General features: G+C 36.7%; 1 long non-coding RNA gene across 1 annotated transcript; it reads left to right on the forward strand.

Annotated features, from left to right (window-relative positions):
• The first annotated feature begins 23,019 nt into the window (after positions 1-23,019).
• Positions 23,020-33,239, forward strand: LOC116466369 (uncharacterized). The gene is made up of 3 exons (XR_004247517.2): positions 23,020-23,083; positions 31,339-31,574; positions 33,144-33,239. It is a non-coding gene; the product is annotated as an uncharacterized LOC116466369 (long non-coding RNA).
• The last annotated feature ends 38,850 nt before the right edge of the window (positions 33,240-72,089 follow it).

The following is a 72,089-nucleotide window of genomic DNA, read 5'->3' on the forward strand; positions in this document are numbered from 1 at the left end:
AATTCTAAATTATTTTGTAAATTTGGGCTTAATTTTGAAATTTTGGGCTTTGCAAGTTTGAGGATACCTATCCTTTTCCTTTACCCATATTAAATTCTTTGGTGTTCATCTCTCCAACGTAGAAGTTTTATTGTTTCTTTTAACTTTTTATTTATAAATTTCCCCCATTATCTTCAAAATTAGGTTCTCCTAGTCATTTATTCTATTCTTAGAGAGATTAAGTGGTTACCACATAGGGCAAAATTGCTTTCAGCTGAAAAATACTTCAAGCAGAAACTTAGGAGTGAAAATTCCCCAATGCTACTCTATCTTGCCTCCAGGCCTACTGTAATTTCCATCATACTCATAATAATGGCAATGGTGTTAACACTATTCTTTATAATTTGCAAAGCACAGTACAATTTCATTTCATCATCACGATAAATCTACAAATAAGTATCACATTCATTTTGTAGTTGAGTTTCAAAGAAGTGAAAAAATTTGTTCACAATCATAATGCTCATCATGCTCTAAAATATGAACAGGTTTTAAAAATCTCTTAATTATGTACTCTATTTTCTTAAATGTTGACATAATTTGAAATAAAGAATGTGGCAGTAATATAAAAATGCATATATCCATATGTATGTTTGTATCTGCAAAAATATAGTTTTCCTGAACCTTTTCAGAGTAAGTTGCAGACTTGATGCCCCTTTACCACTCATATTTCAGTGTGCATTTCCCCAAAATAAGTACATTCTCTTATATAACTGTAGTACAAAAGGGAGAAATTAACATGGATACAATGCTATTTTCTAATCCACAGATTTAATGCAGATTTTTCTAACAGTTCTTCTGTTCTTTCGATGACACCATTTCCTTCATCTGGCGAAGCAGGACTTTCCAATAAGCTACTTTTAGTTTCCCTTTCATTTTTCTTTCATCTATGGTCTCTCTAGGATGATTTCAGGGTTAGGTTCATGGATCTTCCTGTATGCCTGTATGTTTTTTGACCAGGAACTCACTTCTCTCCCTTGTCTTCCTTTCCTAATAGGTCTGTCTCTTTGAAGTTGTGCATGCTTTCTCATTTTCACATTCTAATACTCAGCCTAACTTCATCTAAATGTGTGGATTTCTAGAGGACAATGTGAGCAGTGCTATGATGAACTCTCTAGCTCATTAATTATCTATTGTCTTCTTCTAAGTATGTATCTGAAATTTAAATTGCCTATCTGTACTCAGTATCAGTTTATATTGTTTCCTTCTGTGAATCTCCGACCACCTCTTCCATTTTTTCTTGCCATGTTAAACTTACTATTTGCATAGAGACTAGACTCATATGTTTAGCCAGAAGTATTTTTTTCCATCTGTCTACAAATTCTGTTTAAATCCCTCATTATCAAGCCGCCTATCTTTGGAACAATACTTTTCCCATACAAATGACATAGCTTATTGGCAAGGGATAAAATGTATCAGTCTGGTACCTTGAGTCATAATTTGAAATGCACATATTTAACATTCCATTTTCATGCCCAATATTTTTATTCCCATATATTCTTTTCTCTTCTGAGGTTCCAACTGCCAGTGAGAACAATGACTAAACACCACCTGGGAGTACTTGTCTTTATTAATTGCCAAAGACTTTATAATCCCTAAAAAAATCTTTTATTACTCACTCAAATCTTCAAGATGGCAAGTAATTGATAAAATTGAAAAATATCAAAAGTGTCTATATACCTAGAAAGACTACAAACCTGTGGATTGACTATTTAGGATCTTCATTCATTCACACATGTGTTCAAGAAATATTTGAATTCTTGAACCCAGATAACTGCCTGATAATTTGAAAAGTACAATACAGGGCTAAATAGGACAACTGTCTGGCCTCATTAAGCTCATATTACAGTCAGAGTTTCAGATAATAAGGAAATAAGAAAACAAGTACATACAGAGGATGACATATACAACAACTGAGATCAACACCATGGCAAGGTAGTAAGTGACTTGTGGGGAAAGCCTCTTTAGGTAGTGCAGGCTAGGTGGTTCTTTCTGATCTGATAAAAATTAGAAACAAATATCTCAGAAAAATTCAGGTAGGGAGGAATAAAAAGCAAGTCTGCTGTTTTCAAATATGGAACTGCGTAGATGTATAGGTATGGTGATTGAATGAGATTAAGTCATGCATGTCTCTTAATAGCAGTATGAGGATAGTAGTGAAGGTATTTTAGACAGACTGTGAAGCTTGTATTCCTACTAGTGACTGGATAAAGAGAGATACGAGACAATTAGGAACTTGTTCAGATGACAACCTCTCAGAATAAGATCAATGTGATATTCTTGAATAATTTGATCAATGATATGGGGTTTCTGGATAATTTCTTCCTCCTCATGGTCCAGTGATAGTGTGGGGGTTGCTGTGTTTGCTGTACAAAAAGAAATTGACTATCAAAAATAAATTGCCTATTACAAATACATGGTATTGTTAGAGCTGGTATCTAGTCAGACATGAGCAGGCAGAAGACCGCCCACCCCCACTTGGAATGTCAGGCAACCATCTAGTTAAGCAATTGTTAAAATGTCTCTTTAAAATAATAGATTGCAGCCTATGCCAGGGAAAGGCAGTCTCCCAACAGATAAATGGTGATCAGCATCTTCCCAATAAGATCCCAGGAGCTGGGTGAGTGGCTCAAGCATGTGCCCTAAGAGGCAACATGGAGTGTAACTGGAATATGAGCTTCCTCTAGAAACACTGTACAGGTAAGGGGAAAACACCTCAAGTGAGCATGCACACAACTTCAGTAAACACCTGGTGCATGCAGCCCCTCCCAAGTGCTGGCAGGCCACTGTGCATGTGGGCAGCCCTCATCAAAGGAAGAAGTAATGCAACCCCAGAAGCATGCCAATGCATAAGACCCCAAGTCAAAGGTAACACCATGCACTTGAATCTCTCACGTTGTCTGCTTGGCCCTCTTCCAAGTGTAATTTACTTCGTTTCAATCCTGCTCTAAAACTTTTAATAAGCTTCCATTTCTACTCTAAAACTTGCCCTGGTGTCTGTCTCTCTGTCTCTGTATCTGTCTCTCTGTCTCTGTGTCTGTCTCTCTCTCTCTCCCCCTCTCCCCCTCTCTCCCTCTCTCCCTCTCTCCCTCTCTTCGTCTCTCCCTCTCTCCCTCTCACTTTATGCCTCTCAGTTGAACTCTTCCTCCTGAGGCAGGAATTAAGGCTGCTGTAGACCCGTGTGGATTCACCGCTGCTTACAGTTTCTCATCCACAGTTGTCTAGGGAGTTTCTTTGTCATTCCAATTGTCTAAAAAGACTTGCATTTTCCTAAGTGGAGTCTAGTGTTCACTTTTCACAAGTCTCCAGTCATGCTCCGTGTCTTCTCTTCTTTTCTCTTATTATTTCTCTTGACTCAGGTTTGTATTCTTTTCCTCTACTTACCGGCTTCATGATTATTTCAAAGGTATTCAACATTTTTGTGCCTCGGCTTCCTCAACTGTAGAACTTGTTTTTTTTTATTTCTGCTGTGAAATCATTTATTCTTTTTTTATTATTATACTTTAAGTTCTAGGGTACATGTGCACAACGTGCAGGTTTGTTACATATGTATACATGTGCCATGTTGGTGTGCTGCATCCATTAACTCGTCATTTACAGTAGGTATATCTCCTAATGCTGTCCCTCCCCCCTCCCCCTCCCCCACAACAGGCCCCGGTGTGTGATGTTCCCCTTCCTGTGTCCGTGTGTTCTCATTGTTCAATTCGCACCTATGAGTGAGAACATGCAGTGTTTCTTTTTTTGTCCTTGTGGCACATATACACCATGGAATACTATGCAGCCATAAAAAATGATGAGTTCATGTCCTTTGTAGGGACATGGATGAAGCTGGAAACCATCATTCTCAGCAAACTATCACAAGAAATATTGTTGATACTATCTTTTAGGGCTATAGTCTGGGATTGCTCAGATAATATTTGTAAAGCAATTAACACAATTCCTAAAAACTATTAAATGTTCATATGTTAGCTATTATTTTTATTATGACAATCTTGTGCTTCCTCAATTTCTTCTACCACCTCTGCCCTCAGTATTTTCTACATTCTCATTTTAGTATATATTATCCAATTTGCTATACTGGATAATTGATCAGGTTTATTACAGTTTTTCAGTTTTTTAGCTTTTTAAAATTGTTTTCACTTTATATTGAAATATACATTTAAAGAGTGCACACAGTCTGAACCAACTGATTAATTTTTCACACAGTGAAATCATATAAACATCACCCATGCCAAGAACTAGAACATCTATATTTTTTAACTTTTATTTTAGGTTCAGGAGTACATGTGCAGGTTTATTATATAGGTAAACTCATGTCACATCACAGGGGTTTGTTGTACAGATTATTTCACCACCCAGGTACTAAGCATAGTACCCCATACTTATTTTTTCTGGTCTTCTCCCTCCTCCTACCTTGAACCCTCAAGGAGGTCCTAGTGTCTGCTGTTCCCGTTTTTACGTTCATGTGAAGAACTAGAATATTAAGAGTATCTCAGATGTCTCACTTTTGGCCCTTCTTAGTCACTACCTCTGCACAAAGGGAACCACAATTCTAACATTTATAGCCATAGGTCAGCTTTGCCTGCTACTGAATTTTATGTAAATAAACTTGAAAGCATTTGCTCCTTTGCAGCTGGCCTTTTGCTCAACATTGTATTAAAAATATTATTTCATACTGTTTGCATGCAGTGGTAATTTGTTAATTATCTGTGCTGTAAAGCAGAAGTGAGCAAATTACTGCCCACGGGTCAATCCTGGCCCACTGCCTACTTTTGTAAGTATAGTAATTCCCCCTTTTTCTGTAATTTTGCTTTCCATGGTTTCAGTTACCTGCAATCAACCTGGGTTTGAAAATATTCAATGGGAAATTCCAGAAATAAAAGAGTCATATGTTTTCAATTGCACAGCATTCTGAGTAGTATGACTGAATCTTGTGCCCTCGGATCCCATCCTGCTGGGGACTTGAATCTTCCCTCTGTGCAGAGGATCTACACTATCTATGCACCTGCTCCTTAGTCGTTTAGGAGCCCTCTCAGTTATTAGATCGACTGTCACAGTATTGCAGTGCTTGTGTTCAGGGAATCCTTAATTTACTTCATAATGGCCCGAAAGCACAAGACTAATGTATTAGTCAGGGTTCTCCAGAGGGACAGAACAAATAGGATATATATATAGAGAGAAAGGAGTTTAATAGGGACAGTTGACCCACATGATTACAAGGCGAAGTCCCACAATAGGTCATTGGCAAGCTAGGGTAAAAGAGAAGATGGTAGTGGCTCAGTCCACATCTAAAAGCCTCAAAACAAGGGAAGCTGATGGTGCAGCTTTCAGTCTGTGGCTGAAGGCTCAAAAGTCCCCAGGAAGCCACTGGTGAAAGTCCCAGAGTGCAAAGGCTGCATAGCCTGGAGTCTAACTTCCAAGGACAGGAGGAGCAGGAGCAAGCATTCAGCACTGGAAGAAGAAACAGAGCCAGAAGACTCAGCAAGTAAACTTATCCCACCTTCTTCCCCCTGCTTTGTTGTAGTTGCTGGCAGCCAAGTGGCTGGTGCCCACCCACACTGAGGGCGAGTCTTCCTCTCCTAGTCCACTGACTCAAATGTTAGTCTCCTCCATCAGACCCTCCCAGACACACCCAGAAACAATACTTTACTAGCCATCTTGGCATCCTTCAATTCAGTCAAGTTGACACCGAATATTAACCATCACATGTAGTGTTTCTGACAGTTTAGATATGCCAAAGAGAAGCCATAAAGTGCTTTCTTGAAGTGAAAAGGTGAAAGTTCTTGATTTCATAAGGAGAGAAAAAAGTTTGTATTCTGAGGTTGCTAAGATCTATAGTAAGAATGAACCTTCTATCTATTAAATTGTGAAGATGGCAACAGAAGTTTGTCCTAGTGAAACTGCCTTTGCAGAAATTATAACTGAAAAAATTCTGACAGTGAAAGAGATCTGATCTAACCAACTCTGTCTGTCTTCTAACCTCCAAGCTGCCTTTGTTCATTCCTGGGTGTAGGGTGAACAAACTTGGGGAGGAATTTAGTTTGTAGTTTAACTTTGAAATAAAGATGATAACAGCCCTTCCCCCAAGCAAACCCCCTCTTTGCTTAGAGACAGCCTTTGTAAAACCAACAAATTAGCCACAAGATTAGAAATTGTGGCTCAGGAGTCAGGCAACCAGAGGCCACAAAATTACTAACCTCCCCAGTTGCTCCTACAGATAATATCATTATTATAAAACTTAAGATTGATGTTTGAGGTACTTTTCAGAACCTGCATTCTGATGGATCAGCTGGAGCTACCCAGCCCTGTAAACTGGTTTATCTTTCCTTGTGGTCCCCACCTAGGAACTGACTCAGCACAAGAGGACAGCTTTGATTCCCTATGATTTTATCACCAGTCCAACCAATCAGCAATTCCCATTCCCTAGCCCACTACCTGCCAAATGATCTTTAAAAACCCCTAGCCTCCAAATTTTGGGAGAGGCTGTTTTGAGTAATAATAAAACTCTGATATCCCATTTAGCTGGCTCTGCCTGCATTAAATTCTTTCTCTATTGCACTTCTCCTGTCTTGATAAATCAGTTCTATCTGGGCAGTAGGCAAGATAAACCCATTGGGCAGTTACACCAGTTTTGCTGTCACACCTTAAATTGCCAAAGTTATAGCCACAGTGTATGAGAAGTGCTTTAGTTAAGATGGAAAAGGTATTAAAATTGTTGGCAGAAGACATGAACAGAAATGCATTCTGACTGATTTCAACTGGGTTCAGTACTCTATGGCTTTAGGTACCCACTAGGGGTGTTGCATCATATCCCCCTAAGATAAGGGGGAACTAGTGTACGGTTTTATTTCAACTTAGCCACTTCAACATACACACTTACTTGCATATGCATTGTCTATGGCTGCTGTCTTGCTGCAATGGTAGAGTTGTGTAGTTGTGATAGACACCGTGTCACCTACAAAGCCTAAATATTTACAATCTGGCCCTTTTTATAAAAAGTTTGCTGACCCGCCCCTTAGTTCAAGGTGGGCTCAGCCCAGACTTCTGTGTTCTCAAGACAAGAAATGTTAACAGGGAGTATTCATCCCAGGCCCTAGAGCCAGAGGACATAAATTCAAGTCAACCTCTGCAACTTAACCATGAGAGTGTGAAAAAGCTACCTAACATGCATATAGCTTAGTGTGTTTTTGTTGTTGCTGAAAAATAGTGATGATCGTTGTACCTTTCACATATGGTATATATGAAGAGTTGTAAGGTTTACATGTGATTTTGCATGTTCATCACATTTAGTGTGTCACAATAGCTATGAGACCCAGAGTAGATTTATTATTATTATTTTAAAAATCAAATTTTGTTTTGTGTATTTAAGGTATACAACATGATGTTATGTGGTACATGTATATAATAGTTACAATAGTGAAACAAATTAACATATCCAGAGCAGATTTCTTAAGCTCTCTATGCCACACTATCCTCATGTATAAAATGGAGAAAATGACAGTTGCTACCTCTAGGGGTTTTTGTGATGACTGATGAATTAAAGAAGTAAAGCATTGAGAAAAATGTCTGCTGAGTGCAGGAATTTAGTAAGCACTAGTCATTGCTGTCATGATCATTGACATTTTCATCAAAATTGTTACTAACATTTAATCAAATAAAAAGCAACTATAAAAACAAAATATAAAGAAAATGACTAGAAAATTTGACAGAATTTGATCATAAAGTCTGAAAAGATTTCTCCTGAGTACCAAATGTGTCAAATTTATTTGCTTTATAAATTATCATCTGCTTCCATTGGAACATAATTTTTTAAAAAAGTTCTCTGATGGTTCCATTTCAGGAAAGAAATGTTTAATGTTTATTTCTAATGCTAATATAAAAATAAATTAAAAGAATTAAAAGCTACTTATTATATTCAGCAATGTTTAGAAGAAAAAATATATATACTTTGTTCTGTACAATGGTTTGTCCTCAAGTAAGAAAAATATTTAAAAACTCTATCCTAAATCCCGTAGTGGCTCCATATTTCACTCCATGTAACATTCAAAGTTCTTAAGATAACCCACAGTACCCCATGTGAGCATCTCCCATTACCTCCATGAACTCTTCCCACACCTTTCAGACCCTGCATAAGGTCGCTTATTACCTCTTGGAACCCCCTCGTACACTCCTCTCCAGCTACCTGTGTCTTCTCAATGTTCCTGGAATATCATTGCCTTAGGGCCTGTGGTAGGCTGACTTATAAAATGGCTCCCCAAAATATCTTACCCTGATCCCAGGACTGATTATGATGAGAGATCACACCCATGAATATGTATCATTACCTGGAAAAAATGGATCTTGCCGATGTAACTGAGGCTAATCAGTTGACTTTGAATTAATTAAAAAGAAGATTATACAAGTGGATCTAACCTTATTACATGAGCTCTTTAACGGTAGAGTCTTCTCTGGATGGTAGCAGAAGAGGAAGCCAGGGAGATGTGAAGCATGAGAGAAGTTTGTCATGGGAAAGATTCTCTGCCACTGGAATGGAATGGGCTGCCTGGAGGAACTGAGAGTGACTTCTGGGAGCTGATTGTGATCCCCTGCTGGCCTCCAACAGGAAGGTGCTGACTTACACCTGCAACCACGAGAAACTGAACTTTACCAATGACCTGAATGAGCTGGGAAGTAGATTCTTCCTCAGGTCCTCCCGATAGCCCACTCTGCCCAAAACCTTGCTTTTGGCCTGGTGAAACTCTAAACAGAGAACCCAGTCACATCTACCCAGACCTCTGAGCTACACAAGTGTGAGATAAGAAATGGGTGTTGTTTTAACTTACTGTTTGTGGTGATTTATTATGAAATAATAGAATACTTGCTTGGTCTGCTTTTTATAGCTGGATAGCTGGAAGGATTTCTCCTTGATATCCATTTGGCTAATTCTCGTGCTCCTTGAAATCTTGACTCAAATGTTTCCTCCTTGAGAGGTCTAATTAAAAATTAAAATATTTAATATTTTAATATGCCCCATTCCACCCTAGCACTTGATCTCTCTGCTACCCTGCTTTACTGGCCCAGTTTTTTTTTCCACATAGACTCTTATTACATATAACATTAATATATAGATATACTCTGGCATAATATAATGTATTTCTTAAATTTGTTGTTCTCTTACCACCTGCCACAAGAATAAAAACAAGGCCGCTGTCTGTTATATAACTAATGCCAAGTGCATGAAAAGGGCCTGGCCCACTGTGGGCATCTAATAAAAAAATTGTTGAATAATGAATGAATGAATGAATGAATGAATGAATAAGAAGTTTACACAGAATGTTGGGCTGTGGTTTGCAGTGAAATAGGAGGTTCACAAACATACAAATAAACATAATTAAAAGTCCAAGTTACTATAACAATACTGTTTCCCTTTTGTAGTGCTGTGCAGAAAATGTCTGCTATCACACAGAATGTTATTTAGTCTTATGAAGGAGATTAAATTTTGAAATGATGTTTAAATAAAGAGCAGAGATCAGATGATTCATTCAAAACTATGGAGAAAAACAACTTCAAAAATGCTTCCAAGAAAAATATTTTCAAAGTAATGTCATAGAATCTCTGAAAGAAAATGAACAAAATGTAAAGAGACAGTGTCCTCAGCAAAGAGCCATAAATAATGGGAAGACTGTGTAGGGCAGTGTCTGAATCAGACTTCAGGAGTTAAATCAAACTTACAGATTAAATCAGACTTAAAGAATATAAAATAAAGACAGAGGAAAAGAACAAAGAATTGCATCTTTCTTCATAGCCTCATGATTTTTAAGCGATAAAACTCACAATTAAGAGATAAAGAAATACCATTTGACCCAGCCATCCCATTACTGGGTATATACCCAAAGGATTATAAGTCATGCTGCTATAAAGACGCATGCACACGTATGTTTATTGCAGCACTATTCACAATAGCAAAGACTTGGAACCAACCCAAATGTCCAACAATGATAGACTGGATTAAGAAAATGTAGCACATATACACCATGGAATACTATGCAGCCATAAAAACTGGGACATGGATGAAGCTGGAAACCATCATTCTCAGCAAACTATCACAAGGACAAAAAATCAAACACTGCATGTTCTCACTCATAGGTGGGATTTGAACAGCATTTGGAGATATACATGATGTTAAATGACGAGTTAATGGGTGCAGCACACCAATATGGCACATGTATACATATGTAACTAACCTGCACATTGTGCACATGTACCATAAAACTTAAAGTATAATAAAAAAAGATAAACATTTGTACATGCTTATTTAAATACACAAAGTGAAAATTATGGAAGGCTAAAATATGCAATGTAAACATTTAGGTTAATAGTGAGAATAAAGCTTAGCATTACCAGTTGCATTAAATTCTTTTTCGCACTTATTATTTTGAGATACATCCCATCAATACCTAATTTATTGAGAGTTTTTAGCATGAAGGGTTGTTGAATTTTGTCAAAGGCCTTTTCTGCATTATTGAGATAATCATGTGGTTTTTGTCTTTGGTTCTGTTTATATGCTGGATTACATTTATTGATTTGCATATGTTGAACCAGCCTTGCATCCCAGGGATGAAGCCCACTTGATCATGGTGTATAAGCTTTTTGATGTGCTGCTGGATTCGGTTTCCCAGTATTTTATTGAGGATTCTTGCATCAATGTTCATCACGGATATTGGTCTGAAATTCTCTTTTTTGGTTGTGTCTCTGCCAGGCTTTGGTATCAGGATGATGCTGGCCTCATAAAATGTGTTAGGGAGGATTCCCTCTTTTTCTATTGATTGGAATAGTTTCAGAAGGAATGGTACCAGTTCCTCCTTGTACCTCTGGTAGAATTCGGCTGTGAATCCATCAGGTCCTGGACTCCTTTTGGTTGGTAAGCTACTGATTATTGCCACAATTTCAGAACCTGTTATTGGTCTATTCAGAGATTCAACTTCTTCCTGGTTTAGTCTTGGGAGGGTGTATTTGTCGAGGAATTTATCCATTTCTTCTAGATTTTCTAGTTTATTTGCGTAGAGGTGTTTGTAGTATTCTCTGATGGTAGATTGTATTTCTGTGGGATTGGTGGTGATATCCCCTTTTTCATTTTTTATTGCATCTATTTGATTCTTCTCTCTTCTTTATTAGTCTTGCTAGCGGTCTATCAACTTTGTTGATCTTTTCGAAAAACCAGCTCCTGGATTCATTAATTTTTTGAAGGGTTTTTTGTGTCTCTATTTCCTTCAGTTCTGCTCTGATTTTAGTTATTTCTAGCCTTCTGCTAGCTTTTGAAGGTGTTTGCTCTCACTTTTCTAGTTCTTTTAATTGTGATGTTAGGGTGTCAATTTTGGATCTTTCCTGCTTTCTCTTGTGGGCATTTAGTGCTATAAATTTCCCTCTACACACTGCTTTGAATGTGTCCCAGAGATTCTGGTATGTTGTGTCTTTGTTCTCATTGGTTTCAAAGAACATCTTTATTTCTGCCTTCATTTCATTATGTACCCAGTAGTCATTCTGGAGCAGGTTGTTCAGTTTCCATGTAGTTGAGCGGTTTTGAGTGAGTTTCTTTATCCTGAGTTCTAGTTTGATTGCACTGTGGTCTGAGAGACAGTTTGTTATAATTTCTGTTCTTTTACATTTGCTGAGGAGAGCTTTACTTCCAACTATGTGGTCAATTTTGGAATAGGTGTGGTGTGGTGCTGAAAAAAATGTATATTCTGTTGATTTGGGGTGGAGAGTTCTGTAGATGTCTATTAGGTCCACTTTGTGCAGAGCTGAGTTCAATTCCTGGATATCCTTGTTAACTTTCTGTCTCATTGATCTGTCTAATGTTGACAGCGGGGTGTTAAAATCTCCCATTATTATTGTGTGGGAGTTTAAGTTCCTTTGTAGGTCACTCAAGACTTGCTTTATGAATCTGGGTGCTCCTGTGTTGGGTGCATATATATTTAGGATAGTTAGCTCTTCTTGTTGAATTGATCCCTTTACCATTATGTAATGGCCTTCTTTGTCTCTTTTGATCTTTGTTGGTTTAAAGTCTATTTTACCAGAGACTAGGATTGCAACCCCTGCCTTTTTTTGTTTTCCATTTGCTTGATAGATCTTCCTCCATCCCTTTATTTTGAGACTATGTGTGTCTCTGCACGTGAGATGGGTTTCCTGAATACAGCACACTGATGGGTCTTGACTCCTTATCCAATTTGCCAGTCTGTGTCTTTTAATTGGAGCATTTAGCCCATTTACATTTAAGGTTAATATTGTTATGTGTGAATTTGATCCTGTCATTATGATGTTAGTTGGTTATTTTGCTCGTTAGTTGATGCAGTTTCTTCCTAGCTTCGATGGTCTTTACAATTTGGCATGTTTTTGCAGTGGCTGGTACGGGTTGTTCCTTTCCATGTTTAGTGCTTCCTTCAGGAGCTCTTTTAGGGCAGGCCTGGTGGTGGCAAAATCACTCAGCATTTGCTTGTCTGTAAAGTATTTTATTTCTCCATCACTTATGAAGCTTAATTTGGCTGGATATGAAATTCTGGGTTGAAAATTCTTTTCTTTAAGAATGTTGAATATCGGCCCCCACTCTCTTCTGGCTTGTAGAATTTCTGCCGAGAGACCAGCTGTTAGTCTGATGGGCTTCCCTTTGTGGGTAACCCGACCTTTCTCTCTGGCTGCCCTTAACATTTTTTCCTTCATTTCAACTTTGGTGAATCTGACAATTATGTGTCTTGGAGTTACTCTTCTCGAGGAGTATCTTTGTGGCGTTCTCTGTATTTCCTGAATCTGAATGTTGGCCTGCCTTGCTAGATTGGGGAAGTTCTCCTGGATAATATCTTGCAGAGTGTTTTCCAACTTGGTTCCATTCTCCCCGTCACTTTCAGGTACACCAGTCAGACTTAGGTTTGGTCTTTTCACATAGTCCCAAATTTCTTGGAGGCTTTGTTTGTTTCTTTTTATTCTTTTTTCTCTAAACTTCCCTTCTCGCTTCATTTCATTCATTTCATCTTCCATCACTGATACCCTTTCTTCCAGTTGATCGCATCGGCTACCGAGGCTTCTGCAATCTTCGTGTAGTTCTTGATACTTGGCTTTCAGCTCCATCAGCTCCTTTAAGCCCTTCTCTCCTTTGGTTATTCTAGTTATCCATTCGAGTAATTTTTTTTCAAAGTTTTTAACTTCTTTGCTATTGTTTTGAATTTCCTCCCGTAGCTCGGAGTAGTTTGATCGTCCAAAGCCTTCTTCTCTCAACTCGTCAAAGTCATTCTCCATCCACCTTTGTTCTGTTGCTGGTGAGGGACTGCGTTCCTTTGGAGGAGGAGAGGTGCTCTGCTTTTTAGAGTTTCCAGTTTTTCTGCTCTGTTTTTCCCCCATCTTTGTGGTTTTATCTACTTTTGATCTTTGATGATGGTGATGTACAGATGGGTTTTTGGTGTGGATGTCCTTTCTGTTTGTTGATTTTCCTTCTACCAGACAGGACCCTCAGCTGCAGGTCTGTTGGAGTTTGCTAGAGGTCCACTCCAGACCCTGTTTGGCTGGGTGTCAGCAGTGGTGGCTGCAGAACAGCGGATTTTCTTGAGACCACAAATTCAGCTGTCTGATAGTTCCTCTGGAAGTTTTGTCTCAGAGGAGTACCCGGCCGAGTGAGGTGTCAGTCTGTCCCTACTGGGTGGTGCCTCCCAGTTAGGCTGCTTGGGGGTCAGGGGCCCACTTTAGGAGGCAGTCTGTCCATTCTCAGATCTCCAACTGCGTGCGGGGAGAACCACTACTCTCTTCCCACATTTTTCATATTGAGTAAAACATTAACCTTTGAATCTCTTAGGATGCACTTTGTAAATATAAACAGAAATGAAAAAGAAATATTCATAGGTTTTACATATAGACAAAATGGGGCTCACTAGTATTTCAAAATTAAAAGCACTAGATCATAGACTTAATGACATATGGCACCATTATTTAGTTCTTGTGAAAATTTTCTATAAAATTATTGTAAAAGTAATATATATTCTGTCACAACAACTATGAGTTTTGCCTTAACAACCTTCTTTTTATTGTTTCGACAAAATTTGCCATTGCTTTAGTTTGTCTTTATTTGCATAAGTCTCTAAGCCCACCCTTTTTAAAATTATAGATGTCAATACCTCTTTAGTATTAAATAATAAAAAAATGCATATTGAATTTGGTGTTATTTTTGGTTATTAATTTCATAAGTTACAGGGAAAAAGGCAGAGGTAAAATGTATTTTAAAACTAAAATATGAAATACAAGTTAGAATAGTTGGTGAATTTTAGGAAGCAAAGGCCCAGTACATAAGCATTTTATTCTAATTGTATTGTGTAGAATTTTTAATCAATAATGGGGATAATTACTCCAAATGGATCTATATGTGCTATCCAAGGTAGTTAATATTTTACTATTTTGTATTTTTTTCTTTTTTATTATACTTTAAGTTTGTATTTTTTTTAACTAATAGAATTAATGTTTACCAGCACCAAAACGCACACGCGCACACACACACATACACACACTCACACACCATGTAGATAAATCCAAAACAGTCAGTCCAACTCTTTTTCCCTAATGCTCAATTCCATGGATTCCCAGGAGTTCATGGAATTTAATTTAATACATCAATCAAGCAATTTGCAAAGATCAAATCAGTGTAATTGGGATATTCATCACCTTAAATGTTTATATTTTCTTTATGCTAGAAACATCAGAATTGTTCCTTTCTAACTATTTTGAAATATGCTATAGATTTTTATAAACTATAGCCATCCTACTGATCTATTAAGCTCTGGATTTTATTTCTTCTATCAAACTGTGTACTTGTAATATTTTTATATTAATTGACCCCATTTCATTTCTTCCTCTTATTTTTAAACTCATATTAATTATTGAATTTATTCTCTAAAAATTTTTATGAGATGTAATTTTTATCTTCATTTTCTAGATTAAAAATTTGATATTTGGAGTAATTAAATATTTTTTTCAAGTCATGCAGCTAGTAAGTAGCAAACTAAGATCAAATTCTGACATATTGTTCCAAAAACCCCTTATCTTCCGTTATGTTATATTCTCTGAACAATACTCTCATTTGCTCTAGGAGAAGCAACTATCCATGCCAAGTAGTTTGCAGAGAGAACAAACATTGTTCTCATTCCCAAGTTAGCTGGTAATTTATGTCTGAAATTCCTTTATCAGGGAAATCATGTATTTTTTTAAAGATGTGGGCCTTGCTATATTCCTCAGCCTGATTGGATTTTTTAACCTCTTGAAGGCAGGATTTATGTGATATTATTATAAAATCATATATTATTATAAAATCATAAGAAACAGTACTGCCTGCCTAATAGTTGGCCAAATAATGTATGCTGAAACAATTACTTCTTGAAAATGCTTCATATGTACATATGCAAAAGGTAGCATATAGGCTTAAATGACCAACTAATCAACAATGCCTATCTGACCCTTTCCTAAAGGTAGAGATAAGAAAGAGTTGCAGAAGGGTGATGGTTGTGATATTGAAGCCCCTTACAGGAAGAGAAAGGATGAAGAACCAAAGATATCACAGAGAAAATTGGCCTCATTTCCACATTTCCAATAGACCTTGATTAAAAAATTGGCTAAAGACTAGACTTAAAATGCAGCTAGCAGCCAGTCATCATCACTGCAAAATAAACTTCTTTGGAAAAACACATACTGAAACACAGCAATCAATTACTTTGTATTTAGGAGTAAGTTACAATCATTAGGGCTAGTAATTTTTAACATGTGGAGTACTAAGGATGTCGAGTTTTACCCCCCCCCCACTACAGCCAGAAGGGATGTCATTAAAATACTAAATTTGCCAATTACTGTTCTTATCTATATGGGGGTCTATCAATGAGGTGTTTAGAATTCAAAACAATGCTCATAATACTAAAGTTTCTCCCTGATCTTGGGTAGCCAATTCTACCTATCCAAATGCACAGTCGCTAAGGAGGTGTCACTCTTCAACTCTAAGTGTAAGCTCACAGATAAAGCACCAAAGCGAGGCTTTTCCACTTTGTCAAAAAACTTTCTCTAAGGTGTGTATAAGTGCTGTTTTAAAATGCTATATATTTTCACCTTTTTTGTGTGAGTAGTTCTTTGTCATTTTTAGGGTTAACACAAGGAAGTCTATAAAAAGGACTCACTTGGTACTAGAAGCACTCATGTATTAGGGTTCTCTAGAGTGACAGAAAAAATAGGATATACGTATATATATATGTATATCCTATATTATATATATATCCTATATTACATATATATATATATATGGAGTTTATTAAGTAGTATTAACTCATGTGATCACAAGCTCCCACAATAGGCTGTCTACAAGCTGAGGAGCCAGAAAGCCAGCCTGAGTCCCAAAGCTGAACAACCTGGAGACCTGTGTTGGAGGGCAGGAAGCATCCAGTGCTGGAGAAAGATGTAGGCTAGGAGGCTAGGCCAGTCTCACCTTTTCACATTTTTCTGCCTGTTTTATATACTGGCCATGCTGGCAGCTGATTAGACTGTGCCCACCCAGATTAAGGGTGGGTCTGCCTTTCCCAGCCCACTGACTCAAATGTTAATCTCCTTTGGCAACACCCTCACAGATATACCCAGGATCAATACTTTGCATCCTTCAATCCAATCAAGTTGACAGTATTAACCATCACAACCCACATTTGAAAAGAAAGAAATCAATATTTTGAAAGGCAAAAAAGAGTGGGCAGATATGTAAGAATAAAAAAACGGGGTTTAAATAAAAAAGGAAGAAAAAAATTTAGAAGTCATGAGAGGCAATGATGGAGGAGGAAAAAGGAATCATATTGAAAATTGTAAGTAAATGGAAAAAGAAAACTATTAGTCTAAGAGATGGCTGTGAAATTTTGCCACCAATTGCTTCAAATGTCACTTAGTAGCACTAAAGCACTTGGAAATGTTCAAGTGGCTGTAGGGGCAAATGAGATACATCTGAGTAAACAAAGTAAATTGATAAAAGAAAAGCTTGTCCTGTAATCCCATCACTTTGGGAGGCCAAGGTGGGCAGATCAAGAGGTCAAGAGATTGAGACCAGCCTGACCAACACGGTGAAACCCCATCTTTACTAAAAATACAAAAATTAGTTGGGTGTTGTGGCATATGCCTATAATCCCAGCTACTCAGGAGGATGAGGCAGGAGAATCACTTGAACTCGGGAGGCAGAGGTTGCAGTGAGCCAGATCGCGCCATTACATTCCAGCCTGGGGAACAGAGTGGACTTCACCTCAAAAATAAATAAACAGGCCGGGTGCGGTGGCTCACGCTTGTAATCCCAGCACTTTGGGAGGCCGAGGCGGGCGGATCACGAGGTCAGGAGATCGAGACCACGGTGAAACCCCGTCTCTACTAAAAATACAAAAAAATTAGCCGGGCCTGGTGGCGGGTGCCTGTACTCCAGCCTGGGCGACAGAGCGAGACTCTGTCTCAAGAAAAAAATAATAATAATAATAAAAATAAATAAATAAATAAATAAACAAACTAAAATAAAATAAAAGCTTGTTTGTGTAAGTTTGGCATCTGCATGATTCTGCAGCTGTTTTTTTTTTTTTTTTGTCTTGTACACAGTGATGGTAACACTTCAGCAGTTACTTGCTGAAGCCTAGCTTCACTAGGCAAGATCATGACAGATGATGAAGTACAGAAAAGTATTCACAAAGCAATTTATATTGAAGAACATTTAGGCAGTTATATGTTGCAAAGAGAGAGAAAAAAAAAAAAAAACAAGATTAAGGACAAAGTAAAACTGAGTGGTAAAGCTAAGCCAAATAATTGCATGTGGTATATTGGAGATTTTGTTATATTTGGGTCTACACAGGTGTATGGAAGGTGACAACGTGCCAGCCAAAGAAGAATGCTCAATGAGCACCACCCAGCCGGAGCAAGGATGTGGCAGGCTCCGGGTACAGACAGATGGAAGTCTCTGGCAAGCTCTTCTTTATATTTTTCTCACTCCGTGGATAAATACAGGCACTCACAGATATCATTGTAAATTTCAGTTGCTATTTCTAGAGAGCCCAATGTTGTGTGCAGTATTATAAGGGAATGGTGGCTCTTGTGTGAAGATTTACCTCACTGCATTGTCATCCTCTGATGATACCCCCAGGAAATACATCCAAGAGTTCAAGGAACAGAAAGACACACTGACCAAGTAGAGATTTTCAAATAACATAGACTAGTAACTCAATTAAAAACACACAGTGGAGGGTCAAGGGAAAAAAATAAAGGTAAAATAACCCACTTAGGATAGAGTACAAGGAAGACAGAAAAGACATACTGAGTCCCTAGATATGTTCTATCAGAGAGACACAGTTAGAAGTATGCCTGGCCAAGCTGTAGTTCATCATTTAACCTGATGAGCAGCTGTAGATTTTATTTATGTCTCTTGGGAAACCACAGGTAGGGTCAGAAGTGTTTCACAAATGGTTGGTCAATTTAAGAACTCATAAATATTGTGTGCCTTCATAAGCCTCATGAATTTGTTATGTATCGGGAGTATTATATGCCGCAGGTATATGCAGTGTATTATGAATATTAAGTGCCACTTGATCTTTCTGTCTTTATGTTTGGTGCATACCTGTTTTATTTGTGTTATCCATTCCTAACCCATAATATAGTTTACTGATTTACTTAATATTTTCATGAATTCTGTCTATGCCTCACAAGCTACTTGTCTCCACATCTAATTTATCATCATTTGTCTCTTTTTCCTATTTCCTATAGCAGAATTGAATCATCTTAAATAATAAAGGAAATTCACATTACATTAAAAGTGAGAGAGGACTTTCTAGGGAGAAGGGAAATGTAAAAGCTGGGAGAATTGGGTCAGCAATAGTTGAGACGACATTATAATTTAACATAGTTGTAGTGAATGTTGGAAGATAATGAAAAAAGATAACACAGATAGTGAGTCCATGTCTGTTTTACAAGGTTGATGATTAGTGCTTTCTTATTAGAAACAGGAGTGTCTGTTACAAACAGGAATGCCTGCTATGCTGTTTCTACCTTAGAATATGAGACTCACTCTTAAAAGGTCCAGAGTGAGGCCGGGCGCGGTGGCTCACGCTTGTAAGGAGCGGGCGGATCACGAGGTCAGAGAGGGACCACGGTGAAACCTGTCTCTACTAAAAATACAAAAACCCGGCTGCTGGCCGGTCTCCAGAGTGAGATAACTATCTTCTGTCTTTAGGTCTAATTATCACCTTTTCCTTAAGCATTGCCTCCCTTAGGAACAGCATCTTCACAGCGTGATTGATGGAGAAGATATTCACTCCTCAGGATAGACTCCATTTCCTACCCAAAGTCCCAGCAACACAATTACCACAAAGCAGGTAAATCTTCTTTCCATTCTGATTAAATGATACTTATACAAGGATGCATCTTAAAACAAGGTGAATATACAATGAAATTTCTATTCTTTAAAGCTATCTCTCCTCTAGTGGGAGATGAATTTATATTTGTGTGATGTTTCCTGCAGCTCCCGTTGTTGCAGTCCCCATTTCTTATTCCCTGTCTTTTCTGTCTGTTCATCTAGCACACACACCACTTTCCGATAAAGACACGGTGTTCCACCAAATTAAAATATGTTTTACTAAGAAAGAACAAAGTCACTGTAGATGTAATGGAGCCTATCTACACAAAAATCAATTTGCTTGACAAAATAAAAAATTATTTTTTAAGTCTTAAAACATCCGAATTCATGCTGGGAAAACTGGCTAGCAATAAGCAGAAGAATGAAACTGGACCTCTCTCTCTCACAAAAACATAACTCAAGATGGATTAAAGACTTAAATATAAGACCTCAAACTATAAAAATCCCAGAAGAAAACCTAAGAAACATTTTTCTGGACATTGGCCTAGAATTTATGACTAAGACTTCAAAAGCAAAAGCAACAAAAAGAAAAACTGACAACTGGTACCTAATTAAACTACAGAAATTTTGCACAGCCGTAATAACCTATCAAAATTGTAAACAGCCTGCAAAATGGAAGAAAATATTTGTAAACTATGCATCCAACAAAAGACTAATATCCAGAATCTATAAGCAACTTAAACAAATCAACAAGAAAAAAACAAATGACCCTATTAAAAAGTGGATAAAGGACATGAACAGACTTCTCAAAAGAAGACATACATGCGGCCAACAAACATGAAAAGAGAAATGCTCAACACCACTAATTGTCAGAGAAATGCAGACTGAAGCCACAATGAGATACCATCTCACACCAGTCAGAATGACTATTAAAAAGTCGTAAAATAACATGTTGGTGAGGATTCAGAGAAATGGGAACACTTACACCCTGTTGGTGGGAATGTAAATTAGTTCAGCCCCTATGGAAAGGAGCTTGGAGATTCCTCAAAGAACAACAAAAATAAGACTACCATTCGACCCAGCAATCCCACTACTGGGTATCTACCAAAAGGAAAAAAATTATTCTACCAAAAAGATACCTGTACGCATTTGTATTTTGGTATTGTTAACGATTAACAATACCCAAATCAACCTGGATGCCCATCAATGTGGACTGGATAAAGACAATGTGGTACATATAAACAAGGGAATATTACATAGCCATGAAAATAAATGAGATTATGTCCTTTGCAGCAACATTGATATAGCTGCAGATCATTATCCTAAGTGAATTAACACAGAAACAGAAAATCAAATACCACATGTTCTCACTTATAAGTGGAAGCTAAACAATGAGTACACACACATAAGGATGGAAACAGTAGACACTGGGGACTCCAAGAAAGGGGAGACTGGGAGCAAGTGTTGAAAAACTACCCACTGAGTACTGGGTTTGCTATTTGGGTGATGGGTTTTATGGAATCCCAAATATCAGCATTACACATTACACCCATTTGACAAACCTGCACATGTACCCCTGAATCTATAAAAGTTTTAACCCTAAGAAAATACTGGATTCAGACTACAAAATGGTGTGGTAATGTGACAACATAAATGTAAACTAAAGTGTTCTGCTACTTCACAAAATCAAATTTTAATTTAAATGTGAATTGAATTCTCCACCATGAGCAAAGTCATAAAAAACCTCAAGATAGGAAGATAATGATTTCACAACTCTTATTTCTTAAACTGCGTTTGGTATTACTGCCTGTAGCTGCCACCTCTCTTCTTGTATAGATCCTTGAGATCTTAAGTACCCCTTGAGCCAAGATGTAGCTCATTTACTGTGTTGCTGAAGTTTTGATGGTTGTATAAAATACTCCATATTATGCTTTTCTAACACTGGAGACTGGGCAGAAGAACTATTTGGAGGTTCAAACCTGGCTAAGCAAGATTTTAAGAATAAACTAAGACTTGCAGAGCATTTGTTTTTTAATAATAACTATGATTTATTAGACAGCTACTCTAAGTGCTAGGCATTGTTTCAAGCTCTTTAAATGTATAATATCTGTATTATTACTGGTTTTATACAAACAAAGAATCTGAGGATTGGAAAAGATGTGGTACTGTACAGAGTCATTCAGCAGGCATCAAGATTTAGACTCAGGTTTGTCTGATTCAAAGATAGTTTTCTTTCCACTGGGTCATTATGCCTCAATAGGCAGGAGAGAGTCTTTGAATGTTTTGGAACATAAAAATGGAATAAACAGAAAGGTGCTTCAGTTAGATATGTGGGGTGACCCTCAGGGACATTATTTAAGATAGGGCTCCTGTTAAGAGGAAATGGCAAAAATGACAGAAGTTTGAACAAAGCTTATAGCAGTGGAATAGGAAAGTAATTGGAGTGTAGTAAAAGCAATTCTATGAAAAAAAAGTGCGTGAAAAACTTTAATCCTCCTATGTATCCCCTGAATCTAGCACAGTGCCTGCCTGTCTGTAGGGGTTCAACATTTGCTCATTGAACAAAAGGAAATCCATGGATGAGCTATTGGTCACCAAGGAAAAGCAGCAGGTACTCTCAACCAATGGGATCATGAATGGGATAACTTTCTAAAACAAGGACCTAACTCAAATGAATTGGAAAGGAAATGATGACAGGCATTCAGAGATGAAGGTGTTTGAAAATAATGACTGTGGCTGTAATAAGGGGAACAGTTTTATAAATGTGAGAAATAAATGGAAAATGAACGATTGCCACATAGCCATCTTTTCCCATTAGCACAAATATAGCCCAAAGTATCTTATTCAACTACTCATGTAACATCTGACTACTCATATTACACAATAATCAAAACATGTTTAAAGGAGTATTTTATAGTTTATAAGGCACATTCATGAAAGGTTCATTATGTAAAAATTAAGACAAAATTTTTAAACATAGCTAGAGCAGATGAAGAAGGCAATTTTATTGCCATTTTATAGATGAAATATAGGAGGATGAATGATAATTTCAAAACACAGCTGGCTCACAGGTAGTACCAGAACTTTTTATTATTTTTTATAATCTATACCATTTAATTATATTAGCAGTCATACATTCTGTACGATAAAATTCACTAATTTGAAGAGTCCAATTCGGTGAATTTTGACAAATATATTGTGACAGCATAACCACAACCACAATATTGTGGATATTTCCATCGCCTTGAAAAGCTCCCTTATGTCCACTTGTGGTCAATCTGCTGCACCCATCCTTATGACAGCAGTGGCTGCTCCAGAGATATTGTCGCTGCCATCATGCTGGCTACAGCAGGGAGGCACAGCTGGGGCTGCACACTCCATGGAGCCAGTGGGAGCCCCATCCCTACCATGTTGGGGTGGGAGCTCCCCAGGAGCAATCGCAGCTGCCCAAACCGCAGCTGCAGACCTAAGCCTCCCACTCCATGGAGTAGGTAGGAACCTAAAACTAATTCATAGTTTTAAATTTAAGTTGTAGATCTATGATTCTTTTAGCACAAATTTTTGTTTATGTTGTGAAATAAGTGATAGTATTTATTTTTTCACATGTAAAAATTTTCCCACAGAATTTGCCAAAGACTATTCTGTTTTCATTTAATTACCTGGACAACTTAATGAAAGTCAATTGACCATGTAAGTAAAAAATCTCTTTCTAAACTCTGTTTTATTCTATTTACCTAAAGTTAATCTGTATGCCAATACCACATCATGTTGCTTAATGTAGTTTCATAATTACTCTTATAGGTACAGTAAACTGGCCAGGTGTGGTGGTTCATGTCTGCAATCCCAGCACTTAGGGAGGCCAAGGTGGGTGGATCACTTGAGGCCAGGAGTTCAAGATCAGCCTGGCCAACATGGTGAAACCTTATCTCTACCAAAAATACAAAAATTTTCTAGGTGTGGTGGCACATGCCTGTAGTCCCATCTACTTGGGAGGGTGAGGCACAAGAATCGCTTGAACCCAGGAGGCAGATGTGCAGTGAACTGAGATAGCACCACTGTACTGGGCAACAGAGCGAGACTCCATCTAAAATACAGTAAATGCTTCAATTTTTGTTTTTACCTTTTTATTTTATTTTATTTTGGCAACTCTTTGTCATTCCCATTTTCACATAAGTTTTAAAACAATATTGTTAATTTCTTCAAAAGTATCTCTGCTGTTTTTATTTAAATTTTGTAAATCCACAGATTACTCTGGACAAATTGACGTGTTGATAGTATTGAGTCTTCTACTAATGAACATAGTATACATTTAGTTTATATTTTATTTGTCTCATATGGTTTGGTTGTGTCCCCACCCATATCTCATCTTGAATTCCCATATGTTGTGGGAGGAACCTGGTGGTAGGTAATTGAATCATGGGGGCAGGTCTTTCACAGGCTCTTCTCATGATGGATAAGTCTTAGGAGATCCGATGGTGTTAAAAATGGGAGTTTCCCTGCACAAGCTTTCTCTTTGCCTGCTGCCATCCATGTAAGCTGTGACTTGCTCCTCCTTGCCTTCTGCCATGATTGTGAGGCCTCCCGAGCCACATGGAACTGTAATCCATTAAACCGTTTTTCTATATAAATTACCCCATCTGGTGTACTTTCATGCAGCTTTATCAGCAGCATGAAAACGGACTAATGCAGTAAGTTGGTACCAGTAGAGTGAGGCACTGCTGAAAAGATACCCAAAAATGTGGAAGCGACTTTGAAACTGGGTAACAGGCAGAGGTTAGAACAGTTTGGAGGGCTCAGAAGAAGACATGAAAATGTGGGAAAGTTTGGAACTTCCTAGACACTTATTGAATGGCTTTCCACAAAATGTTGATAGTGATATAGACAATAACATTAAGGTTGAGGTGACCTCAGATAGAAGTGAGAAACTTGTCGAGAATTGGAACAAAGGTGACTCGTGTTACATTTTAGCAAAGAAACTGGAAGCATTTTGCCCCTGACCTAGAGATTTGTGGAACAAACATTGAACTTGAGACAGATGATTTAGGATATCTGGTGAAAGAAATTCCTAAGCAGCAAAGCATTCAAGAGGTGGCTTGAGTGCTGTTAAAGGCATTCAGTTTTAAAAGAAAAACAGAGCATAAAAACTTGAAAAATTTGCAGCCTGACAATGCGATAAAAAAAGAAATCCCATTTTCTGAGGAGAAATTCAAGCCAGCTGCAGAAATTTGCATAAGTAATGAGGAGCCAAATGTTAATCACCAAGACATTGAGGAAAATGTCTCCAGGGAATGTCAAAGGCCTTTGTAGCAGCCCCTCCCATCACAGGCCTTGAGGTTTAGGAGGAAAAAGTGGTTTCATGTGCTGGGCCCAGGGTCTCTCTGCTCTGTGCAGTTTAGGGACTTGGTGCCCTGCATCCCAGCTGCTCCAGCCATGACTAAAAGTGGGGAAGGTACAGATTGGGCTGTTGCTTCAGAGGGTGCAAGCCCCAAACCTTGGCAGCTTCCACATAGTGTTGAGCCTGTGAGTGCACAGAAGTCAAGAATTGAGGTTTGGGAACCTCTTCCTAGATTTCAGAGCATGTATGGAAATGCCTGGATGTCCAGGCAGAAGTTTGCTATAGGGGTGGGGCCCTCCGTGGAGAACATCTGCTAGGGCAGTGTAGAAGGGAAATTTGGGGTGGGAGCCCCCACAGAGAGTCCCTACTGGGGCCACCGAGTGGAGCTGTGAGAAGAAGTCCACTATCCTACAGACCCCAGAATGGTAGATCCACTGACAGTTTGCACCGTGCACTTGGAAAAGCTGCAGACACTCAATGCCAGCCCATGAAAGCAGCCAGGAGAGAGACTGTACCCTGCAAAGCCACAGGGTGGGGAGCTGCCCAAGACCATGGGAACCCACCTCTTGCTCAGCATGATCTGAATGTGAGACATGGAGTCAAAGGATATCATTTTGGAGCTTTAAGATTTGACTGCCCTGCTCGATTTTGGACTTGCGTGGAGCCTGTAGCCACTTTGTTTTGGCCAATTTCTCCCATTTGAAAAGGCTGCATTTACCCAATGCAAGTACCTCCATTGTCTCTAGAAAGTAACTAACTTGCTTTTTATTGTACAGGCTCATAGGAAGAAGGGACTTGCCTTGTCTCAGATGAGACTTGGGACTGGGGACTTTTTAGTTAAAGCTGAAAGGAGTTAAGAATTTGAGGGACTGTTGGGAAGGCATGATTGGTTTTCAAATGTGAGGACATGAGATTTGGGAGGAGCCAGGGGAAGAATGATATGGTTTGGCTGTGTCTCCACCCAAATCTCATCTTGAATTCTCATGTGTTATTGGAGGAACCTGATGGGAAGTAATTGAATCATGGGGGTTGGTCTTTCCAATGCTGTTCTTGTGATAGCGAATAAGTCTCATGTGATCTAACGGTTTTATAAGGGGGAGTTTCCCTGCAAAAGTTCTCTATTTGCCTGCTGCCATCCATGTAAGAAGTGCCTTTGCTCCTCCTTGCCTTTCACCATGATTGTGAGGCCTCCCCAGACACGTGGAACTGTAAGTCCATTAAACACTTTTTCCTATATAAATTACCCAGTCTCAGGCATGTCTTTATTTTTTTATTTTTATGTATTTATTTATTTTGAGACAGAGTTTCACTCTTGTAGCCTAGGCTGGAGAGCAATGGTATGATCTTGGCTCACTGCAACCACCGCCTCCCAGGTTCAAGCAATTCTGCATCTGCCTCCCAAGTAGCTGGGACCACATGTGCCCACCACCAGGCCTGGCTAATTTTTGTATTTTTATTAGAGATGGGATTTCACCATGTTGGCCAGGGTGGTTTTGAACTCCTGACCTCAGGTGATAGATTCACCTTGGCCTCCCAAAGTGCTGGGATTATAGGCATGAAACACCACACCTGGCCTTGGGTATGTCTTTATCAGCAGCATGAAAACAGACTAATACTTTGTCCAAGTAAAATTTTATAGTTTTTGCTGTACGGATCTTGAATATACTGTTTGAAAATTATTCCTGTGTTATGATTTTAATGAAAATTTTCCTGTGTTATGATCTTTATTCCTATATTACGGTTTTAACAATGTGGCTACAGGCCCCATGCAAATCCAAAATTCAACAGGGCAGTCAAATCTTAAAGCTCCAAAATGATATCCTTTGACTGCATGTCTCACATCCAGATCACACTAATGCAAAAACTTCAGTTTCAAAATATTGATTGCTGGTATATAGGAATACAGTAAAATTTTAAAAATATCCATTATATCCTACTGCTTTTCTAAGTTCATACATCAAATTTAGCAGTTTGTTTTGGTTTTACTATTTTAATATTTTAAACATAGACTTTATTTTTTAAAGCAGTTTTAGGTTTACTGAAAAATTGTAGAGAAAGTACAGTCCCCATTTACCCCTTTTCCCTTAACTCATACACACGGTTTCTTCTAGTATTGCAATCTTGCATTGCTGTAGTACATTCACTTCCATTGTTGAACCAATACTGAAACCTTATCATTAACTCAATTCCACAGTTTATGGTACAGTTTCTTTGTGTTATATAGTTCTATGGTTTTTTCACACATGACAATATTATCATGCAGAATAGGTTCACTTTCCTAAAAATTCCCTGCTCCCCTATTCATTCTTCCTTCTCTCTCATCAACCACTGGCAATCACTAATCTTTTTACTCTCTATGGTTTTGCCTTTTCCAAAATGTCATATAGTTGGAATGATATGGTGTGTAGCCTTTTCAGATTGGTTTCATTCACTTAGCAGTATGCATTTAAGGTTTCTCTACATCTTTTCATGCCTTTATAGCTCATTTCCTTTTAGTGCTGTGTACATCCCTGTCTGCATGTACTACAGTTTATTCATCTATTCACCAAGGACTTCTTGGTTGCTTCCAAGTTTGGTAACTATGAATAAAGTTGCTATAAACATCCGTGTGCAGATTTTTATGTGGACATAAATTTCCAACACATTTTGATAAATACCAAGAAGCATGATTGCTGGATCACATAAAAATATGTTTAGTTTTGTCATAAACTGCCAAACTGTCTTCCACAGCAGCTATACCATTTTGCATTCCCACCAGCAATGAGTGAGAGTTCCCGTTGCCCCACATCTTTACCAGAAATTTGGTGTTGTCTAGGTGCTGTTGACCGTATTGTGCTCCCCTAAGATTCATGTGTTGAAGTTCTAACAATCAGTACCTCAGAATCTGACTGTTTTTGGAGATAGGGTCTTTAAAAAGGTCATTAGAATAAAATGAGGCCTAATTAGAGTCGGCTCTAATTCAATATGGTGTCCTTATAAGGAGAGAAGATCAGAATACAGACACAGAAGGAATACTGTGAGAAGGCACAGGGAGAAGGTAAACATCTGTAAGCCAAAGAGAGAAGCCTCAAAAGAAACTTACCCTGCTGACACCTTATCTTGGACGTCTAGTCTTCAGAAGTATGAGAAAATAAATTTCTGGTTTTTGAGCCATCCATACTGTGTTATGGCAGCCCTAGCAAACTAACACACAGGGTTTTGAGTTTTAGCCATTATAACAGGTGTTTAGTGATATCTCATTGTTGTTTTAATTTGCAATTCCCTAATGATATATAATATTGGGTGTCTTTTTATATGTTTGTCATCAGTGTATCTTCTTTGGCGAGGTGTCTGTTCAGATCTTTTGTCTATTTTTTAATTGAGTTGCTTGTTTGTTTACTGTTGAGTTTCAGGAGTTATTTGTATATGTTTGATAGATGTTCTTTATCAGATATATGCATATTTTCCCCCCAGTCTATGAATTTTCCATTAAAGCAATGATTTTCTGAGCATTCTAGCCAAGGCTCCTTGCATAATGTGGTCTGTCTACTCTGGCTGGTAGGAATTCAACTTACTTCAATCTGATTTGAGCTCTAATTAATTATCCAGTTTTCTGCTTTTTTGTTGATTATTTCCTATATCCTGTGAAATTTTATCCCACATATGTGCATCTCAGCATTCAGCCAAAGAATTGTTGGAATGAATAACTGCAGAAAGCTAGAGCTCTCTCTTCCTGTGGAATGGCTCCCTCCTCTCAGGTGCACTGTCACACAAATTCTAGCTGCCACATTCTACCTGGACTGCCATTTTTGTCTCTTCAACTCAGTGCAACCACAGTCTTTGAGGTCTGCTTTCCTATATTGAAACATAAAAACTGAACTCACAGAGCTCATTTTTCTTGTTTTTCTTCCTTCAGAGTTTACAGCACTGCATGGTGTGTTTTCCAACATCTGAAAATATTTCTTTTCACATATATCTTGTATATGTTTTTGATGTTTATAGTGGGAGTAAGATCTCATGTAACCTTTCATAGGTCGTAATGGAAATCCCATCTAGTCATTTTGAGATACTTTCAATGCTAAAGGAGCAACCTGTTTGTCAATTTCTTTATAGGCATACAACCTTTTATTTTGACCTCAATTTTTGTACATTTTTAAAATTGATATTACCTTGAGATAAGTTAAATAGCATCAATCCTCTTTTACACTTTCAGGAACAAATATTTTAGAAATAAAAAAAGGTAATATTCACTTATTTCAGACTTTTACATAATTATAAATCCAAAAGCAGTGTGAGTTTCACACAGGAAGAACCAAGATATAATATTTTAGAGTGTCAGACTTTGCCATGGTGGTGCATCCAGTACAAATTGTCTGTTAAATAATCATGAAAGGAGAGAGGGAGAGAGAAAGGAGAGAGGGAGAGAAAGAGAGAGGAAGAGAGAGAGAGAAAGGAGAGAGGGAGAGAAAGAGAGAGGAAGAGAGAGAGAGAAGGAGAGAGAGAGGGCGGCTGGGAGGGAGGGAGACAGAGAGAGAGAGAGAGACAGGAAGAGAGAGAGATTTAGAAAGAACAAAATTGCAAGAACAGTGTAATCCAAACATCACTAAAGAACATATAATAATATATAAGGGAACATATACTATCTGCGCTATCTGCAACATTTATGGAAAATAAATGAGAAATGGGGATTGAAAGACAATCCATCAAATAACCATTTTATTCATTTAATGTAATTTCTGAGCCAATTAATATAAATAGAAGATATATGGAAATATAATTACATTTTCATTACTCAGGAAGTGCCAAATTAAGGCAGTTCTTTTATTTGCAGGCAAATGGATTTCCTAATATAGAAACTGAAAAGTATATAGACCTATTCTCCAAATAATTGGTAGAATTGGACCACTATATGACAATCTGTCTTTACAAACAAATGGCTTAAAAGAAGCAGGGCAGAAAGTGTACTCTTCAGTACACCCCAGCTCCCATGAGTGATCAGACTCAAAGGAGCTTGGCTACACATGTAAGTTTCTCCTTGTAGTTCTCAGTCCATCTCTAGGGGAGAAGAAATGCTGAAGAATACTCAGTGCCTTTATACTGATGACAATAAGGGTACTCCTCAAAATAATGGAAATGTCAGAAGCATTTGTGATAGGTGTTTCACCCTTTTCTAAGTACAACATGGATTTGCTTTTTCTGATTGCAAGACTACCCCTGTAATGTCAAATGATAGCAAGGTTTGACTATGTATATGTTTAACTATGTGTATGTTTAACTATGTTGAAGGACAAAAGCTCAGAGTGTCTACAGAGCAGGCTACATGGAATGGAATTGTTTAAAGAGGATAGGAAATTGTTTAAAGATTGTGAAAAGATGCCCACTTCGGAATTCGGTTCATATTTATTCTCTCGAGCACTGTGGAGAGACAGAACATGGAGACACGGATGCTTGAGATGCCAATTAGCAGGCTATGGTAGCAATCTCAGTTACTTACATGGAGGAAGTGGTGGTGTATTTGAGACACATACAACTGGATATGTCACTGTGGAGGTGGGAGGGGCTTCTTTCATCTAAATTTTAATGAAATTGCTATGTTCCAAACCACATCACAAATTAACTGAAAAGTTTAAATCCTGCCCAAGCATTTCACCTGAGTCTCTGTTTAGCATGAGTAAAAAGGAGTCTTACCACTCCTTGCCCTATACTGCCTATTTGTTCATTATTTAATTTTCCGTTTCATATAATTCTGCATCATCTCTATAATGTTAATATTTAATCCTGAACATAATCCAACACATGTCATGTCATTGCAAATAATATCATGACCCTGGTACACAGTATTTAAAACAATTATGACCTTCAGGTAAACAAAACAGGAATTTAACATCATTATTCTATTTTTGTTGTTTAAATTATATTAAAATTGTGTACATTTATTTTCTTAGAACACTCCATAGACCTATTTTCATAGGAACACATAGTTAAGTCCTTTCTTGTTATGTGGAAAATTCCTTAGTCATTGTCAGAGAAAGAAACAATTCACCAAGAAATCACAAAACTAACAGACTATTTTATCATTTTAGAAAGAAAATATCACATCATTAGTTTGAATGGTGAGTAGTGGTGGGAGGTATAGTTATGAAAGTGTTCTATTTATCATAGTTCACTCCAATTCTGACTGCATATACCCATTCAAGTTTCTAATCATAGCTGGTCTTTGTTTTTTAGGGAAAAAAAATGTAGAGAAACGGTGAGGAATTGCATTGTTAGAGTCTGTATAAAAAAAAAAGTCTCAAGAGAAGAAAATCTGATATTATCTAAAGAAAGAAAGCTCTGTGACTTTGGGGGATTCTTTGATGATTATACATTTAGAAAGAAGAAAAAAAAAGGAGAAGGCGCTCACACATAAATACAAATTTAAGAGTTGCATGAAACTGTAACAGTGCCAAGAAGGCTAATAAAAAACAATCTGAGCCTTGGAAAATATGCGAGGCACAATAAAAAGAACACTTTTACTAGGCTCAAAAACAGGAAGAGGAACAAGGAAGAGAGAGTTCCATTCCTTGCAACAGATGGTATAATGTTAACAGAACAACTTAGCTGCTGTTTTGCTTTTGTCCTATTCATGCAGGGAGTTTGTCTCACTGAAACGTTAAAGGAAGATAAAATGCTGTTTAAGTCCCATTGTAGCTGAGGAAGTAACGAGAGAGCTCTCAATGCCAGCACCTCCACCTCAGAGATCTCCAGGCCAAACGCCCAAGTACAGAAGGAAAGAATGGCTAGAATCTAGTTTGGCAATTGCTGAAAACCGTGAAGAATAAGATAGGTGACTAGGATCCAGGGAAATAATTCACTTTTCAAAAAAAGGTAAAACACATGTGTGAGAACTTGATGTCAGCTACTTAGATTGTTTCAGAGTAGCCCTTGGAAAAGAGTAAAGCACATACTAGCGGCCAGTATGAATTTATTAACAGCAAACTATGGTATAGAGTATAACTTCCTTTTTCTCTATAAGATAGGGGAATGCAATTTTTTTTTTTACTATACATTACCTTCTGGAAAAGCATCTTTCACTCCGCGTATTTGTGAGATTCATCCTTGTTTTTTCACTTATCAGTAGCTCATTCCTTTTTATTACTGAGTCATATTTCAGTATGAATGCACCACAGTTTATTGCTCTCTGTGTAGACACTTGGACAATTTTCAATTTTTCATCACAAAGAATAAAGCTTTCATGAATATACTTATTTCTAACTTTTTCTGTGCATAGTTTTCCAATTTTCTTGAGTAAATTCCTAGGCAGGAAACTCCTTGGTTACAGCGAAAATATTTGGTATATATGATTTTATATATGGAATGTAAAATCCCAGGCCCCTTCTTCAAACTGAAGGAAAACATTGTATGGTACCTTCCCACACACCATACATTAGAGTTCCCCTGACCCCATGTTCTTGCTAGTGTTTGGTTTTTCCAATTTTTAAAGCTTTAGCCATTCACGTGCATGTAGTATAGGTATTGATTGTAAAAATCCATATTAAAATGTCTTAAAACATCACCGACATATAGTCATAGAACAATCTGGTGAATAATAAATGATTGAATAATTGTTTCCTAGGAATTAAAATCAATGCATCACCTTTGAGTCTCTTAGTCCATCAGTCAACTGCATGACCATGCAAGTTAGCCAAGTTATGCAGGTCTCGGTTTCCTTTTTGGTGAAACAGCTTAATAATAGATCTGTCTCATAGGTTTGTACTAAAGATGGAATGAAAATACCTATAAGCGAATTAAAAAGGTTAGAATCTTAAAAAGTTCGATTTGATTCTCAGGGACCCCTTTAGTACACACTGCCTTAAATTGGAGTGGGTTCTTCAGCAGCAAACAATTGGTAAGTATTTCTCTGGAGACATTTATTGTATGCTACCCCAGAATTCCAGAAGACCCTGTACTTAATTTTATATTAATCAGCATTTTTATTATTGCCTGAATGAAAATAGAAGTAACGTTAATGAAATCTCTAAATCTGATAGGAGAGTTAATGTTTGGTGTCAGAATTTAGTTGTAAAATCTTTAAACAGATGAAAATATGCCATAATCTAATAGAAATAATTATTTTTTAAAAGCAAGCAAACAAAAATTCACTGGACTTACATGGTCTTGCTACACTTAAAAAATAATGTTAAAGAAAAAGATTGGTTGAGTATAGCATTACAACCCTAACTACAGAAAAAAGTAATATCTATAACTGTGTTTATAGCATTATATTATTCATATTTTAACATAGTATTGTGTTTACTTTTGTTAATCGTGTTTTAAAAAGGATCTTGAAACAATGTATATTCAAAAGAGAATAAATAAGATGCAGGTATCTTTTAATTTGAGAAACAGTTGATGAGATTTAGTAGAAGATGGTGACATTGATGTTTTGTCTTTTAGGCCAAAAGATAAAAACAAGCAAGAAAGCAAACAAATAAAAGTAACAACAAAATTTAAGAACCCCTTGCATGGAAGAGATGCTTATTTCCTCTGGACTGAAAGGTATGACTTAGATACAAAGTATGTACATTTGGGGGAAGGTGATTTTAGCCAAACGTAGCAGAAATTGAACTTTCTTTTCCTTCTCTCCTAGAATCCCATTTCTTTTTTTGATTTTAGGGCACTTGCCAAATTCTGTTGTAATGTTGACTTTACTGTCCGTCAATCTGAGTGTGACCTACTTGAGACCACAGAGTTGAACCTTGAACAACTCAGGAGTCAGGGGCACTGGCACCCCCCCACAGTTGAAAATTTGTCTATAACTTTTGACTCCCCCCAGGCTTAACTAATAGACTACTGTTGACTGGAAGTCTGATCAACAACATGAACAGTCAATTAACATATATTTAGTTAGTGTATTATATGTAGTATAACTGTATTCTCACAGTGAAGTAGGCTAGAGAAAAGAAAGCGTTGTTAAGAAAATCATAAGAAAGAGGAAATATATTTACTATTCATTAAGTGGAAAAGGATTATCACAAAAGGTCTTTATTCTTATCCTCTTCACATTGAATAGGCTAAGGAGGAGGAGAGGAGGGATTGGTCTTGCTGTCTCAGGGGTGACAGAGGAAAAAGAGGTGGAGGAGGTAGAAGAAGAGGCAGAAGAGACAGGCACACTAGGTTTAACTTTTATTGAACAAAATCTGACTGTAAGTGGATCCACACAGTTCAAACCCATGTTGTTCAGGAGTCAGCTATATTTTATTGCCTTGTTAATCCTTCACAATTATCACAGAGCCAGATACGCACACTTGAGAGATGTGTGTTAAATTGAGTATAATAGATTATTTAATAAATAAAGACATCCAAGAACATGACTAGATGCATTTGCAAGGATACTGCCCCGAGATCCTGCAGTTATCACACAACTATGAAGGCAAATAATATAGATAATTTAGAAGTAACTTATTTTTGTTTTAGTTGGGAGTTCTAGAAGATCTCTAAAGCCAAGTCTTTATGTCAATTCCATGAAGAATCATGAATCAGATGCAATAAGTTTGTTTCATTATAAATTTTTCATATGTGGATAAATGTTTATGGGTTCATTAGAATTTAAAAAAAAAACCATGCACACACACACACACACAAACAAACAAAAAGCAAAACAACTATCAGTAGTATCTCTTGAAGTAAGGCCAGAATCTATGACTAACTTGGCACATGAAGTATTTAATATCCTGGAAGTGATATTAGATTTTACTGGGGTGTGAATCACTCATTTTGTTTTTCTAGAATGTCAGTTTCTGCTATTTTTCTGAAAACCATATGTCATTATGAAAAGAATCATACTTTAAGGTGCTTTCAGTACTGAATATGATTCAGTATTTTTAACTTTTTTGTGATTTAAAACCATAATATTCATCTCCATTACTTAAAAACACTTTGTTTGAGTATGAATAGAGATATTAAATGAGGCTCACCAAGATCCCATTTAATACTGGCAGAAATTTTCACTGTGACATTTTGCAGATAAGAGCTTGTGATTCAAGAGACAAAAGGAATCTTTAGCTTTTTCACTTTAATTCTGGCTGGCATATTCTAACCCCTTTTATTTTCTAATGTCAGTTTTCTGAAATATCTAAATGGATTCTCTATATATTGAAAATTATGCATTAGTTTTCATTGGTAGAATTTCAGATTACATGTATGTTACTTCTGTTATTTTATTTAAGTGTTCTTTCTTTTCTGTTTTTGCCGCAGTTTATGTTTTTCCCTTAGAGGTTTGGGTCACTCTTTTAAATATTTACATTTTCAACAAAGATATCTTATGAATAAATTAATCAAGTGATTGATAACACCAACACCAATAGTTCCCACATACTAAAACAAAATACCTCTAATAAAAATTATTTCAAAAATAAATATGAGTTACTTACAAAAAGAAATAAATTTATTATGGAATCTAAAGATATTGAGTTTTTTTAAACGAAGACAATTGGAAGTCCTAGCCAGAGCAATCAGGCCAGAGAAAGAAACAAAAGGCATCCAAATAGGAAATGAAGGATCAAACTATCTCTCGTCACTGATGATACGATTCTGTACCTAGAAAAGCCTAAACACTCCACCCAAAGGCTCCTAAAGCTGACAAATGACTTCAGTGAAGTTTCAGGATACAAAATCAGTGTACAAAAATCAATAGCATTTCTCTACACCAATGATGTTCAAGCCAAGAGCCAATTCAAGAATGCAATCTCATTCACAATAGCTGCACACATGAAAATAAACCTAGGAATACAGCTAATCAAGGAAGTGAAAGATTTCTACAAGGAGAATTATGAAACACTGTTGAAAGAAATCAGAGACAACACAAATGAAAAAACATTCAATGCTTATGGACTAGAAGAATCACTGTTGTTAAAATGGCCTTACTGCCCAAAGTAATCTACAGATTCAATGCTATTCCTATCAAAGTACCAATAGTATTTTTCACAGAATTAGAAAAAAAATCATTCTAAAATTCATATAGAATGAAAAAAGAGCTCAAATAGCCAAAGGAGTCCTAAGCAAAAAGAGCAAAGCTGGAGGCATCACATTACCTGAATACAAACTACACCATAAGGCTACAGTAGTCAAAACAGTATGATACTGATACAAAAACAGACACATAGACCAATGGAGCAGAATAGAGAACACAGAAATAAAGCTGCACCTCTACAGCCATCTAATCTTCAACAAAGTTGACAAAAATATGCAATGGAGAAAGGAATTTCTATTCAATAAAATGGTGCTGGGATAGCTGGTTAGCCATGTGCAGAAAAATGAAACGACCCATATCCTTCACCATATAAACAATTAATTAGAGGTGGGATAAATAATTAAATGTAAGATTTCAAACTATAAGAATCCTAGAAGAAAGCCTGGGAAACACCATTTTGGATACGAACCTTGGGAAAGAACTTATGACTAAGTCCTCGAAAGCAATTGCAACAAAAAACAAAAATTGACCAATGAGACCTAATTAAATGAAAGCACTTCTGCACAGTGAAAGAAGCTAACCACAGAGTAAATGAACAACCTACAGATTTGGAGAAAATATTTGCAAAGCTATGCACATAACAAAGGTCTAATATCTAGAATCTATAAAGATCTTAAACAATTGAACAACCAAAACACAACCTCATTAAAAATGGGCAAAGGATACAACTAGTTACTTCTCAAAAGAAGACATACATATGGCCAACAAATATATGAAGAAATGCTCAACATTGCTAATCATCAGAGAAATTCATATTTTAAAAAAATGAGATAGTATCTCACATCAATTACATCAACTAAAATGGCTATTATTAAAAAGCCAAAAAGTAACAAATGTTGGTGACGCTGTGGAGAAAAGGGAACACTTACATACTACTGGTGTGTATTTAAATTAGTTCAGCCAATTTGCCATTCTGTGTCTTTTAATTGCAGCATTTAGCCCATAACAGAACCAAAGACAAAAACCACATGATTATCTCAATAGATGCAGAAAAGGCCTTTGACAAAATTCAACAGCCCTTTATTCTAAAAACTCTCAATGAATTAGGTATTGATGGGATGTATCTCAAAATAATAAGAGCTATTTGTGACAAACCCACAGCCAATATCATACTGAATGGGCAAAAACTGGAAGCATTTCCTTTGAAAACTGGCATAAGACAGGGATGTCCTCTCTCACCACTCCTATTCAACATAGTGTTGGAAGTTCTGGCCAGGGCAATTAGGCAGGAGAAAGAAATAAAGGGTATTCAATTAGGAAAAGAGGAAGTCAAATTGTCCCTGTTTGCAGATGACATGATTGTATATTTAGAAAACCCCATTGTCTCAGCCCAAAATTTCCTTAAGCTGATAAGCAACTTCAGCAAAGTCTCAGGATGCAAAATCAATGTGCAAAAATCACAAGCGTTCCTATACACCAATAACAGACAGAGAGCCAAATCATGAGTTAACTCCCATTCACCATTGCTTCAAAGAGAATAAAATACCTAGGAATCCAACTTACAAGGCATGTCAAGGACCTCTTCAAGGAGAACTACAAACCACTGCTCAACGAAATAAAAGAGGACACAAACAAAAGGAAGAACATTCCATGCTCATGGATAGGAAGAATCAATATCGTGAAAATGGCCATACTGCCCAGGGTAATTTATAGATTCAATGCCATCCCCGTCAAGCTACCAATGACTTTCTTCACAGAATTGGAAAAAACTACTTTAAAGTTCATATGGAACCAAAAAAGAGCCCACATTGCCAAGACAATTCTAAGCCAAAAGAACAAAGCTGGAGGCATCATGCTACCTGACTTCAAACTATACTACAAGGCTACAGTAACCAAAACAGCATGGTGCTGGTACCAAAACAGAGATACAGACCAATGGAACAGAACAGAGCCCTCAGATATAATACCACACATCTACAACCATCTGATCTTTGACAAGCCTGATAAAAACAAGAAATGGGGAAAGGATTCCCTATTTAATAAATGGTGCTGGGAAAACTGGCTGCCATATGTAGAAAGCTGAAACTGGATCCCTTCCTTACACCTTATACAAAAATTAATTCAAGATGGATTAAAGACTTAAATGTTAGACCTAAAACCATTAAAACCCTAGAAGAAAACCTAGGCAATATCATTCAGGACATAGGCATGGGCAAGGATTTCATGTCTAAAACACCAAAAGCAATGGCAACAAAAGCCAAAATTGACAAATGGGATCTAATTAAACTAAAGAGCTTCTGCACCACAAAAGAAACTACCATCAGAATGAACAGGCAACCTACAGAATGGGAGAAAATTTTTGCATTCTACTCATCTGACAAAGGGCTAATATCCAGAATCTACAATGAACTCAAACAAATTTACAAGAAAAAAACAACCCCATCAAAAAGTGGGTGAAGGATATGAACAGACACTTCTCCAAAGAAGACATTTATGCAGCCGACAGACACATGAAAAAATGCTCGTCATCCCTGGCCATCAGAGAAATGCAAATCAAAACCACAATGAGATACCATCTCACACCAGTTAGAATGGCGATCATTAAAAAGTCAGGAAACAACAGGTGCTAGAGAGGATGTGGAGAAATAGGAATACTTTTACACTGTTGGTGGGACTGTAAACTAGTTCAACCATTGTGGAAGACAGTATGGCAATTCCTCAGGGATCTAGAACTAGAAATAACCGTTTGACCCAGCCATCCCATTACTGTGTATATACCCAAAGGATTATAAATCATGCTGCTATAAAGACACATGCACACGTATGTTTATTGTGGCACTATTCACAATAGCAAAGACTTAGAACCAACCCAAATGTCCAACAATGATAGACTGGATTAAGAAAATGTGGCACATATATACCATGGAATACTATGCAGCCATAAAAAATGATGAATTCATGTCCTTTGTAGGGACATGGATGAAGCTGGACACCATCATTCTGAGCAAACTATCACTAGGCCAGAAAACCAAACACCGCATGTTCTCACTCATAGGTGGAAATTGAGCAATGAGAACACTTGGACACAGGATGGGGAACATCACACACCGGGGTCTGTTGTGGGGTGGGGGGAGTGGGGAGTGATAGCATTAGGAGATATACCTAATGTAAAGGACGAGTTAATGGGTGCAGCACACCAACATGGCACATGTATACATATGTAACAAACCTGCACATTGTAAACATGTACCCTAGAAGTTAAAGTATAAAAAATAAATAAATAAAACAAATTAGTTCGGCCACTGTGGAAAGCAGTTTGGAGATTTCTCAAAGAAATTCAAACTACCATTCAACCTAGCAATGCCATTACTAGGTATATATCCAAAAGAAAAGAAATTGTTCTACCAAAAGACACTTGCACACATATGTTCGTTGCAGTACTATTCAAAATAGCGTAGACATGGAATTAACCTAGGTTCCCATCAACAGTGGATTCAATAAATAAAATGTGATACATAATACATCATGGGATACCATGCAGCCATAAAAGGGAATCGAATCATGCTCATTGCAGCAACATGGATGCAGCTGGATCCCACTATCCTAAGCAAATTAATGCAGGAACAGAAAACCAAATACCACATGTTCTCACTTATAAGTGGGAGCTAAACATTGGGTACTTATTACATAAAGATGGCAACAGTAAACACTGGGAAGTACTAGAGGGGGTCAAGGGTTGGAAAACTAACTATTGGATATTATGCTCACTACCTGGGTGATGGGATCATTTGTATCCCAAACCTCAGTCCCACACAACATACCCATCTAACAAATCTGCACATGTACCTCCAAATCTAAAATCAAAATCAAAATTGTAAAAAAAAAAAAAAAAAGACAATTATTGTTTTTGCTTTGAAAAGTTGATTTTTAAGTAGTTTTTTTTTTTAATTATTTATTTATTTATTTATTTATTTATGTTTGAGACGGAGTCTTGCTCTTTCGCCCAGGCCGGAGTGCAGTGGTGCTATCTTGGCTCACTGCAAGCTCCGCCTCCTCTGTTCATGCCATTCTCCTGCCTCAGCCTCCCGAGTAGCTGGGACTACAGGTATCTGCCACCGCTCTCGGCTAATTTTTTGTATTTTTAGTAGAGACAGGGTTTCACCGTGTTAGCCAGGATGGTCTCGATCTCCTGACCTCATGATCTGCCCGCCTCAGCCTCCCAAAGTGCTGAGATTACAGGCATGAGCCACCGCACCCGGCCGATTTATAAGTAATTTTAAAATCAGAAAAAAGAAACAGTAGATAGAAAAGAGCAACATTATTTTAAGTTCAAAAAATTAAAAATGCAAAAGAGATAAAACAAAGCAGTATCTCATACCAACAGTAAAGATTATATCATTGAAATGTAATAAGAGCATGCCTTACAAGTATTTCAGGAGCCAGAAGAATCTGGGGTCCAGACTGTCTAACTAGCAGCAGATGGGAGACTTACACCCACTTCAACCTGGGCATAACTTTTTCTCTGCTGTGCATTTTGCAAAATATAAACCTTTATTTGCTACCTCAAAGGTTTTTTTCTTATAAGGCTTGGTATACATTTCAGATTGTTTCTTTTTGGGGGCACTATTAGGTGTGTTACTCAGGAGGATTTATGGTGGTCAGTTTCCCAGAATGTCTGGTCCTAAATTTTAAAATATGTAAAAAAAAAAAAAATCACTGTAACTCACAGCTAGGGAGAACAGATATCCCAAGTTTGCTAGGAAATTCTGGTTTATACCTTGTGTTCAAACACAATTATTAATAACAGCTGCATTTCTCTTCCAACTGTGTCCCAACTGAATGAAAATCCATGGTCACCCCATTTACAGATTACCGGTTGGGTTTTAATTAAGCCATTACCAACCAATCTGTAGCTTGGAGCTCCCCTCCTCAAAGAGTGGTACTTGGACTAATCTAACACCCTGTGCATTCCATGGTAGCTTGTTAGAATTGCAGGCCTCACTCCAGATTTACTGAGTCAGAATATGCATTTTAATAATATCCCCAGGTGATTCACATGTATAATAAAATTTAAGAAACACTAACTATAAAAACAGATCAACTTGACATTTGTTTTAGGACAGTTCGTTCTTTGAAAAAGAGTATAAACACCTATACACAAAATATCAAGCAAAACAAAGAAAGTTGAATAAAGCAAAGGAAAAAAAGTCAATCTTTTTTCCCATTCTCATTTGCAATTAGATTGCTTTGCTCATTTGCAATTAGAATTAACATAGCATTTTAAAAACTTTTGTCTTTATACATTTAGTTTTTAAAATTTTGTTATTTAACATTGCATCTATCAAAAATGTAACCAAAACTTATGTATATAGTTTAAACAGACAACTATGAAACTAATATCTATTTTTACCCTAGTCAAGGCTAGAAAGAGAATATGATTAGCATTTATGATGTACCCCAAGTTCCCTCCAAATGTTTCTATCTTTGATGTAGCTGCTATCCAAAACTTGCAAAAATTATTTTCTCATTTTTCTTCATAATTTTAACAAGTGTATATGGATTCCCAAATTATACAATTTAATTTGCCATTTTAAAATTTATATGAATAACACTGCTCATATGTAGGATTTTATTATTTGTTTTTGTTTATTCAACGTTATATTTGTGAGATTGACACAAGATGCTACAGGTGATTATGATGTATTTATTTTATTGCAATATAATTTTCTATTATATGGAAATGTGAAAGCTAATGCATTTATTCTATTATTTATAGATTCGTGGGTCATTTTTCTGTTTTCGTTTAGTGACTAAAAACAAATAAGCATTCTATACATGTATGAAGGTGCAATATAGATCCAGGAATTAAATTGTTAGTTTATAGTATATGCGTGTCCTTAGCTTTATTAAATAATGACTGAATATTCTTCAGAGTGTTTATAAAAATTTACACTCCCACCATTACTGTTTTTCTGTTTATTTCCATGCTTGCCAATTTTGCTAATAATCGGACTTTTAAATTTTTACCAACCTATCAGATGTGTTTTAAATTCTCATAACCATGAAAAATTAGGCGTGTTGATGGTGTTCTCTTTGGAGATTTGAGCACCTGAATATTTTTTTTGTAAGCCAAATAGTCATGTTAGTTTAGTTATCTTGTCTTTTCACTTTCTTCAGGGTATGTGTGATGATCACAAATCTCTCCTTTTGATGTAGTTGAATTCATTATTATTTTTCTTTTATATTAGCATTTATTCTATGCCGTTTAAGAAAACTTTCCCTATTTTGAAATCACAAATCTATTTTATTATATTTAATTTTTATAAATCTTTACAGTTTTGCCTTCTAGATTTCAGTCTTCAAGCCACAGGAATTGTTTTTAATATAGAATCAGGTATGGATCTTCAATTTTCTTAGTACTACTTATTTGGTGTATGTTGCTCAACTTTTCATATCAAATATCAAAATATGAATCAATATGTTTGGGTCTATTCCATTTCATTAGATATTTGCCTATATTGTTGGTAATGCTAAACTTTCTTTGTTACTATAAATATATAAAATAAACACTGTAATGATTTGTGAACCAGACTATGGTTTTTAACCAATATACATGATTAAATATATATAACATGGTTAAAAATTGCTTTTTAACCAATATACATGGTTAATTTGAAAACAAATAATAAGTAAATAAAATAAAGACAAAGTGAAAGAATTTTGCATTTTCCTGAGATTGCAAGAAGTTTCTGCTGAATAAATTCTGGTGGGTTAGTCAAGGTTATGTTGCAAGAGAAGTTGAAGAATGAGTGAGAGCTTGAGTTTTGGCCTTGTCTTAAGGGAGATTTGAAGTTACTGAATAATATCAATGTAAACCATAATTAAATGTGCATTTTAAAAAGGTCTGTATGTCATCCCATGGAAAATACTTTGTTCACTTTTTCCATCTAAGTCTGTAAGGACCTTGTTTTGATAGCTATTTGGACTGTTTACGTTCTAGTCCAGCCCTATTTGCTTTTGCCTCATTCTGACACAGTTACCTCCTCAGATACCCACCCAGTCACACTAGAGCTGAAGACTTGCTAACTTGCACAAATACTGGGAAACCTTCAGTCTGTCTAAGTCCAGGGACTTGGCAAACTTATTCTGTGAAGGGCCGGACAGTAAACATCTTTGTCGTGTGTGTGCGTGTATGTATGTGTGTGTACAGTTGACTCTTTAACAATGCGGGGGGTTAGGGGTACTGATCTCCCAGGCAGTAGAAAATTTGTATATAACTTTTGATTTCCCACTTAACTACTAATAGCTTACTGTTTACCAGGAGGCTTACTGATAACATAAACATTCAATTAACACGTATTTTGTTTATTACATGTATATACCATATTCTTATAATGAAGTAAGCTAGAGAAAATAAAATGTTATTAAAAATCATAAGGAAGAAAAATATTTACTTTTCATTAAGTGGAAGTGGATGTTTCCAAAGGTCTTCATCTTGATGTCTTCATGTTGAGCAGGCTGAAGAGGGGTAGGAAGAGGTGTTGGTTTCACTGTCTCGGGGTGGCAGAGGCAGAAGAAAGTCCACATGTAAGTGGACCCATGCAGTTAAAACCGAGTTGTTCAAAGGTCAGTTGGTCAACTGAATGGATAGATAGATAGATACACACACACGGGTACACACATAAATAATTATTTTGGGTCCACAATCCTTTAAAAATCATTCTTAGTTCACTGGCCATACAGAAACAAGCAACATGAAAACGATATTCATTTAGCCCTTGGGTCATAGGTTGAAAATCCCTGATCTAACTCATGCTTTATCATAGACCTTTAAGGAAATTTAACATTGATTTCATTTGTGCTATTTATAAATACATCATATATTGTAGTGTTTTCACATCACATTGCCTTTTTGAAATTTTCAGTCTCCCTATTAATTATCTAGATAAAGCATAGACCCATTATTGGTGGCTTCAAAGCACTTTGTTAACCAGTTTCACTTTCCCCACTATTAATTTCTTAACTATGCCTTTTCCCAGACACTCAACAAGGCAGCTCAATATGCCATAAATCATCTACATGGAATCACTCAAAGTATGTGTCACAGTATAGATCCCTAGGCCCAGTTAAGCACATTAAAGAGAACTGTAGGCTCCATAAATGGTTGTTTTTAAGAAGCTAAGTGACTCTAATATACTTTCTGTTCTGAAAGCACCATATCCTATCAATGCGCTTACTGCACACAAGCTTCTGAAGGACAATAGCTTTCACTGCAGACTTCCCTGTAAAAGTCCCAACTCCTGGAGCAGCTTCACTCTTGGTATTCGCCACAGGCCTTGCTAACATAATTCTGTCCCCATTAGTATGGAGCAAGTCACAAATATACAACGTTGCATCTCGTCTCACCATCTGACTCTCTTTTGTATGTGTATGTTATTGTGTTTTTTTATGTAAAGAGAGTTCCAGGCCCATGTGCAGAAATAAGCCTCGTTGCAAATTGTTCCATAATTAGGGATGGCTTCTACCCAAATATAGGATAAAACCTGCTTCGAAATAACAATATAAAAAGAAATCTGTCTAATTCTGGCAAAATGTTAGACTAGGTTGGCCAGAATCCTTATCCATCCAAACAATAAAAGATTCTGGGAAAAAATAATTATATCATTTTCAGTAATTGTCCAAGCTTGCAATAAAGAAAAGGAAACCTGTAGGGTCTAAAAATGAAGAGGAATATTGTGATTCACAGCAGTAGGAACAGGAGCTGATGATGGTCATGGCAGGCCTGGAGGATCATCAGGCCACCGTGAGAAGGGGAGCTGGAAGAGGAAATCATCACAAACCTGGAAATGCGAAGATTACAACCCCAGAGAGAGGAGACTAACAAATTCCACCTGTTTGTTCAGTGACATAGCAATAAATTTGCCTCTTTCCAGTCCTAGCCAAGAAATATATTTTTCTGTGAAAAACATAACTTTTAATCTACAATCTAATTCTAAATTTGAGATCATAATTTACGCTACCATACAATGTAGGAAAATCTAAACTGAGAAACACAACATATAAATCCCTGATTTGGTTTGGATCTGTGTCCCCACCCAAATCTCATGTTCAACTATAGTCCTCAATGTTGGAGGTGGGGCCTGCTGGGAGGAGATTGGATCATGGAAGTCGATCCTTCATGAATGGTTTAGTACCTTCCCTTTGGTGCTGTTCTCGTGATACATTTCTCACAAGATACAGTTGTTTAAACATGTGTGGCATCTACCCCCACTTCCTCCTGTTGCAGCCATGTGAGACATGCTGCTTCCCCTTTGCCTTCTGCCAAAATTGTAAGTTTCCTAAGGCCTCCCCAGCCATGCTTCTTGTACAGCCTATGGAACCCTGAGGCAATTAAACCTCTCTTCTTTATAAATTATGCAGTATCAGGTAGTTCTTTATAGCAGTGGAAGAATGGACTAATACAATCCCCTAAATATATAACAAAGTAATGAAAAAAAAAAGACAGATAAAAATCACTCAAAAGTTACAGGATTTCTTTGGAGTAGCTGGATAACCTTTGGAAAATTACCCAAATTCCAACACAGAGAGATGAGGAGATGAGGGAAAACACAAATAATTAAAGGAAAATGTCCAACTTACCTATAAAAGAATTTTCAGAAAAAAAAGAAATAATAGAACCATGAATCTTAAAATTTAGAAGCATTCCATGTTTCATGTTGTGAGCAGATCAAAAAATGCCATAATTAATTATAATAAAACTGTAAAACACTAAAGACAAATGAAGTAACCCTAAAAACCCCCAGAAAGAAATAAGAGACTACGTACAAAACAACAGTAATTAGATTGATGAAAGTCTTCTTAATTGCAGCAGAAGAGGCAAGAAAAACATAAAGTAATATTTTCAATGTTATGGTAGAGAGTAACTAAACTATCATCGAATGGGAGTGAAATACAGAAAATTTTGATGAATGAATCAGAGATTGAAAAAGAAATCAAAGTATATGTTATTCTGTGAATGAGGTTTCAAGTATATACTTCAGGAAGAAGAGAAGAAAAGTTGAACTCAGAGAACAGTGAGATACAAAAAAAATACTATCTATGTTTTATATATATGTACACACATATATATACACATACACACACATGCATATATAGAAAATAGTGTTTAAACAATAGTTTATATATATATGAATACTATTGTTTATATATGTACGTGTACATATATATATACGCATATACACACTAATTTGAGGAGCATTGAAAACTGGCCAGTATAAGAAAATAATAACTTAACTGATAGTAAGATAATTTTTAATCTTAAATACTGGTGTGATATTCATATTATTTAATAACTACTTTGAAATCTTAAAGTTAAAATATAAATTGAAATTTAAAATATATATTACTTTCCATTCTGTAACTAATACATTATTCAAATCTGCTTACCAAGTGATACAATTTATAATGCAAATCTTTTATTAATCAAAAAATTTCCAAATCATTTGCTAAATTTTAGAAATTATTGCTATAACTTATTTGAAGAATATTTTGCTTGCTGAATATTGCTTCCATTTGCACCATGATTTTTAAGTAACAACAGTGACCTCTTACTGACCTCCCACCAATTACATTGGTAGTTGTTACATAATAATTTTAAGAAAAAAATTATCTTAAAATCAATGATGTTGTTGATTCTGTTTTCTCCTCTCTCTGCTTTTGGCAAACTATAAAGAAAAATAAAGTCCTGAACAAACTCAGAAAGGAACAAGACATTACTTATAAAACAATAATTCAACAGATGGAAGTCTTCATCAGTTTTATAGCACTTATAATACTGTCAGAGAACTTTATATAATCCTATCTCCATTTTTGACCAAGTCATGAAAATCATGGGTTGGACTTCCATTTAGTTCTGCAGACCAGATGACACGTGGTATAGGCGGATAATTAAGAAAATGGGCACACTGGGCTGCTAATTACACCTCTACCATGGAAATGTGAAATGACCCCAAACTGTTTCAGTTTCTTCACTTGAAAATGGAGATGATGATGAAAATTATATCATTCTAACAAGTTAGTATGCTTTAACAATTATGCCTCACACAGGACAAATGTCATATAAACATTAGTTATATTTGTAGTAATGGAAATGAGGTTAATATTCATGATGGACGAATATTTCAGGGTTTTTCATGAACCAGTGCAATTGAATGGAGGTAAAATATAACAGGAAGCTACATCTTTCCTGTTTGAGGCCCCAAACCACCGCAAATTGTCCTTTGGTTCCTGTGGTCTCCCTCTTGTTGCTGGCATGCTCGCTATGTCAGTGGACACTATAGTGCCTGACCAGAGACAGCAATGGTTCTTTAATATCAGCCATGGTCTCTCTTGGTCTCTCCCAGAGTCTCTCAGAACCAGACAAGTTGGGGAGCCAGATAGGCATTTGTTCCCCAGTGGTGCCAGCTCTGCTGCCAATGTGCCTTGTCCTGTCCTGACTAGGCTCATTCTGACTACGTAGACTTATCACCGTGGGAGGTGCAGGACCACCGGTGAAGTGGCTGGTGCTTGGACATAACCCTGGCTTTTGGGGACCACATGTGTCCCGTGCTTGGGGAATTAAAATGGTAATGTCTAGGAAGCAAGAATTTCAAGGTGCTGACTGCGAAGACACTGAACAATCAGAATGAATTGGCTTTGGAAGGAAATAGATCTGAAAGCAGTGCAATGCTGAGCCAAAAGAAAAATTCTGGCTGCTACCTACTCTTCTCAAACTATCCTCTATATTTTAAACCGAGTGGAAAAGAGCTAATAAAATAAAGCTCTATAATGAAAACAGATGACTATATATTATGCTTTCTGTTGCACAATCTGTTCTGCATGCCATTGTCCAACCTCATAAACTCACCTGGCAGGTGATCGGTGAACTGAGAACTTTAGGTTGATTGGATATGACCGTTCCTGCTGCAGTATCTTAAGCAAAGCAAAAGTAGACTTTTAATTAAATATTTTGTTATATTGTTGATAGGAATTATTTGCATTCATGTTTTTCCTTCTAACTTCTACTTTAGGTTAAGGGAGTACCTGTGCAGGTTTGTAACATGAGTAAATAACGTGTTGTGGAGATTTGATATACAGATTATTTCATCAGCCGGGTAATGAACATAGTACCCAAGAGGTGGTTTCTCAGTCCTCACCCTTCTCCCACTCTTCACCCTCAAGTGGGCCCTGCTGTCTATTGCCCTGTTCTTTGTGTACATGTGTACTCAGTGTTTAGCTCCCACTTGTAAGTGGGAACATGTGGTATTTGGTTTTCTTTTCCTGTGTTAATTTCCTTAGGATAACAGTCTCCAGCTGCATCCATGTTGTTGTAAAGAACATGATCTTGTTCTTCTTTATGGCGATGCAGTATGCCAGGCTGTATATGTACTACTTTTTTTTTTTTATTTTCTAGTCCAGCATGATGGGCATCTAGGTTGATTCTATGTATTTGGTATTGTGAATAGTGCTGCAGTGAACATACATGCTCATATGTCTTTATGGTAGAACGATTTATATTCTTTTATGTATATACCAAGTAATGGAACTGCTGGGTCGAATGGTAATTCTGTTTTAAGTTCTTTGAGAAATCCAAACCTTCCACAGTGGCTGAACTAATTTACATTCCCACTAACAGTGTATAAGCATTGCCTTTTCTCCACAATCTTGCCAGCATTTGCTTTTTTTTTTTTTTGACTTATGTTCATTCTGACAGTTGTGAGGTGGTATTTCATTGTGGTTTTGATTTGTATTTATATAATGATTAGTGATATTGAACTTTTTTCATGTTTGTTGGTCGCTTTTATATCTATCTTCTTTTGAGAAGTGTCTGCTCATGCTCATATCCTTTATCCATTTTTTAACAAGGTTTTTTTTTTGGCTTGTAAATATGTTTAAGTTTGTTATAGATTCTGGATATTAGACCTTTTTTAAATGCAAATATTTTCAATTCAAATACCTTGCAAATATTTTCTCCATTCTGTAGGTTTTCCGTTTGCTCTGTTGATAGCTTCTTTTGCTGTGCAGAAGTGCTTTAGTTCAATTAGGTCTCACCTGTCAATTTTTGTTTTTGTTGCTTTTGGAGTCTTTTTCATGAAATATTTGCCAGAGCCTATGTCCATAATAGTATTTCATAGGTTTTCTTCTAGAATGTTTATAGTTTTAGGTTTTACGTTTAAGTCTTTAATCCATCTTGAGTTGATTTTTGTATACGGTGAAAGAAGGGGTCCACTTTCAATCTTCTGCATATGTCTAGCCAGTTATTCCAGCACCATTTATTGAATAGGGAGTCCTTTCCCCATTGCTTGTTATTATCAACTTCGTTGAAGGTCAGATGGTTATAGTTGTGTGCCTTTATTTCTAAGTTTGCTAACCAGTTCCATTGGTCTATGTGTCTGATTTTTTGTACCAGTACCATGCTGTTTTGATTACTAAAGCCTTGTAGTACAGTTTGAAGTCAGGTAGTAATGTGGTTTAGATCTGTGTCCCTGCCAAAATCTCTTGCTGAATGTAGCCCCCAGTGTTGAAAGTGGGGCCTGGTGGGAGGTGATTGAATCATGGGGGCGTTTTTTTTTTTTTTTTTCCATGAATGATTTAGCATCATCCTCTTGGTGTTGTTCTCATGACAGTGAGTAATTTCTTGTGAGATCCAGTTGTTTAAAAGTGTGTAGCACCTCCTTCCTCACTCTCCCTCTTGCTCCTGCTCCAACCATGTGATGTGTCTGCTCCGCCTTTGCCTTGTGCCTTGATTGTAAGTTTCCTGACGCCACTTCAGGAGCTGAGCAAATGTCAGCATCACGTATCCTATTCAACCAGTGGAACCATGAGCCAGTTAAACCTCTTTTCTTTATAAATTACCCAGTCTCAGGTATTTCCTTACAGCAATGTGAGAATGGACTCATACAAGTAGCGTCATACCTCTGGCTTTGTTCATTTTACTTGGGAATTCTTTGGCTATGCAGTCTCCTTTTTGGTTCCCCATGAATTTTAGAATAAAGTTTTCTAAATCTGTGAAAATATGATCGGTAATATGATAGAAATAGCATTGAATCTCTAAATCTCTTTGGGCAGTATGGCCACTTTAACAATATTGATTCTTCTAATCCATGAGCATGAAATGTTTTTCCATTTGTTTGTGATGTGTCTGATTTCTTTCAGTAGTGCTTTGTAATTCTCATTGTAGAGAGAGATCTTTCACCTCCCTAGTTACTTGTATTTCTAAGTATTTGATTCTTTTTTGGGGCTATTGTCAATGAGACTGTGTACTTGATTTTTTTTTCTCAGTTTGAGTGTTACTGGTTTATAGAGATGTTACTGATTTTAATACATTTATTTTGTGTTCTGAAACATTGCTAAAGTTTTTTATTAGGTGGAGGAGCCTTTCAGCAGAGACTATGAGGTTCTCTGGGTATCGAATTATATCTTCTGAGAAGGCAGACAGTTGACTTCCTGTCTTCCTATTTGGTTTCCATGTATTTCTTCTCTTGCCTGATTGCTCTGGCTAGGACTTCGAAAACAATGTTTAGTAAGAGTGATGAGAATGGGCATTCTAGACTTATTCTGGTTCTCAAGGGGAATGTTTCCAGCTTTCGTCCATTCAGTATGAGGTTTGCCATAAATGGCTCTTATTATTTTGAGGTATGTTCCTCTAATATTTAGTTTGTTGAGGGTTTCTATCATGATGGGATATTGAATTTTATCAGAAGACTTTTCTGTCTATTGAGATAAGTATGTGGGTTTTTGTTTTAGTTCTGTTTATGTAATGAGTCACATTTATTGATTTCTGTATATAGAACCAACCTTTCCACCCAAGAATAAAGCCTACTTCATCATGGGAATATCATTTTGATGTGCTGTCAGGTCCAGTTTGCTAATATTTTGTTGAGGATTTTTACATCTATATTCTTCAGGGATATTGGCCTAAATTTTTCTTCATTGTGTCTGTGCCAGGTTTTGGTATCACAGTGATGCTGACCTCATAGAATTAGTTAAGGAGGAGTCCTTCTTCCACTATTTATGGGAGTGGTTTTAATAGTATTGTTACCAGCTCTTCTTTATACATCTAGAGGAATTTAGCTGCAAATCCATCTGGTTTAGGGCTTTTTCTGGTTGACAGATTTTTTTATTGCTGATTGAATTTTGGAAGTCATTATTGGTCTGTTTAGGGATTCAATTTCTTCCTGATCCAATCTTGGGAAATTGTATGTTTCCAGGAATTCATTTATTGCTTCCAGGTTTTCTAGTTTGTGTGCATAGAGGTATTTATAATAGTCTCTGAGATTTTTTTTTTAATTTTCTGTGGGGTCAGTGGTGATGTCCACTTTGTCATTTCCGATTGTGTTCATTTCAATTTTCTCTCTTTTTTTCTTTATTAGTCTAGGTAGTTGTATATCGATCTTATTTATTCTTTTGAAGAACACACTTTTGGTTTTATTTATCTTTTGTATGTATTTTCATGCCTCCATTTTGTTCAGTTCAGCTCTGATTTTGGTTATTTCTTTTCTTCTGCTACCTTAGTGGTTGGTTTGCTCTTGTTTTCATAGTTCCCCTAGGTGTGATGTTAAGTTGTTAATCTGTGATCTTTCTAACTTTTTGATGTGAATGTTTAATGCTATAAACTTTCCTCTTGACACTGCTTTAGCTATGCCCCAGAGATTCTGGTACGTTGTATCTTTGTTTTCATTAGTTTTAAAGAATTTCTTGATTTCTGCCTTAATTTCATTGTTTACTCAAAAGCCATTCAGGAACATATTGTTTAATTTCTATGTAATTGTATGGTTTTGAGAGATCTTATTTGTATTGATTTCTATTTTAATTACACTGTGATCTGAGAGAGTGGTTGGTATTATTTTGATTTTGTGAATTTACTGAGAATTGCTTTATGGCCAAGCATGTGTGAATTTTAGAGTACGTGCCATGTGCAGATGAGAATAATGGATATTCTGGTTTTGTTTAGTGAATTCTATACAAGTTTGTTTAATCATTTTGGTCAGATGTTGAGTTTAGATCCCAGATATCTTGGTTAGTTTTCTGCCTCATTGATCTATCTAACACTGTTAGTAGGATATTTAAGTCTTCCACTATTATTATGTGGTTATCTAAGGGTATTCATAGGTCTCTAGAAATTTGTTTTATGAATATGGGTGTTCCAGTGTTGGGTACATATACATTTAGAATAATTAAGTCTTCTTGTTAAATTTAGCCCTTTATTAAAAAAGAAAAGCATTGTTGATTTAAAGTCTGTTTTGTCTGAAATAAGGATAGCGACCCTGCTCTTTTTATAGCCTTTGCTTTGAGCCTATGAGTATCATTGCATGTGAGATGGGTATCTTGAAGATAGCATACCATTGGGTTTTGTTTCTTTATCCAATGTGTCAGTCTGTGTCTTTCAAATGGGCTGTTTATCTCATATATGTTCAAGGTTTATACTGACGTGTGCAGATTTTTGACCTTGTCATTATGTTGTTAGCTGGTCCTTACGTAGACTTGTTTATGTGGTTGCTTCATAATGTCAATGGTCTATGTACTAAATTGTATTTTTGTCATGGCTGGCTACAGTCTCTTGTTTCCACGTTTACCATCCTCTTAAGGATATCTTCTAAAGCAGGTCTGGTGGTAACAAATTCTGTTAGCATTTGCTTCTCTGAAAACTATTTTATGAAGCTTATTTTGGCTCGATATGAAATTCTTGGTTGAATTTATTTTCTTTCAGGATGCTGAACATAGGCATTCATTCTCTTCGGGCTTGTAGGCTGTCTGCAGAAAGGTCCACTGTTAGCCTGATGGGGTTCCCTTTAAAGACGATCTTTCCCCTTCTCTCTAGCTACCTTAAATATTTTTTCTTACTCACTGACCTTTAAGAATCTGATGACTATTTGTCTTGTGAATGGTCATTTTATATAGTATCTCCCAGAGCTTTGCTGAATTTCTTGAATTTGAATGTTGACCTCTCTAGCGAGTTTGGGGAAATTTCCTTGGACAATATCCTCAAATATGTTTTCCAAGTTGGTTGCTCTCTCTCCTCTTTCAGGGATGCCACTGAGTTGTAGGTTTTGTTTCTTTACATGATTTCATATTTCTTGAAGGTTTTGTTAATTCTTTTTAATTTTTTTTCTTTATTTTGGTCTGACTGAGTTGATTTAAAGAACTGGTCTTTGAGTTCTGAGATTCTTTCCTCAGCTTGGTCTATTATGATTTTATACTTATGAGTATTATGAAATTCTTGTAGTGAGTTTTCAGCTCTATCAGATCAGTTTAGGTTCTTTCTTAAAAATGGCTATTTTGTCTTTCAGCTCTTATATTGTTTTCCTGGCTTTCTTAGATTTATTGGATTGGGTTTTAAGTTTCCCCTGCATCTTCATGATCTTCATTTCCATCCAGATTCTGAATGTTCTGTCGGTCATTTCAGTGTGGTTGAGAACTATTTCTGGGGAAGTAGTGCAATCATTTGGAGGTAAGAAGACACTCTGGTTTTTTAAGTTGCCAGAGTTCTTGCACTGGTTCTTTCTCATCTGTGTGGGCTAATGATCCTGTAATCTATCAAGTTGCTATACTTTGGATGGGGCTTACTGGTTTTATATTCTGTGATGCCCTTGTGTATTTGATGTGGTATAAATTGGATTCAGTTGACTGGATTCATTTCTGGACAATTTCACAGGGGGCCAAGGCTTAGATCAGCACTCTTGGGCTGCATGCTCTAACCCTGGGGGACTGGGACCAGGCCCAGAGCTTTGTTCTTTGGCTCCTCAAGTATCCTGTTTCACTGGAGGGGCTGAGGTATTCCCAGTCCACTGGTAACAACCCTCTTAAGGGGGCGTGCCGGCAAAAGTACTTCACTGGGGAAGTGGCAGTGAGGTTCATGCTTTCAATCACCAACAAAGTGGTACAAGAAGGCTGTGAGCAAAAGCACACCAGTGAAGCAGTGTGGGGTGCTGTCAGCAGGTGCATGCTGGGAGTGGCCCACCTTCAGAAGCTCTCTGATGATTTGGTGCTATCTGCCAGTGAAGATATGGCAGTGGCCACCGGGAAATGCCACAGTTGGAGATCTCAGACTGCACTACTAGGAGAGGCCAGCAGACAGAGGGCTCTCAGATCAGACTGCCCCATCCCATGAGCAGACAGTCCTGTTCCACCCATGTCTAATAGTCAACAAAGATCCAAGCCACCTAGAGGAGCATGGTGAGCCTTGGGGTATGGGTGTCCCCAGCCATGTGCCACTGCTGCCATTTCCATGCCAAACCCTGTAGGCTCTACACCACTTAGAGTCCTGTCCCTGCCAACTCTCTAAGCAGCTCTCTCTGCCAATTCGAATGTCCACAGGGGTCATCAGTTCCCCTTCAGCTAGGATTCCAGAGGTCTGTGGTGATATTTGGCCACTCATGCCTATTTGACTCATGCTTTCCCTAGGAGCTTCCCAGGGCAAGAAGCACATCCTAGCACTCAGCAATCTTGTGCAGAGTTCCCAGCCTCCTCCCCTTTCAGGTCAGGATCTGTGGCCTTCCTCTATTTATTCCCAATGCCTTCCTTCTGAAAATCTGCTTGGAGTGTGCCAGTCTTCTTCATGGTCTGGTCTCTCAATAGGTTGGAGAAGCTATTCTTGGCAGCATGTAGTCAGCCATCTTGGCTCTTGTCCCAGTATTAATTTCTATTTAAAAAACATTTCATGAAGTGTTATTTTTTTCTTTATCACTGATTTTGCTGGATTATGTGACATGTCTCACCTAAATCCTGGCTATATCTGGAAGTCTAGACAGGTAGAAGTTCCAGGAAAGAGATCTGGATGGCTGGTGACTTGCAGGATCACTGAAGGGTAGCAGCTTAGGATAGTGGCCTTTGATGTATGTTAGTATAAATGTATATTTTGACAACTGCTATGACCTTATGTATGCACTAGCAAAATTATAAAAATGTCCAATTCAAAAAATTAGAAAAAGCCTAGCAGATTAAGCCTGAAGCATAAGAATGGTAATAATACACAAATGTAAACAGGTGACATAGGTACAATAAAGATTAAGAAAATCCAAAATCAGTTCCTTAAGAACTTCTAAAATAGACATATCTAAGATTTAATTAACACAACTTCGAACTTCTTACATAAAATACTAGTAAGTTGACTTCAGTAAAAATGTGTGTGTTTATATGTGATACATTCCGACCACATACGATTATCCCCCAAAATACAAAAATGTAAAGATGACTTGACTTTTTAAAATGTTTTGACATAATTTACTGTAATGATGAAACAAAATAGAGTAATTCATCCTTTAGAGAATTGTCTCAAAAATATAATGAGATTTTTAATCTATCAGAATTAATAATAGAATCTAGCAATGCAATTTATTGTTAGAAATCATTACTATTATAAATACTAGTTATATATTTTTAAATTACAAATACATATTACAGATTGTGAAAATATATGTTGCAAATATTTAAATATTGTATTCATTTTTAAAGCCCTTTCCCCATGGTATTTTGTTTATAACTATTATCGTTCTTCTTATTATAATATAATTTATCAATTTACAAATATTTCTTCCTACAGCATTATATGCTCATTGAAACCAGGGAAAATGTAAAATTTATCATTATGTCTCCTGAGTCAGTTCGGTTTCCAATGCATTCTAAATGTTCAATCAATGTTTCCTAAATGGAAACAAGAAACATACAGTAGTTCTGGAGTAAATGAAATGTCCTTCAATAAAATAAATAAAATTTTAGTCCTAGATTTGACACTTAGCTTGAATCTTGACTGTTTATGTAGTGGACCCACAGAGGAAGCAGACATAAAGTAATAGATTTTGATGGAGAAGAACAAAGGGTGAAACGATGGTGTTGATTCTACTGGCTGCTAGAACAGGGAACTCTCCACTAAAAGAATGCAGAAATGGAATAGACAGTAGCCAAGAAAAATACCATTTGTATCACAATTGAAACTACAATTTAGCCTGTTGGTTCTGGGACAAAGCTATTGAAGGATAACTGTTACTTTGCTTTTGCCTCCTTGGAGTTGATCTCAAAGGAAAAATGCTAATAAATGGTTACCACTTTTAATATCAGTGAATCATTCAGTATTAATCATAGCCACGGAAAAATCAGTTATGTCTAAGGACACTGTCACATTAATTTGATAGCCAGCAATTGCTATTTATAAAAGGTAACATTAAATATGAGAAGTGACATAAGTGAAATCAAAAGGAAATGAAGCAATTTTTGAACAAGACTATGACCCAACAGTGAACTAAAACCAATGAAGAGAAAGTAGAGAGTTTTTTTTCCAGAATAAATCTGATAAAATGATTATACTGTGAATTTTTCCTATTTTCCCGTGTTATAGTGAGGTTTAGCTTATGTGACACCAGCCCAGCACCAAATGTTCTCTGACACACTAAGGATTTTCTTGCCACAACCCTGGACTTTTCGAAAGTCTTCAATTCTGAGCATTACAGATATAAAACAGAATGCAACTATTATAAATATTAAAATGTTAAATATATATATTTATTTGACAAATTTGGGGAGGAGAAAAAACTGTGTATCGCTTGTCTTTCACAGTAGGGAATATATAGATAGTGCTTAGTGTTGAAACATGAAGTTAAAAAATGTTCTATTCTTTTAAATTTTCATAACTTTTAATTATTTTCATTTAAAATAATTACTTTGAAACTTTATCATTATAAATAAAATTTCATGCAAAGTTCGAAGCCTAAGAACAATGAAGGCTTATGAATGACTTTGTCACTACCCTTTACCACACAATAATATCCTTCCCTTCTTTTAAAATTTGTCTCAAACCTCTTTATTTTACGAAGGTTTCTATAATTGATTCCATAATCTCCCAGATTTTTCATCTTTATGACAAAACTTCTATCACTTTAGCACTAAATTATCTACTTTTATATATCTCAGTCACTTTGTACTTACATATAGGTTTCTTTTTCTGGCTTCCCCACTGTATGATAGGGATTAAAACTTGTGTTTCCTTTAATAATGAGATACTAAATTAGAAAAGAACAGTAACTAACAATACCCTAACAGCCTAAACAACTACTCTTACCATTTCTCTTGTTCTGTGTCTCATCTATATGAACATCAGAGACACAGCTACCCACTATCTTCTTCTCACTTAAGCACTTTGTTCTGCTGTTAAATAGTCTGAATTTGTAAAATGATATTTAACAGATGCATCAGTATATTTTGGATGTTTGTACCCTCCAAATCTCATATTGAAATGTAATCCCCAATGTTGAAAGTGCAGCCTAGTGGGAGGTGATTGGATCATGGGGGAAATTCCTCATGAATGGCTTAGTGTTCTCTCGGTGGTAATAAGTTCATAGTAATGAGTACACCCAAGATCTGTTTGTTAAAAAGAGTCTGGGACCTCTCTCACTCTCTCTTGCCCCTTCTCTCACCATATAATACAATGGCTCCTCTCCGCCTTCCACCATGGGTAAAAGTTTCCTGAGGCCTCACTAGAAGCAGAGCTGGCACCACGTTTCTTGTACAGCCCACAGAACTGTGAGCCAAATAAGCCTCTTTTCTTTATAAATTACCCAGCCTCAGGTATTCTTTTATAGCAACACAAAATGGAAACAATGGAAATAACAAGTTTCTAGAATCTTCAAGTGAATATCCCAAAAGCTAGAATCAGAGGAGAATTGATGGTAAAAAGAAGCAACGGGTGTAAGGAATAGGCACTGAATATACATTTGATATGCCAGTTTCTATTATAGGTGTTTTACAGATAGGATACCAGTTACATCATTGCAGCAATCCCACTCAGTGAGCATTGTTGCTCACATTTTATGCATGAAGCTGTGAGTACAAGTGGCCAAGTGTTTTGGACAGAGTCAGGCTGCTTGTAGCTGGCAGAGACAGGAATTGCACCCACTGTCGTGTAGTTAGACTAAAAATGCTCATTTCCTTTCAAAACACTGTGTCTCACAAAGAGAAATTTTTAATTTGTATTGTAACTGAGAGAATATAATTGAGACTTTTGGAAGAGAGAGAATTAAAAATTAAGCTTTGGGGTTTTGTTTGTAGTTATAAATACCACTTTCAGATTTTTTTTTCACTATATATTTCCTACTCAAAGATTTGTTAAAATATTTACTTTATCAAACACATACCCAATTCTTCCATTGGTAAGATTTTTATTTTTGTGTCATTCCTGGTTTACATTTTCATGAAAATATATTTCATTGAAAACAAATATTGCTGTAAACCTGCATCATAATTAATAACCAATTTTCTTTACAGACTGTCATAATTTTAGAATCTGGCTTGATTTTCACTTGTTTTGCTCTTCCTTTTGCAAATCACCAGAAAAAAACACAGAAAATCAAATTGAATGAACATTGCTTTTATGTCTGCCACATTAACTACACTACAACTTTTTGAAGAGAACTCAGCAAAAAGATAACATGAAGATTAACACCAGAGTATTACATACAGAAGATAGATCTTAGAGCCAACAGGCAACATTTGTTATTTCCATAAATACTGACATTTATCTAAATTCTAGAAAGAAAAAATGCAAATTAATGCAATAACTCTTGTCTCTTAGGAAGAGATTTTCAAATGTATTGTTACACTGTCATTTATTCAGTACCATAAATAAACTTCAGTGTTAACAAGCATAAATTAAATCAAGGTCTCTGACCCAGGATCTAGCTATCAAGTAAAACTGTAACAAATCATAAAATGTAATCACATCTAAACTCTTCATTGTTATAGGAGTAAATGAAGTGGAGTAAATTAAGAACAATGTGATTTATGTTTTCATTAAACAGAACACTGGGGCAATTTGAGACAGTACTTTAGATAACTTTTTAATAGATTGTTAAATTTCCTGACTGAAAAGAAATTGGAGATTATCTAATCTAATATCCTTGTTTGTTTGTGACTGTTGTTTTTACAGATGAGGAAAATAATGTCTGGAGAAGTTTATTATTTGCCTGAAGTTACGAAGATTTTTCTGTTAGGGATGGTACTATAATAAAAATGAGACCTTTTTTTCATTATATATATTTCCTTCATTAAATATATATAATCTGCATTATGTAATGCATATTAAGGAAAATAGAAGTATCTCCGTAATTTTTAGTTATAATATATTCTATCTTTTTTTGTTTTTAAATTATGAGGAAAAAATAGGATAAAATTCAAGTAAAAGTTACTCTGACCTTTGGTGCTGAGCCATACCTCAATGAGGATATTACTGTAAGGCCGGAGTATAGATTAGGAATAAATGAGGCCAAATTTAACCAAAGTTTTCCTGGACTATTTTGCATATTTCTCAACCAAGGGAAAGGAGGACAATATCAAAATTAGGAAACCACATTGACAAGTCACTGGTGTTTGGACAAACTGGAGAAAGTTGACATAAATGTGACTAGAGAGTAGATTTGGCTCAAGTAGTAAGGCTGGTACGGTAGGAAACTAACACAGTTATCTGCCTTACCTCAAATGTGTCTCCTTAGTTTATTAATCAATAAGATTTAGAGCAAACCTAAATATTCGTCACTGGTAAATAGAGTGAAAGACTGTGATATGGTTCGAATATTTGCCCCCTCATGATCCCATGTTGAATGCAATCACCAATGTTGGAAGTGGGGATGTGATTAGATCATGCGGATGGATCCCTCATGAATGGTTTAGCATCATTCCCATGGTGATAAGAGTTCTTGCTTAGTTAGCTCAGGCAAGATCTGGTTGTTTAAAAGCGCATGGCATCTCCCTGCTCTCTCTCTTGCTCCAGCTTTCGCCACATGCTGTACTGGCTCCGTCTTTGCCTTCCGCCATGATTGTAAGATTCCTAAGGCCTCAGGAGAAGCAGACACCAAAACCATGCTTCCTGCACAGCCTGAAGAACCAATTAAGCCTCTTTTCTTTTAAAATTATTCAGTCTCAAGTATTTTTTTTTTTTTTTTTTTTTTGAGACGGAGTCTCTCTCTGTCGCCCAGGCTGGAGTGCAGTGGCGCGATCTCGGCTCACTGCAAGCTCCGCCTCCCGGGTTCCCGCCATTCTCCTGTCTCAGCCTCTCCGAGTAGCTGGGACTACAGGCGCCCGCCACTTCGCCCGGCTAATTTTTTTGTATTTTTAGTAGAGACAGGGTTTCACCGTGGTCTCGATCTCCTGACCCCATGATCCGCCCGCCTCAGCCTCCCAAAGTGCTGGGATTACAGGCGTGAGCAACTGCGCCCGGCCCAGTCTCAAGTACTTTTTTAATAGCAACACAAAATCAGCCTAGTGCAGACTGAGACAGGAGTTTCCGTCTTCCTCCAAAATATAAATAAAGACTACAGCAACTGCTATTACAATTAATAGTATAGCAGTAATAATACACGTAATATTAGATCAGCATCAGGCTCTGAACTTGGAGCTTTCCTAAGGTGTTCTTATTTCCACAGTAGTGTTTTCAACATGTTTTTGACCATGGCTGCCTCTACCCATGTTTTCTAAGAACTAATGCATTAATTTCATTCCTCAAAAATTCTGTTTTTTTATTTTCCTATCTTTATATTCTTTTTTATTTTTAATAGTATTTTATAAAAATTATCTTTATTTTTTAAAATAGACACATTTATGTGTCTGACATTGCTCTAGGCCCTTCATAAACATTTAAACTATAACTTATGTAATAACACTATAAAATAGGTCCTACTATTATTCTCATTTTGCAAGTGAGAAAAAAAAAAGCATCCCAGAGATATAAAGAAATTTTTTCATGGTCATCTAACTGGGGAGTGAGACCATTAAAATTTTAACCTAGGTTTAAGGTCATAGAAAACTCACCAAAAGCACAACTTACGAAGCCAGACTGGTTTCCTATTCTATAACTGATATAACTATTCTATAACTGATACATCATTCCTATTCTATAAATGATATATCTTTCTATTCTATAACTAGTCTATATTCTATAACTCTTCTACAACTGATATGTCTTTTCTGTTCTTTAACTGATATATTTTTCCTAGTTTCTCATGAAAAAAGTTAGAAAGCACAAGACTTATGAAAAAAATTAATATATATAATTTTAAGAGGGGCCCGTTGAGGGTTAAAAGTGGAACTTGTCAATCGAGAAAAATGATGAGACAAGTCTTAATCATTTTAGGAGGTTTATTTGCCAAAGTTAAGGGTGCACTCCCTCCAGACAGGTCTATGCCTTTCTCCGAAGATGATTTTGAGGGCTCCAAATTTAAAGGGGAAAGGGCAAGATATTGAGAAGTACACAATTTTCATATAAGAGGGGGAAGAAAAAAATAGTCATTCATGCCTTTGTCTGGCTCAGTGAATCTGAATTTTTTTACATACAATGATGTATTAGGGTTCTCTAGAGGGACAGAACTAATATATAAAATACTACTTAATAAACTCCCATGTATATGGAGTTTAAGTTTTATATATATATGGGAGTTTATTAAGTAGTATTAACTCACACGATCACAAGGTCCCACAATAGGCCATCTGCAAGCTGAGGACCAAGGACGGCAGTCTGAGTCCCAAAGCTGAAGAACTTGGAGTCCAATATTCAAAAGCAGGAAGCATCCAGCACAAGAGAAAAATGTAGGCTGGGAGGCTAAGACAGACTAGCCTTTTCACATTTTCCTGCCTGTTTTATATTCTGGCCACCCTGGCAGATGATTAGATTGTGTCCACCCAGATTAAGGATGGGTCTGCCTTTCCCAGCCTGCTGACCGAAAGGTTAATCTCCTTTGGCAACACCCTCACAGACACACCTAGAATCAATATTTTGCATCCTTCAATCCAATCAAGTTGATACTCAGTATTAACTATCACAGATGACATAGACAAATGGGGCAGTAGAAAAATGTGGGGAATGTGTATTTTACATAAGACAACATAAGACAAAATGGGGCAGGGGAACAATCAGATATGCATTTGTGTCAGGTGGGCAGAGGGGTGACTGCACCTGTAAAGATAAGCTATAAATTTACATGGCCATGGTGAAATTTTAACAGAATACCTTAGAGTAAATATCTTGCAGCTCACTAAAAATTTGCTTGTGGGCAAAACATGGGGGAGGCATGGAGCTTTTCATCTTGTAGCCGTCGTATTTAGAAACAAAAAAGGAGGAGTTAGGTTTGTGTGACCCAGTTCCCAGCTTGACTTTTCCCTTTGGCTTAATGAATTTGGGGTCCTAAGATTTAATTTTCTTTCACAAACTCTAGATTATGTAATTAGTTCAGGAACACTGCATTTGATTGTTGCATGAGGACGCCAGAAGAGTAGATCATGCAGAAAATTGAATTTTACTATTTATTATGATAATTCTTTTATAAAAAGGCTAAATAAATTTCTTGATCTATTAGAGGCACTTGATGAGATAGGTTCATTCTTTGAATAAGGGAATAAGAGTAGAGGAGAGCTATACTGTTTTACAAAATAGAGAGAAAAATGTGTAGTTTCATGGGATATGTAAGAGTGAAGGATGGAGTGAAGAGATGAGCCAGCAAGTTTGTTGGAGTCTAGTTCTATTTGATGTAAAGACCAAAAGAGCCTGGGAGCAGTGGCTCATGCCTGTAAACCCAACACTTTGGGAGGCCTTGGCGGGCCAATCACTTGAGGTCAGGAGTTCGAGACCAACCTGGCCAATATGGTGAAACCCCATCTCTACTAAAAATATAAAAATTAGCCCGGTGTGGTGGCACGTGCCTGTAGTCCCAGCTACTTGGGAGGCTGAGGCAGAAGAATTGCTTGAACCCAGGAGGCGGAGGTTGCAGTGAGCTGATCACTGCTGCCCTTCAGCCTGGGTAACAGAGGGAGACTCCACATCAAAAAAAAAAAAAAGGGTAGCCCAAGTGTTAAGATGTTAAGGTGGAAGAGTAGCAATGTCAAATAGGTTAGATTGGACTGAAGGTTCTTTTCCATTCAATGTGCTGTGTGACTTCCTCCAGGAAACTCCAGCTTTTGTATTAGTGAGTAGTCTTGCATGAGAGCTTTCTGTGTGCAGGTGGTTACCCTTGAAGGAGCTTTGTTGCACATCTGCATGCTTGGGGTCAGAGAGAAACTACTCTCAACTGGAGTTCAGGGGTCTCAAGGACTGTGAGAATGTGATTACGTGGAATCCTTTGCTGGCTTTTGGGCTTCCACAGGGAGTAGAATTGGAGTTTGTGCCATTCTATCTCTATCTTGGGGGTGAAGCAGATTCTTAGGTTATTTGTTCATAGTGTTCCTGATTCAGTTGAACTAAAAATCCACCTTCTAAAGGACAAAAATGACACAGTTTCCACAAGACTGTTTAAAATATTGCACTACATGGCTGTCACTCAGTCATTCATTGATCTATTAAGTCAGGGAATGTATGAGAACATTGACTATATGTAACAATCAGTAAATTTATCAACTAGAATCCTGTTGCCATGTTTGTTCTAGAGAAAAATTATGTATATTGTGTATAAAACTTTGTCTTGGTTAAAATTATTTGTAGCTATAGTTAAGTAAAAAAAAGTACTCTTATTTCTGGGTTTCTGGATATATATTGTAATTAATCATATTTTATATTTCCCAGTATAATTTTTGTGATCTAGCATAAAACATCACTCAAGTTTTCATATGAGTAAAGTCTTGAATTTAGAAATTATGATAGTTTATTATGCATGCCGTCCGATTCCTGCTGTAAGCATTTGATAACAAATGGATTAATAATCTTTATCTAGGCATCATTTATCTTTGTGTCAGATCATAACTTATTGTTGTATATTTTTATCTTAAATATTTACTATCTGTCCTTTGCCAGCAGGGTCGCATTTAAATTCCATCAGTGTGAGTGATGAAAATTTTGAAAGGCAGACAAAGAGAACCTGTTATAGGCTATAGGCATGTACATGTGCTTTGGCAATGAAAGGATTTGCCAATAGCTTCTAGGCATTATTCTCTGAATGGCCTGCCGTTGAGATGATCTGCATTTGTCTCCTACCATTTTCTTCTCTCCTGAATTTTGTGTCATTCCTTTCAGTGGTAATGTAAGCCTCTATTTTCCTGCTTCTATTATCTAAGGTAGTTCCTTCTCCTGACCAAACCCAAATTGATACAGTCTGCTTTATCTTGGCCCTAGCCATTCAATACTCACTCATTATTTCTCCGTTTACATCATCAGTTAAATATAATTTTTCATATCCTCTATTTCTTAGCAAACGGCATAAGGAAATAATTATTTCTTCAGAGCAACTATTACAAGTTCTCTGTGGTTTGAATTACTCTTAATATATAAAATATAATTTTGTTTCTCTCCCCTTAAGACTTAATACTTGGATATTTTATTCTCCCCACCCCCCCAAATCCCCAATTGTGCCAAAACATTTGTCACCGTAAACGTGAACATCTTTTTTTTATGATCAGATATCTCCTGCAAGATAACAAACTGTGTAGTAAACATATTTTTGACGAACATCTCATGATTTGAACATGTTAAATTATCAATGCTAAATCAGTTTTCTTTCGGATTTAAATTTAAAATGACACTAGCATTTCTAATCATTTTAAAACAGGTTCTGATGGCATTTGAATCAACCTTTTAAAAAACAAAGCAGGTTTTTAATAAAGCATAAAGCCATGGGGTTTTGCATTGCCTAATGAACTATAGCACTTTCTAATTAGATAATTACATGCTTATACAGAGGTCAGAATAAATAAGTTTATATATGTTTACCAAACTCTGACAGTATCAATTTGTAGCAGTAGTTGATTGTACACATTCAAATGAATTTTAATAATAATTGAAAAAATATTACAGCCTTTTAGAGCAGAAAAAGATATAAAATATATGATCCAAATTCATTTTTTGACAAATATGTAATATATCATTTGGAAAAACTACATTATTACCACTAAATACTATTGGCCCTGTTTATAATTAAAAAATGATCTTTCCCTCAGAAAGTTTTGTTATCTTCTTCTGCTGCACTCTCTATATAATTAGTGCCTGAACACAAAAAATATCCTGAAAATTCATACATATGCCAATGAAATAATAAAAGAAGACATATATATTAAATATATTAATTTTGATCTACTGTAGATTTTCCTTGGTAAATATTATTAAATCAAGTTTAGCCTAAAGCTATCTTCTTACATATTTTAGGTTCAGCCTAAAGGTTTCTCTGTATATCATCAACTATAACCTAAATGGAGTCGTACACAAACTGTAGTCTACTCTTGTGCCAATTACCAAGTTTTGGCCAAAGGTGGTACTGTTCAAACCATGTTCAAATAAGGAAAATGCCAGGCTGTAACCAATTGGGCTGTTTCCTTACCTCACTACCATTGTCTGCATGTCTCTATCCTTTTTCTGCCCATAAATCTTCTACCACATGGCCATGCTGGAGTCTCTGAACCTACTTTGGCTCAGGAGGCTGCCCAATTCATGAATTGTTCTTTGCTCAATTAAACTCTGTTATTAATTCAGCTAATGTTTTTATTTTAACAGATGGCATCAGAAGTGGGATCTAAAGTAAAGCTTCTAACAATCCCCATGAGCCCTGAGTGACCAAGCAAGGTACCCGCCAGGCCTGTTCTGTCTGTTGCTCTCGCAGAGCGGCTGGGGATCGTGGTAAGTTTTCTTTTGGATTCTGAAGGTCCACAGATTTGTGTTTTGAGCTCTCTGAGTTTCCTTGAGCAAATGTATGATCTAAACTGGGTTTGGAAGTCATAACAGAAATTGGACTGGGTCCAGGATTGAATTAGATCTGATAATTAACCGACTTGAATCCAGTTAGAGATCTCTTACATTTGATTGGGTCAGAAAGAAACAGGTAGTAAATGCCAATATTGCAGGAGGTGTAAAATTTGGCTTCTGTAAACTCACATGGATTTTTGTGTTCTATGCCTTTGTTTCATTTTTCTGGCATGCTTAGTTGGAGAAAAAAAATAATTAGCTAAGTTGATCAAAAGAAACTGAGAGCCAAAGCCAATATTTGAGGTAGAAATAGGATCCTTAATTACTTAAGAACTGAGTTCCTTCTGGCTTACACATGCATAAATGTTAGATCCTGAAAGCAGCAATGTCTTACAGACATGGCAGAATCTTACTAAAGATAAGTTACAGTGGAATCTTCCAAATAAACAACACTGCAGCAGAAACTTCTAAAAAGATTTCAATGTTTTTATTTAAAGAATTTGTAAAAGGCAAATAAAAAGCTTAAGTGACTAATAGATAAGAAAAATTAAATCTGCTAACCTTCTGTCTTAGTTACTAAACCATCTCAAGGGTGGAAAAAAAGCTATCCTAGATAAGGTGTTTATAAAAGGTAGACCCTAAGGTAAAATAGGCTTGCTTTGTTTTTCAGATCTACCCATGCTGAATCCAGGCATACAGAATGCTTTCTGGCCTTGTTCTTAATAGACTCCACCTTTAACTCAAGTAATTTTAGATAAAAAACAGTAGCTACCTTAAAAAGAACACCCAATTAAACTAAAATATACCTTTCTGAAATTTAATTGGCCATCTTGAAACTCTTTTATAAATAAAATGTACATGTACGAAGGAAATCTCCAATTTTAAGGATGTCTGCCTATGTATGTTAGAAACTTTTACCATCTTTTAAATTTACATCATAAGTGATACCTTTGTTTAAGGTGCTTTTCTGGCCATCCTGTGTTAAGTGAACTTTTATTTGAGCAGTTTTTTTTCCTTAGTTTGAGAAAATGATGATACAATATTTAGGCCTAAAGTCTTAGCTCTGTGCTTATGAAATTAAAATTTTTCTTTTCCACCTAAGAGTTGTTCCTTTAGAAATGCAAATTTCTTGCCTAATACACAATTGCTCAGGGTAATGAAACAGGTAATTGGATGATTGGGAGGCTCAATGGGGAAAAGAAAAGCTATTTAAAAGACAGCAAATGAAAATCCTTTATGAAAGCTATATGATCTGTTTCTGTGTGTTTGTATCTGTATATGTGTATGTGATATTTGGTAAATAAAGCTAGCTTTGAAACTGTTGGTAAAATATAAGTGGTTTCAAAATTATCAGTTGAATATAATTAGATACATGCTTGATTTAACTGTGAGCTTATGTCTTTGATTTACAGTCTCTGGATCCATGGGTCTGGATAGGTGGCAATGATAAAGTCTGGAGACATATTTTTAGTGCCTATATCAGGGGCTGCAAGCCAGAATCAAGCTCAATGTGGTCCCTTCTTCCTCTGTTTTCCCTGTTTTGCCTCCTGTATATTTTGGGAAGGGTTGGTTTCTCCAGATATGGTCTTAACAACTGTTTCCTCTCCTGATGGACTCAAACAAGCCTTGACCTTCCTAGTCCTCATGGATGTCACATGGCTACTTGGGACCTAGAATGACTGAGGAAATCATTGGGGAGGCTACCTGTGTCATAGTATCAAAGTTCTTTTCAGTAATTTAAAATCTTAGAATCATATTTTGTTAAATTCAGTAACAGATAATCATAAAATGTCTGAGTCATCTATAAGCTAATATACTGAGATATTAATTAAAAATATACATTTAAGTCTCTATAACTTGGCATGGTATTTTTATATGGTATTGATATAGGAGTTAAGAAGGAATTACTTAGGCAGATAGCAAGGCCATGGGAGTTCTCAGTAGGGCTTTTCTTTTTAATGAAAAACAGCTTCAAATTATTTTCCTTTCTAATGAAGAGCACCCTGTAAAATCGAGCTGCAGACATAGATGTCAGCAGTTGTGCCAATCATGTTAAAGATGGTGGTTCCATCTTCCCTTCTCTGGCAGCCATGTGTACAGTGAGAAGCAGAGAAGATGGCTCTGATCAACTGGAAAGCCCATTTGCACCATTTGCATAATTAGATTACAGTTGGGCCTCCAGTTTCCCCTCCTCCACCCTCTCCTCCACACACTATGTAGATGTCATACCTGACTGAACCAATCTGTGAGCCCCATGTAAATCAGACACCGAATTCTCCAGCCTGCCTATAATGTCTGCTATGGTCTGCTGCCCCTCCTCTTTTCAGATGTCTCTCTCTCTCTCTCTCTTTCTCTCTCTCACTAGGAGCTGCTCTCCTCTCTCCTTTCTGCTGTCTATTGAACTTTCTACTCCTTAACCCACCCACATGTGTCCATGTCCTGAACTCTTTCTCAGCACATGGCAATGAACCTCAGGATATATACCCCAGACAACCATAGCTGCTTCAGTATAGAAAAGCTAAGTATGTTTAGACTGTTAATAAACAATAATTTGGATAACCATCTTTCTAAAAACTTATAAAATATTTTTTATCTACAAATACTGATATAAAACAGTTCAAAATTACTTTCCAGGGTTATCACTGGAAATTAGGGTTACTAAGAGTTAAAAACTACTAAATATGAGCTAAACAGTTCTTTTTTCAGAGTGTATAAGCAAAGCAAAATATGTGTTTGATGAGGAAAGTTATAAAGGCATAAAAATGTGTGTTAAAAATTTTGTTTGGTTTGAAGTTACTTAAAGATTTCAAATTGAAGGAATAAAAAACATAAAACAAGATGAATGTAGAAAGTTGGGGGAAAATGTAAAACAAAAGATTTACAGAAATGTGTAGTTAAAAAATGATAGATTTGATAAATGTATTTATGAGGTTTTGTTAAAATCAGTTTTCATATTGATAATACACTAATAAGTTTTCCCTTTTTAACAAGAATTTTGTGTAGTATTAACATGCCAGTATAATAATTTCATTCACCTTTTGAGTAAACTGAGGGAAAAAAAGAGTAAATAAGAACAGAGAGATTCTGTCTCATGCTGTCTTATGTCTTTTGATTTTTTAGAAAACTGAGTCCCCTTGATCAAAGACAAACAGATTTTGTTTTTAAAAGTCTTTTAATTATTACTTTGGTAAATGAATCACTGTGGTCTTATGGTGACCTCTGATCCTATTTTGGTCAAGTGTTTTAAACCTTTGACATATTTTACAGGCTTCCCAAAATCAAATTTCAACTTCAAAATTATGTCTTTTTTTTACCTCTCACTTTGGGGTGCTCCAGAGGCCACCTGAAGCATCCAAAGGAGAAGTAAATGGGATTATTTTACATGTGATGTTACAAGGGAAGGATTGTCAAATAAGAAATAATATTTAACCTTCTTCAGGTTATATTTTAATGAATATTATTCATATATGTTCCAAAATTGCATGAGATTTCTAAAATTCTAATGTGTATAATATTTTGTTATTGTAGACCACAGAAATAACCAAATTTCCTAGTCAATTGTATCATTAACTATGACTATTCAAAGCCATTTTCACAGTTAATTGCTTAATTCTGATGCAGTTTCTGAAAACTTCATAAGTATGTAAAATCCTAGAATATGTTGTCTTTCAGGAGGTTCATGACAGGACGAAAAGAAACCTGAGAAGCACTCTTGAATAGAGGTTTCTGAATAACTTTCAAATTATATCATTTGGGCTGGGTAAGAAATCTCTGAAATTTTAACAAAATTTTAACAAAAGTTTATCTAAATCAGCCAGTACTGAAGTTGCTTAGATATACAATTTGAATAAACTTCATTGTCTAGGTAAAATTACCCATGATAATCCATCATTTATCAGTGCTGTGCACTTAAATTGGAGAAACAACTGGTATTCAAGAGGACATAATTCGAATAAGCATGAACTCCTGGAGAACTAGGGCAGCAGGCTTGTCCTTCTTGAGTCCTTAAAGCTTTTGTTACTAAATGGTCTACATTCCATGATTCATCATGAAAAGATAAAATGATCCCGATAAATGTATATGTGTGTGTGTGTCTGTGTGTGTGTGTGTATATATATGTGTGTGTGTATATATATATATACACACTATATAGATGTATGGAGATATATATATATATACATATATATATATATATATGTATTTAGAAGTCCATATATATATGTCTATAGATGGACTTCTAAATTGCTAACATAGTTTATGACCAAAATGTTTGGTTTGTCAAACTCACATTCCTGGGAAGACATTTAAAACTTCAGGTACATTTCGCTACCTGATGGGCCATTTAAACATTTATAGAAGGATTTAATCACCTGTCATCTCAATGCATGTTTTCTAGTTGTATAAAAGTTTCTCATGTAAGAAGGCTGATGTTATAACAGTAGCTCATTATGCCGCAGTGTATTTTCACAAGGTAAAGAAAGCTCTTCATGGTTCACTGACTGGGGACAATCAACCCCTTCACAATCTAGAACCCAAAGATTGGATCTTCCGAGAGCATCAGTGAAAAACTGCCCTTGCCATCCACATTGTAGCATAACTTCGGGACCTTGAATTTATGTTCATAATCTCACAACTCAGAAGGGCCCCTCTATACTCTTGGAACAGTATACCCTTTCAAACCCTTAAAATAAAACTAGGCAGAGAAGTTTCTCCCCAGAAGAAGATGGCATCCTTGATGTGGACAGCTTTATCCCAAGATCATGGATCAAGACTTTTCTACTATCATGAGACTCTTATCTTCCAATTTTTTTCTTTGCTTATGCCTCTTTGAACAATAGAAGTAAAAAGGGGGTCTGTTGTGTGGACTCATGGAATATACTTTGTGAAAAATTTTGCAGCCAGCCTTATACATTGATAAGCTTATGCCTTGACAGATGGAAGATGAAGACCCAATGTAAGTTAGAAATTTTACTGGTACATATGTTGCCTCATAATCAGTCAGAAACAGAACATTGGTCCACTCCTCTTAACCTACATCATAGGTTACAGAGAACATTGCCAAGAGGCCTCCACTCTTTTAGAAGGGTTGCATTTTTTAGGTCCTTTTTTCCACAATTTCTTTTTTGAGTGTTCTCAACAATGTATATTTTATAAATTTCCTGAACACATAAAAATATCTATGAATTATAATTTTGTTATCCAAGGTAAACATTTTAGAAAGTAAGATTGAAGAAAAAAATATATGTATATAATAAAATAGTTATTTTTCGGTGAAGATTTTAAAATTTCTTCTTCTCAAACCCAGGAACTCATCAAAGTAATATTTTTTGTAATTGTCATTATTTCTACCTAATTTATCTTATCCACACACTAATTTTATAGTTAAAATGTCAAAACTGACAAAAATGTATGACAAAATTAATATTAGCCAAATTTACTCTGGAAAATAATTATGTTTCCCACTCTGTCTCTGCAGAATTTCTTCTGCATTTAATATGCTTTAAGTGGATTCAGTTTGAATGCCTCCCCCATGAATAATTGCTATTCTACTCTGCTAGAATTAATAATTTTTTTCCTGACATTTTTCCACCATAGAACATGGTTGACATCTTTAGGTCACCTCTATATTCTCTATTCCCCCTTTTTCAGTTTTTTAATTCTTTACCAGGCTATAGAATGCTTTTGAGAAAAACAAAAAAAAACTTATTTCTGGGCTCTCTACTCTGTTCCACTGGTCTATGTGTCTGCTTTTGTATCAGTACCATGCTGTTTTGGTTAATGTAGCCTTATAATATAGTTTTGTCACAGGATTCTTCAGGTGTCACTTCACTAGCTGGAAACCTCTGTGTCTGGTGGCTGCTGGCCCCTCTGCTTGAGTTTTGCTTGCACCTGCTCATTCCACCCACTCAGCCTGACAGGCTGTGGTTGGTCTGCACTACCTACTGGCCTGGATTCCACACATGCTAAGGGCAAGACAGGCATGGAGCAGCAAGGGGTGCATGAACAAGTGAGTACGGGGGCCAGTCTCTGTGCACAGCAAAGCATGCTGGCTGCTATGGTGGGGTGGGCAGCTCCAGGTGCTGGCACAGGCACTGTGAGCGGCTGTGGCTTCATGCAAGGCTTTGTATGAGGCTGTGGCTGGACCAGACATGACACAAGTGGCTTCCACTGCAGGCACCAGTGCCTGCACAGGAAGACTGCAGTGGCACCCAGAAGCTTGAAGACAACAGGAACCACAGAGCCCCAGAGAGGTTGTTGCAGCATGTCCCAGTCTTGGCTCAAGGAGCCCCAAGGTCTGGGCTCCCAGAAGGGCTGTGGCTCTTTGCTCCTTCTTGTTGCCAGCAGTGTGGCGAGCAAGGGAGCGAGTTTCAGGGGAGCGTGTTTCAGCCCATTTGTGTTGCACCTCTTCTAGTCCCACTGCCCTACTTTAGCCTTCAGTTTCTGGGTTGGCCTGGCCCCACCACTGCTTCCCATCACATGGGGCAGTCACCAAGTGCCAGCAGAAGGCAGTAGGGCTATACTGTTACAGCAGCTCTGGCTCAGGGAATCCTGAGGTCTGGGTCCCCAGAAGGGTCGCCGCTCTTCACTCCCACAGTCCAGGAGTGTGTCACTGCCCGCGCCTCAGTGAGCTGGCCAGAAACATTTTACATCTCCTTTTGCTCCTGCTGTTCAGGGGGTCCCAAGTTCTTGTTCTGCGTCCAGGAAGAATGAAGTTACACAGACAACTGGAGGGTGAGCAAAGTGGAGAGGAGCT

Source organism: Hylobates moloch, unplaced genomic scaffold, assembly GCF_009828535.3.
Source record: "Hylobates moloch isolate HMO894 unplaced genomic scaffold, HMol_V3 SCAFFOLD_4, whole genome shotgun sequence".
Classification (NCBI taxonomy): Eukaryota; Metazoa; Chordata; class Mammalia; order Primates; family Hylobatidae; genus Hylobates; species Hylobates moloch.